The sequence below is a fragment of the Ochotona princeps genome, chromosome 10 (assembly GCF_030435755.1).
Source record: "Ochotona princeps isolate mOchPri1 chromosome 10, mOchPri1.hap1, whole genome shotgun sequence".
NCBI classification, from domain to species: Eukaryota; Metazoa; Chordata; class Mammalia; order Lagomorpha; family Ochotonidae; genus Ochotona; species Ochotona princeps.
In genome coordinates this window covers 28,353,257-28,425,345 of record NC_080841.1, presented here as the reverse complement: position 1 = coordinate 28,425,345, position 72,089 = coordinate 28,353,257, and the positions used below count along the sequence as shown (strand labels likewise).

Below are 72,089 nucleotides of genomic sequence, written 5' to 3'. Positions count from 1 at the left end.
GAATCGGCATTTTTCAAAGAATAAAATTCAAACAGCCAACAGAAACAAGAGGAAAATGCTAAGGGTCACTAGCCATCAGTGAAATGCAAATAGAAACCACAATGAGGTTTCACCTCACCCATTAGAATCTCTCTCATTCAAAAATCAAAACTGCTGGCAAAAATCTGGAGAGAAAAGGTGCCATAATCCACTCTTGGTGGAAATGTAAACTAGTACAACAATTGTGGAAGAAGTCTGAATATTCTTCAGAAATCTAAAAATAGATCCACCACATAATCTGACAATCCCACTCCTGGGGATATGCCCAAAGGAAATGAAATCACCACATTCATTATCTCGATCTCTGTATATTAGCAGTTCAATTCACAATAGCTAAGATATTAAATCAATCCATCAACTTTATCCAGATGTCCAGCAACTTATAACCAGATAAAAATATGTAATACATATACAAAATAGAATCCTACTCAGTCATAACAAAAAGGAATGAAATGTGCCTTTTGTTACAAAAATGAGTACAACTGGAGACCAATATGCTTTGTAAGAAAAGTCAGACTCAAAAAGACAAATATCATGTTTTCTCTGATTGGTTGTAAACTAATAATGCAGAGTGTCATAAAATAATATATAGTGAGATAAACTCATATCTTGTGATTTGATTTTTGTCTGCAACCCTTGCCTATACCCCTGCAGATTATGATCCATACCAACATTTTATTTATAGAACTCTTTATTTAAGGAAGTATTGAGCCTGTAATTGTAAATTGAAATATTATCACAACTAAAAAAAAAGGAAAGAGGAGTGAAAGAGGGAAGGAGAGAGAAAGGAGGGAAGAAGGAATTGTACTGCTAGAATTGTTTCTATGAAATTCATGAAATTTGTTTTTTAGATATTAATAAATTTAAAATGCAACAAAAAAAGTATGAAGAATTAGGCAAGCAGTTAGCTCAAAGGGCCTTATGTCTAATCTCAGATGGTTTTAGTTTTTCATAAACGCAATAGAGAACCTATTTATTTACAAATATTAGAAGGACCATCCTAGAGTGATTGAAAGTCCCTTGTCTTGTCCTTAGGTCATCTCTGATGCAATAACAAGCATGTTCATGATTCCAGGGGTTTACAACAGACAAGCATACGTCTGTACTTGTCAGCTGTAGATTCCTTTTCCTGTACCACGTGTCACCTTAATTTCAGAATCCCAGCAAAAGGAGCATATGTATCTATTCTTACGACAGACCTGACATTTTTATCCTAGAAAAGTAACATAAGTAGCAGAATCACGAAACGCTCTTAAAATTCCCACAAAATATGGTGTTGCTTTCATTCACTTCCATTGGCTAATACAAATCAGATGACTTTACCTCATGGCAATTGTGCAAGGAAATATCCTTCACATGGTTCACCTTAAACTGCATGGGAATATACAACCCCCCTAAGGGAAGAGAAGAACATAAAGTTGGGGATGTAATGTAACTTTTCCAGATGTCACATAACAATATAAATGAAAACATTTCCATAGCTGGTTCAACAGTTCAGAGATATCATGGACTCTTCCCATCTTTCTGCTCTACTCTTCTGATAGTGGTATTTGTCCTCTGCTTTGTCATGTTGTGTCACAAAATCGCTGTAGTAACTCTAAACATATCCTCATGCAGTCACAGACAGGAAGGGAGGGCTTCTATTTGTATGTGTGTGTCCCTCTCAATATTTTGTTTAAGATTTTTTAATTTTTATAGGAAGGCAGATTTTACAGAGATGGAGAAACAGAAAGATCTTCCATCCACTGATTCACTCCCAAATTCCCACAACAGCAGGAGCAAAGCCCATCCGAAGCCAGGAGCCAGGACCCTTGTCCAGGTCTCTCAAGCGGGTATAGGGACCCAAGGCTTTGGACCATCCTCCACTGCTTTCCTAGGCCATAAGTAGGAAGCTGGTTCAAAAATCCAAATGGGGTGTTCGTGCTTACAGGTCGAGGATTAGCCAGTTGAGTCATTGTGCCAGCCCCATGTATCTCATTCTTTTGAAATAACTCCCAGTAGTGCTTAGCCAACTCTGTGTGATTACACTGACCAGACCTGGGCCACTATTCCATTTCTAAACTAATCACTGGCAGAGGGCAACATATTTGCCTTGATTGGTTTATATTGGCTGGAGCAGGATAACAGATTTACTCTCCTGAGCACAGTTCTGTGTCTTAACAAAATCTGTTACCAAGAATAGAGGGCTGGCTTTGTGATACACTGACATTGTGTCTGACAAAGATGTTTGTAAGCAGGGGTCTTAAATTTCATAAAATGTATTAGTTAACAAGGGAAGGCCTGTTTTTAACAGAAATGTAACTGAAGATGGCAAAACACCCAAGTCACTAAGAAGGCCAGATACAAAGACTGAGTAGAAAGAATTAAAGTTGCTTCAATACAGCCTGGAAATTTTTGGACTCCTTCAAATATGAAGGAAATTGGATTGCAGCAGCACACTACCTCCAGGCTCCATTTGATAGAGGAGACAAGATCTGAGTGCTGAGATGGTAGGTTCAAGACCCCTTGGCCCTCAGATATTGGCCACCATGTGGGCCTTGCACCTGCAACTACCAAAGCGGGAAACTCAACACTGCTTCTAATAGCGGAGTCCTCGATCTGTATAAAGCTAAGTAAAAGGGTATTACAATTAGTCACTAAGTATGAATCAGGAAATAAACTGATGTGAATGTCTAATATATAATAAAGATGCTCAAGTGAGTGTCATTCCTTCTTCACAAATTTTTATGAGGTTCTACTCTTTCTTTCTGCTGGTTCTGTTTTGGGATTTCTGCTGAGTCTTGACTATATTAAATGTCTTAAGGAACATCAAGTCTCTTTCATAAGGACATTTTTGCTTTTTATTAAATGCCAAAATGTAGGCTTACTTATATCACAGTCACCCATTAGAACTATGGTATAAGATCAAAAATGAAATGGAACAACAAAATCAGAAAGTTCTGGTACTTTAACGATAGAAATATAAAGATATAAGAATGCAGTTAGAGCATTATTTCTTCTTCTCGGGCTGACACGGTAGTGTTGCAACAGCATCCCATTTAAGCACTGTTTTGTGTTCCTGCTTCTCCACTTCTGTTCCAGCTCTCTGCTTATGACGTGGGAAAGCAGCGGAGTATGACCAAAGTCTTTGGGACCCTGCACCCATATGGGAAATCCAAAGAGAGTTTCTGACTCCAAGCTTCAAATCAGCTCAATTATGGCCATTATGGCCATTGTGGCCATTTGCATAGCGAACCAGTGGATAGGTGACCTTCTGTATCTCTCCTCTCTCCATAAAATCTGCCTTTCAAATAAAAATGAGTGAATCCTTTAAAAATATATATTGCTCCTCCTTGGTTCCCCAATTCAGTTTGCAATAGATGCAATCACCCAAATTGTGTCTATTCAATATTTATAATTCACAAAGTTCTTTAACATATATCTCACCTTATTTAATTCTTAAAAACATTTGCCAGGCAAGCAGCACAGGAATTATTTAACCATTTGACCCTTTGTTCATATGAAAAAAAGTGATTACAAAATAATCGTACCCATTTACAACCGTTTTTAGGAAGATCAAATGAGTTCATATGTCTGCCATAATGAATCACAGTCTGGACAGTCAACAATACATGCAACAATGACAGATACTATCTCCATTGTTCAACTAAAGAAACTGAGCTCAAACAGATGAGCTTTACCAAGGCACCAAAGTGGTCAGAGGCAGAGCAGAAATAGCAGCAAAGGTGATTGATGCTAAGTCCTGATGGTCTTGAACTTGGTCTCCTTCAATTGTCCATAAGTGAAGGAATGGTCCCAGCACTTTTTGGGAGCCAAGTCTAAATGAGGAAGAAGCAGCCACAGCCAGAGAATGTAAATGTGAAGGATCCAAATTCCTTCTAGTTATTGGGATCACTGCTCTGCTAAGGCACCTGAGTGTCTTAGCAATGTATTAGGCATTTTCTTTCCTAACACAGAAGGAGAAATGCAGTACAGACCAGACTTACAACACTGTCTTTTAGGTACTCAAGCCAGCCTGGTGTTGCCAGGAGCTGGGGATAGAAGGGAGTAGATGAATCTGATAAGAGACCAGCTAGGGGAGTGTGCAGCCTCCTGAAGGCACAAAGTAAAGCAAAGGATTAACCTACAGCACTGACCCACAGGGAACAGGGTAGAAAGCAACAACAGATGTATTGTGAGGGCCAGTACTGTGAACAGGTGAAGCCAGGAAACTAGGTCTCAGAATAAAACCTACTATTCTGGTGCATTTGTCTTGGACTTTCAGCTTCAAGAACATTGAGAAATAAATTTATGTTGCTTAAGCAGAAAAGAAGAGGGAGGATGAGGAGAGGGAGACAAGAAAGCAAGGCTGGGAAACAGAGGTTTAAACAGAAATTAAAAAGAAAAACAAACTCTACTAAAGGTATCCATAGATATTGAAATAAAGTCTACAGAAATTTTTTAAATATTTTAAGCTAATAATCATTAGTACCACCAAATTGAATATTTATTTACTATCTTTTTTCTCACTAGACTGTGGTTTCTCAAACTCAGCACTAGTAGCATTTGGGGACTAGATAATTTCCTTTTGTGTAGAGTTGTCCTGTGCAGTGTTAGAGCTTTGGCAGCATCCCTCGCCTCTCCTGACTATGTGCCAGTAACACATTCTGCTGTGGCCATCAAAATTGGCTACAAATATTGTCACCTGACTCCAGGGATGAAGTTGTCCTTGATTTACACAACTGGCTCTATCCTTCTCCCAGTGTTTCTTTCTCACCTGTTCAGTGAGACACTCGTTTTGCTTTGTCCTGGGAAATTCACCCATCAACAGGAATTCTACATCATTCTACATCAACTCTGTGCCCTAGTGCTCAATATTGCTCAAATGTCTTGCTGTTAAATTGTTGTGTCTGCTCTTCCATGCTGAAAAGAACATAGAAACCTGGGAGCATGAGTCAGAAAAAAAAAGTCTTTTCTGAACTTATTCTGCTCAGCTATTTGCTTACATCTCTGTAACTGCCCTCCTCACCCCAATTCCAATATCTAACTGTTTTTCCTTTGACCACCCTCTGCAATACATGGTCACTCTTGATGTAAACAAGAGCAGCTGCACAGTTCCTGACACCCTAGAAGGATATTATAACCCATTTAGTAGATCCTGCAAATCTAGCAGGATGTGATAGCACAGGAAGTGTCCTTCAAAAAATAATTCTTTGGTCCTCTATGGATATTTCAATAGCCAGAAAAAAAGACCTGTGGGTCACTAAAAAGCCGTGACAGTCACCAATCCCTCCCCATGGGAGCCATCCATCCAGGCTCCAAATGAGATGGTATCACTAACTGCGCTTGCTGATAGAAGTGTTGAAGTCTGTCCAGGCTTTGCAGCCACTCCTCTCCAAAGTACATTGCTCTACTGGGTCATAGGACGACAAGACTTCTATTCCAATAACGTCATAAACACTGCACAGGAATGTCCCAGTTACAGTGACCTCCCACACCCCAGGAGGAGCACCTTTTATCAACACTCACTGTAACCTGAACTGTGTTGTTCTGATGCACATACTCCATTGGACAAAGAGCTCTGTGAGAACTGGGGGATGTGTTGTTCACTTTTGATTTCCTAGTTCTGAGCACAGTACCTAGAATAGAGGAGGTGCTCCACAAATACTTGTGATTAGAAATGAAAAACAGTGGTTTCAAGAAGATCTGAATCCTGCAATCCATTCTTACCTGCCAGGAGAATCAGGCAGAGGGAAATAAGAGTTTAAAATATTTGCTCCAGGCATTTGCCCTAGCTTAATTGTTGTCTTATCCTCGATAAATCTAACAACTGTTTACATAACCCAAACATGTGCTTCCAGGACCAGATCAATGAAACTCAAGATGATTGACTTTTTTTCATATATATTTCAGGTCTTTCACACCTCCCAAACAGTCTAGCATCTAACTTAGATCCCATGTTTTCTAGGTCACATTTTCAGGTACCTTCTTCATTTGCCAAGTCACCAAAACCCAACTGCAAACTTGAGCACACTTTAAGTTCAGACAGCCCAAAACTGAAGAAAGATTTTATTTCTTCTATCAACATCAAACAGTAAGATTTCTAATTGTCATCCAATACACTGACAGTAAGTCAATGAAATGATAGTGTATTTCAGCTGGAATTTCTACATGGTTGGATTCTAAACCTCTTTTTAAAACTAAGCTTCCTTGCAGGCCTTATAAAAAATAACAGAAAAATTCACACACGCGGATAAAACTGATAAAACGGGGCCAGCATGGCAGCTCAACAGACTAACCCTTCACCTGCAGTATTACCATCCTATATGGCTGCCGGTTCTAGTCCTGGTTGTTTCACTTCAAATCTAGCTCCCTGCTTATGGCCTAGGAAAGCAGCAGAGATGGACCAAATCCTTGGGCTCCTGAACCCACATGAGAGACCTAGAAAGAAGCTCCAGGGTCCTGGCTTTGGATGGGCTTTGCTCCTGATGTTGTAGCCACTTGGGGAGTAAATCAGCAGATGGACGAGCTTTTATCTCTATGTCTCTCCTTCTCTGTAAATCTGTCTTTCAAAAAAAGCTTTTTAAAAAACTGAAAGAACAACTCAGCAAGTACCTATTAGAACTTAAGTGATTTTATCCTATAATATAGCAATTCATCTTCTCCCTTGGAAAGCATACATGTAAATAAGATAATGATAAATAATCAACCAAGTGCATTATGGTTTACTACAATGTGGTTTAAAATGCTGAAAAAAAATGGAAATAAACTCTGTGTGCTCGGCCACAAAGGAGAGGTAAAATAAACAGATGTTCACATCAAGCAATATTTGTTACAAGCAGCAGTGAAAATGAAGTTAGCCACTATGTACTAAGACGGCTAGATTTCCGAAGCAATTATTAAAAACACAGAAAGATCTCATTTGTGTAATACACAACCCCCCCCAAAAATAGGTGCCTTCCATTTAAACATTAGGCATGCAAAGTGAAATAAAAAAGTATAGAGTGATACATACCAAGTGATTCATAGTGTTTACCTGGTTTTGAGACCAAAGAGAAAGGGAGGCAGAAGAACTAAAGGTCTCCATCAAGGAAGATTACAATGCTTTGCATAAAAATATAGCTTTGCAAGAAAGAATACCCATATGTATACCTTGTATAATTAAAATTTTAAATTAAAGAAGATAAACAACACTTTACCCTTCTCCCTCACACATTCCCTCCTATTAAATGGAGCTTCTAGGAAATAATTCTGGGAACTAGCTAGATGATCCAGAATAACACTGTCCATTTGAAGAGTCAGGATGACGTGACTTGGTTAAGACTATTCCCAATACAAAATTGTCTCTTACCACAAGAACGCTTAAGCTAGGATGGGATCTCAAGTGTATCAATGGCCTTCAGTGTTTGAGTCTAAGAAAACAGTGTAAGCCACCAACACATAATGGTAGCAGCCAAAACCTACTGATCCTCAGTTGTGTGGCTCACACTGCTGTAAAGAATTTACACACAGCCAGCTGCGGTGGCATATAGTTACTGCCATTCTGCAAATGAGAAAACCAAGTTCAAAATACGAGAAAGTGGAGGACTCTGTCCAGAGACATCCTGCACATCTTGTGCTTAGCCAAGGAATGGGTGACCCTTTCTATTGTGTTTCTCAAAGCTCCAAAACGGTTGTTCTTTTTGTTAGATGCCATGGAATACTCTCTGCGTGCCTAATAAAATGAAGTTGCCTCACAGCAACTGTGCAACAGTGAAGTTCCATTGTCATTTGCAAGAAGTTGATGAAAAAGGGAAACAACTCCCAGGTGAAACAGATCTGAACAGTGTAGCAGAGGAAATGCTAGCCCATGAATACAAGCAGCTGGGTGTCTGGATGCATCATAAAATTTTATTGGGAAATTCACAGATGATGGACCCAGCTGCAAAGTATCAGGAGTGTTTATCATAACTTCCCAAAGTTTCTGGGTGTTCTCCTTTGACACAATTTTGTGGGCTTCATCTAGTTGAAATGAAGATATCAAAACCACTTCAAGGTACAGTCCTGCTTGGAGACACACTATGAACTTCCCTGTCTGAATACCACTTGTCTTGACATGCTAGATTCCTATCAGGGAAGAACAAAATTAGTGTTAACATGAGAAAAAAGCAGGACCTGCAGTTGCATGAATGTTTATTGGTCACATCCCTACTTGACCGACTTCCACCTTACCCAATTTACACAGAGGCCATCCTAACATACAAACTTTACCAAGAATATCATGAAAGTATATCATGCTATACAGTTACATATAAACATATATATATATAATCCTATATGTACAAATATTGTATATACATATGTATTATTCACATACTTACATATTATTATATATGCATTTTTGTTTCACATCTCAAGCCTAAAAGCAGTTTGCTCTCTCCCTCCCCACATTCCTTGAAAGCAATTCTATCCTTCCTAACAATTCCTCTAGATAAAACTTTGACTTTTTCCTTAAAGGCAACACATGACACACAAAGAGCAGAAAGCTAGAATGGAGACTGCAGCTGAAAGACCATATTATTATAAAATACAGGAGACAATGGGGAGGGGAGAAGAAGGGGAAAATAGCAGGAAAACGATGAAGCCCTTTACCTACAGAACCATAAAATGGGCCCAACACGATAGCGTAGCATTTAAAGTCCTTGCCTTGCAGGCTCCAGGATCCCATATGGGTGCCGGTTCTAATCCCGGCAGTCCCGCTTCCCATCCAGCTCCCTGTCAGTAGCCTGGGAAAGCAGTTGAGGACGGCCCAAAGCCTTGGGACCATCCACTCACATGGGACACCTGAAAGAAGCTCCTGGCTCCTGCCTTTGGATTGGCTCAGTTCCAGCCATTGCAGCCACTTGGGGAGTGAGCCATCAGATGGAAGATCTTCCTCTCTGTCTCTCTTCCTCTCTGTTTATCTGCCTTTCCAATATAAGTAAATCTTTAGAAAAAAACTGTAAATTGAAAAGTGAAAAATTAAAAATTTTAAAAAGATGAAACATTCCTTATCAAAGGCACTTTTCCAAACCACACAACACAGAGTATTTTGTTAATATTTTCCCTTTTCCAAGGATAATACTCTTCTGGATACACAGGAAAGAACACAAATCATTGCCTACAATAGATAACTTCAATATCCAGGCTTAACAAAAGAATCCTAGTTGAGCAGAGTTTATCAAGAGATTTACAGAAGTTATGAAATCTTACAACAGAAAAATCCCTTAGAAGTTGACCAGTTCCAATCCCCTTCTCAGACATGAATTCCCAATGAGATCCTGAAGAGTAGCCAAGTCACCCTTACCCAAAAACTCATCCATCAGAGGCAGCAAAACTCAACAAGTAGAGCTGGTCTTCCTCTGGTTATGGCACAAAGGGACCAGATTATAGATCTTAAATACCAGTTCAGAACATTTGGACATCTTGTCACTTGCCAACTCCTTGCAGGATCAAGGAAATTCCTAGCATATTCTCTCCTTCTCCCTGGCACCATTAAATATTTTCAGGAGAAAGCATCCACAGACCTGCTGACAAGTTTTTAAATCTAATACAGAGCCAGAGGGCAGAATCAACAGGTAGCACCATTCATCTCACAGCAATTTGCCTAGCAGGGTAAACAGCACCCAAAGGAATGTTATTGCTGCCAATAACTAGCAATATTTCCCTATAGGTCTCTGGATAACTTTAAAATACTTCATAGTCTAGTCATATGCCTTATCTTGTTTTCTCACATCAAGCCTGGACTGAGGTTTCAGGTGTCGCTTTGCAGCCAGAAGGGAGATTTATGATCCTGTTATCAGCTCCAGACAACTAGAGGCTGTGGTCACACAGGGAAGGAAACAATAGCCCAACAGGGAAAGCTACAAGCAGCATTTCTGATCTGCACCTGGAATTACCTGTGCCCACACAAGCCCTCTACAATGGGTGGCCTAGATTGAGGATTAGAAATAGATCTGTCCTGTGTGTCCTGGCAAAACAGCCACCACCACACAAGTGGTATGGATAAAATCACTTACCAGTTAAGACAGTTGTTGCTCACTAAATCCACTGTCACTTCAGAGATGTTAAACCACTCTGGTAAAAATAAATATAAAAAATAAATGGAAAACCTATTGGGGCTGTTTGGGTTTAAGGAGGTCATGATAAATGGAGTAGGGGTGGTAGGACCCCTTGAGGGATCACTCATGCCTATGTTTAAACCATGGAAGGACATCTTGCTGCCTTGACAAATGACAAGTGATATGGACCCACCCTTTGTGGTGAAGACAATTATGAGATTTTGACAATGCAATTTCTATTAGTTGGGCATGTGGAAGGGGCAGTAAGCAACTTCAATATTACAGCAAACACAAGTGTTATCCAGTCAATCACATAACATTGCATGGACACCCAACCTTTGTTTCTAATAAAGTCTCCCTTTCTTGGATCATTTTGTGTTATTATACAGACTGGTTGGTTTATAAAGAATAAACATGTATTTATTCTGGGTGTTGGGAAGTCCAAGACTGAAGGGTCACATCTGGTGAGTTACCTTATTGCATCAAAACTTAGCTGAAGGCATCACACGTGCAAAAGAGGGAGGGAGCCAAATTCATCCTTTCTAAGAACCACTCTCTGTGACAATGAAGTCACTCTGGAAATAACAGGATTAATCCATGCTTGAAGACAAAACCTTCATGACATAATCATGTCTTAGGACCCCACTGCTTAACCCTGTTGTGCTGAGGACCAACTTCCTACCTCATAAACTTTGGAGGAGGTATTTGAATACAGTACTCCTCAGCTAAATACATCTCTTTTCATCATGTAGATATTTTTAAACACATCATTTTCCCTGTATTATTATTATTTCCCTCTATTACACAGCTATATTACAAGCTCCTAAAAGTCAGCACACTTATATTTTACAGAATCATATAAACTACAGAACTACAAACTAAATTAATCAAGCCCAGCTTTCCCCATCCCTAACTCTACCCTCATGTTTTTGTATTCTGAACACTCAACCTATGCTACCTTCCCCATTGATACTATGATTAGGGTATGCTGGGAAAGGCTCTTCCTTGTCTAGATGCCACTCATAGCTCTTTTAGCCTGACTTGGACGGAAAAGGTGAAAGCAGACTTCAGTTGAGTTTAAGCAAAGAACCATCTCACTTTTTCCTGTTACCTGATTAGGCTGCCAGAAGAGAAGTTGGACTTGTTAAAGCATTTTTTTTTCACATTAGGCTCAATATTAAAGTCTCCATTTATTCCTCTTAAGCTGCAACTCACAAGTCCTCATCTATTGAATCAGGACCTGGGTTTGGAGTTGAGCTGCAGAATCTGGAGGAAATGATTCCGATGTGCCCAAGAGCAGCTGTATCTGTCAGAGCCATGCCCAAAGCTAAGCCTCTCCTGAAATTCTTCCGTGGCTTACCAGAGTAATTGAGCAGGGACTGGATGCCATTTAACAAATATTTACTGAGTGTCTATCCCGTGAAAAGCATAATGTCATGGAGTCATTCCAGTTCTATTCCATCCAGCAAAAGTTTACTACGAAGCTTTCATTTGTGAGAGGTGGAATATCATGTGCTTAAGTAGGAATTCTGAGTCATACCTTCTTGTTCACAACTTGTATCACCATCTCTTCAGATGTTGTAAAATTACATGAGTTAATACATCACAAATAATCAGAAACTGGGCATTATACACAAAATCATATTGACACACACATACACATACACACTCAATATGTACTCACTATGTACTCAATATGATTACACAGTGGGTTCTTGGCTAAGTCTTGGGGCACAATGAGGAATAGGTTACTCTCCCATCATGTAGAAAAGTACAGTTTGTGGAAGAAGACACCGTGCAGAGCATCTTAATGCAGTAGGTTTTCATAACTCATCTGCAACACACTGATATGCCTCAAGCAGTCCACAGGCAAACTATCCTGTTGTGAACTACAGATACAGAAAATGTTCCCACTGTAAGAGCTATAGTCAATTAAATTAGAAGCAGAGTAAAGAAACAATATTATGTATAGACATGCAACCTTGTCAGTAATGGAGGAAATTGTAAGAACATTTATTATCTATTGTAAGAACATTTATTATCTTTCATAACAAAAACTCAGGAAGAAGGAAATTTCAAGATTGGTTCAACAGCTCATTACATCATCAAATCCAAAGCTTATTCCATATTTCTGATCTTCAAACCTCACCCTATTAGTCTTTGAGCAAGTATCCTCTGGGTACATAATGACTACCATAACTACAGTCCTCATAGGTAGACATAGTAATATTCAGCATAGTGTTGCCAATATCGAACCACAAACCCACACCCTAGTTACAAAGACATCCGGGAAAACAGGTGACTGGTGCTTTTAGTCTTTTAGTGATGAGAAATGAGTTGCATCACGAACTAAGGAATGGAGACTGTCTGTATAATTCATCAGTAAAGTGTCCATGAACTGCGATGCTTATTCAAACTAAGTCAGGTCTTCATTGCATTATAGCAGTGACTACATTTTGATTATTGTTAGTGCGTATAATGTCATTTTAAAGCATTTAACCTTCAAGTGTGCAGGTAATTACTCTAGCATTTCAAAATGGACTGCAAACAAGGAAAGACTCAGCAGTAGTCTGGTACAAAGTAGAAAATATTATTCACATAAATTAAATACTATGGAAGAGATTGAAGAAATCAACCAGTAGATCCATAAATATTCACATACTCAATCAGTAATTCTGAGCATCTGTTCTATATCTGGGACCATTTTACATTAATGAATAAGACAAGATTCTTGCTTTCATGGAATTTAACTTCTGCTGATGTAACCACCTAGTCTTTTGTCCCCAGGACACAGTGACTTTACTGTTCTAAGTTTGCAAGTTTCATTACTCCTATATTCTGTGTCATTTCTGCCAGCACTCACATCTACTATACTCCGAAACTTGGCAATTACATTATTTGTGAATATTCTCTTACTTACAGAAATATTTCCTATTTCCTTCAGCCTGCAAACTTTGTAGAATAATAAAACTTTTTCATTTGATTACTGTTCATGGCCCTTTCTTATTTTCCTAATGAAGTATGGTCTTTTGTACTTTTCATTTGTTGAACTCTTTATTTACTAAAACCCCTAAGCCTTTGACTATAATATAAGTTTGAAATGTTGTCTCCAAAATTAGTAAACTATTGGGACCAGCTCCATAGTTAAGCAAGTTAAGCCCATGCCACCAACGTCAGCATCCCATATCAGTGCCAATCCAGGTCCCAGCTGCTCCACTTCCAATCCCTCTCCATGCTAATAGCCAACTGGGAAGGCAGAGAAAGATGGCCCAAGTGCTAAGGTTCCTGCATCCATGTGGAAGACCTGGAGGGGGCCTCTGGCATTGGAGCAGATCCTCTCCAGCTATTGCAGTCATTTGGGGAGTGAACCATCACATGAAAGATACTGTGTGTCTCCTCTAACTCTGCATTTCAAATAAAAAGAAATATTTTTTAAAAAATAAACTAATGAGTTGAAAAGTGCTGAAGTGCAAAAAAAATAGAAAATAAGAATTTATTAATTTGGGCCAATCTTATCTTAAAATGCCTAAGAAAATACAGGTCATTTGGCTGATTTACAGCAGCAGTGTGCCAGGATTTTTTTTTAAAGTGTAAACTTGATTACTTGTTGCTTGTTAGCCACATAGCTATAGGCAAATAAATTCTGCACTTCAGTTTTCTCATATGAAAATGGGTATGACTATAATGCATATATTGCTCTGTATTATTGTAATAGCAATGTCAAATTTTGTTACCAAGCTTAAATAAAATGACAGTACAATAGCTAACCTAGCACAGCTACTTGGTAAATAAGAAACTGGTACTCATCCTCACTGCTCTTTCTATTCTCATTAGCTGTTTGTCAGATAAAGTAGACTCTAAGCAGCAGGTGTCCAGGGCAACCAATTAATGTCTGCAGATGGCATGTGATCTACTAATTGCTCCAAGGCTTCCAAAATCTAAATCGGTATGGTAGCCCAGCTGCCAAGGACATCAAGTCTTCCTCTTTCTCTGCCTGCCTAAGCCCTGCTCCTGAGAATTCCGATGAAAACTCTGATTCTCTGGGGACGTCAGCAGTTTCTGCTGGTAAAAATAAGTCATTTGGACCCTGACCTAACATTAATGTAGGAAGAAAAGGCACCTGACACCATCTTTGATTTAAGTCTACCAATCACAAAAATATATAAGGCATTTAAAAACTTTCAGAGATTCTGACATCGTTCTCATGATTCAGATTTTTACCTATTAACTAGAGAATTCCCTAGCCAAATTAAAAGTCCAGGAAAGATACCATAAAAATTTTTAAAAAGCAAACTCATTCATTCAAGTGGTAAAGCACAGCATGTACTCACTGTCATGAGCTGACACTTTTAATATCTGAGCATTGCTATACAGATGCCTGCAGGACATTTTTTTTCAAATAAATAATCAACTCAATTTCCCAGCAGCTCAAGAAACCATCTGCTTTTTTGTGCTCTATCATCACAGATGGCCTTCCTGAGTTTCAAACCACGACCCCAGCCTGGGCTTCCTGCTAGGAAGTTTGGGTAGCTTGACATTTGTGAGGGAAGAGCTCAGTACACGTTTTTTTCTTTGCTGTTGTAAAAACCTGTCACATTACCCATACATCAAAGCATGAATGCGTCTCCAGCACAATCTCACCTATGTGCTTAATAGATGGCTTTGAATGTCATTGAAAATAGAAACAGTGGCTAGAGTTGGAGGAGAAACTAAAAAAGATACTCTGTGCAGCCCAAAAGGGTGAGAAAAAGCAAGAGAAAGGATCTGGGAAAAGCAAACGAAAGGAGCCCAGGGCTACCCATTGTCATCTGTGACCAGTACTGATGGGTAGAAGGCTTCTCAGAATCGAGACATTTATGACAACTTCAGCAGAAACCAAGATCTATTATCTCACAGGCTTCGAGGCAAGCAAATCCAAGATCAAGGTGTCAGCTGATTCCTTTCCTAGTGAGGGCCCTGCTCCAGGCTTGTCATATCAACACATTGTCAGGAAAAAGAACTCTGCTGTCTCTTCTTACAAGGACACTAAAATTATCAGAACAGGTCCTCTTATTCCTCACTCAACCTTATTATTCCCTTATAAGTCTTTTCTCTAAATACTGTCACAATAGGGATTATGACAATTCAAGGCACAACACTGGCAAAGAACTTGCTCCATTGGAAGTCCCCTTCCCAAATCCTAGACAGAGTCATACTTATTACACATTTCCTTCTCCCGTGATAGTACCTCCAGGGCCTCTGGCTCCCTGCAAGTTTTCAATCCAACTTTGTTCCTTCTCTTCTTTATTGCCACAAGCATGCTCCACTTTTACAAGATCCCCTATCAATTTTCAAGCTTATTATCTGAAAGAAATTGTTATTCTTTCAAAGGATTCCTCTGGTAACACATTTCATGAATTAAAGTATTTGAGTGGGAAAGATTTAGAATTCCTGCCAAATGCAAACTTACTTGAACTAAAGATAAAAGGGAATGAAATCATATTGTAGAACAATGGTGAATGGATTTTGAGTTTCACCTGCTTTTCAGGAAGTCCTCCATTACTGGAACACAAGGGCAACATATTCCTCATCATTGATAGTTTTCCTAATGTTGTTATAAAGCCCCACATTTTCTTAAATAGCATTACAAGGCTATAGCAGAGATGAAAAGTCTAGGGTTTACCTTCCTCTCAAATTCCACTACATCCTATTCAGTTCAGCTAATATTTATTAGGCAGCTACTATGGGCCAAAGTTCATTCTAGGCACCAACAAAGTCAAGGCTGAGGAAAATTTATCACTTGCCACATTCCTGGTTCTTTCCCCTTTTTTCATTCCCTCCATACCCTGTGGGTCTTCAGATTGTGCCGTGACCTGCATTAATGCATCCAAAAGACTCCCCAGCCCATCCCCATTCTCCTCCTCCCCATGCACAGAAAGGACTGTACAACTGTTTCATAACTTTGTATCCTGTTTCAGGTCATTCTCCATCACTATCCCCACTGATGCTCTACAGAATACTTTAGGCTTTCCTCACTAGTTGCGACATTTCTACACTGAGCTATGCACACCACCCCTGCTGTTGACCACACAACCACACTTACAGGCTAATTGTCTAGAGCAGTAATAGGGCAAAACTCACAAGCCTATAGAGGAGTCAGTTACAAGAAATGGTGAGGTCTCTGAAGAAGCCCACCTAAATTTTTCACTAATCCCAGGTCACTCCACTTTTTTTTCTCTCAAATTTCTCCCCTTTATTCTCCTTGACTATTAGGGTCTGTGTGCCTCTGTTAGAGACAATACACCCAATAAGAAAGCCTGCAATAAAGAAAATTTACCTAATCCAGTATTTCCTAAATGCAATTCTTTTCTTGAAGCAGTACTTAGCTCTATGGTGCCTTCCAGGGGATGCTGATCCATTTCAAAGGATTTGAGCCAGGTCAATAAACTGCTCTAATTATATGTAAATATAGACATAAGTAGAAATAATTTTACATATATATATATATATATATATATATATACTCACACACATTCATAGAGCTAGTACTTGTTCTCAGTTGTCCTCAATAAATTGCCAAACATTGTCTAATGTTTGCTCTCAATTCCCTCCAACCTCACCTGGCTCACTTTTGGCACCCTCTGCCCACACAATCACTCTACCTCCTGCTACTTTAGGTTCAAGAGCTTCATGACCCCTGGACACAAAAGAACATCACCCCCTGTGCTTTCCAAGCAAAACTGTTACTGATGGACACTCTCCAATTGTGAACTCAAGAATGTTTTTCCTTAAGACATTGCTAAAAAGAATTGTTCACAGTTGAACACAATTGTGTAGTAGATCTTTTTCCTAGAGATTTATGTGCCATACTGCTTTGGTAAAATGCCAAAAAGTCCTGTATTAGAAAACCTATGTGATCTTACTTTTCCAAATGCTTTTGATCATAGCCCCCTGTTTTTTTTTTAATAATATCTAGCAAAGGTACAAAGAACTACTGTTCTGCAAAATATATTTTGAGGATAACCACTATAGCACTGGTCTCCCTTTGAACCCCTCTCCCCTCACTTCTCTCCTATACCATGTCTCAATAAAGTTAGATAATCGAACTAACCTTAACATGTCAAGTTAATCATAACAGCATTGTTTCATCAATTGCCTCTTTGATTCTAGCCCCTACTCTCTAAAATACTGTAAAGACAAAAAGAGGCAACAAATTTAAGACTTAAATAGGGAACTGTCTCAAGTCTCTCCTTTGTGTTTTATAGCACACAGGGGTTGCAGGGAAAGCTCTATTTGGCTGAACAAGGAAACTTTCCACCTTTTTCCAAGCTAAGGTTGCAAAGATCTGTAAATAGCCTCACACTTTTATGAAGGTACACATGTGGAATGGAGCTTTATAAAAATATCTTCACATCTCTGGATGCTTTGATTTGTGCAACTCACATTGCTACCCATTAATAATTTGGGCTGAACAGAAGCCTGCTTCCATTGTATATGGAAAGTTTCTAACAAAAGGAATATGTCCATTTATGCTAGCTGCATAATGCCAAACATGGTATCTTTCAAGCTCATCTTGAGAAACAAGTAACTATTGTCAGTATATATTTGCTGCCAAACAGACAACAAATTCACCCAAGTTCCCAAATTAAGAGCTTGAAGTGAGCTTCAGCTGTGATTTTCTGAGCAGCTTCCTTCTAAGTATGGTAGATACAAATGCATTGTTTGTTGTGACAATCCTGTCTGCAGAGAAGCATCAGTGGAATTTCCCCTGGCTGCCCGCTGGTCATCTCATTAGCCTCCAGTCCCATTATGTTTGTACTTCTCCATCACCTTTATTTGTTTAAGAGGCCTTACAAGGCAAACACTCCTGATGTAATGTTTACATTGCAGCTTTCACTGGAGCTTATTAAACTCATCGTTACTTCATATAAGCTGCAGATATGTGGTGAGGGCCAGTTAGTGTTGACAGTAAGTAACAGACACCCTGTCACAAGGTAACATGTTTATATACTCCATTGGATGCCTGGTGGATTTTGTCCCTGTAAAACTATCACAGATAGTGAAGCTACTATCAGATAAGTGACTATAATAAATGACCACAATTAGGTCTCTGGTTGATGAGAACACTTGGTGGTCTCTGCAGTCTGACTTGGACAAATCCCAGGCTAAGTTCACTTGAAAAAGAAAAGGGATCAAGAAAAAAAATCAAATTTCATCCAAATTTTAAAATTTATTTAAAACCTAAAAGGAGCAAAATACAGAAGACAATGAGATTTAATCTCCCTTAGCCTTCCCATTTCAAAAAAAGAAAAACTCTGAAGGAGAATCTTACAAAATTCAAAGGTGTTTAGTTAGCCTTCTTCCCACATGTCCCCGATGAAATCTAGACAGGTGGAAAACACCAGCTCACATGTAAACAGAAAGAAGCTTCTCCAAAAGGAAAGGCCTGGCTTGGGTAGCTGCTGTAACCAGAAGAAAAACTTGGGACAAGATGAGATCACTCCCAGGAGGCTGGTATGGATTTCAACATGGCTGAATGGCCAAGGATCCATTCGGCAGCTCGCTAGGCAGCGCGGTAATCACTTCTTTAAAGGGGTTTTGTTTACACCGGGCAAGCTCTCATTACATGGCAGAGAAATCATAGCACAGATGAAAAGGTCTTTAAAAGACATTTATTTTCTTGTACGGAATAGTCATTTCCAGCATGACTTACGGATTTACAGGGAGGCTTTTTTATTTATATGTAGAACTTAAGAATGTACTGAAAGACAATTTGTAGAGCTCTTCTAGAGACTTTAAAAGATGATACCAACAAAGTGGACCATGATTGGCAGTCAAACATTCACTGCAGTGCCGCGTGGAATTACTTCTCATCAGTGACAACTACTTTATTTATGTTGTGTCACTCTAGCCTGCTCTATTTTCTCCCCACTCTCCGCTCTGCCACTCTTCCATTCGATTCCTGCTCCTTCATCCCAACATTCAACCTCTTCTTGCTCAGCATTTTTGAATCATAGCTACATTTTTATAAAGTTCAGTTAGAGAGAAATTGCCTTTCTGAGAAGTACATTTACTCCAAGGTTTACATTTTCTTTTGACTTCATATTTCCTAATAATGGTTTGAGGGGAAATTACCCTGAATGGCAGAGCGATTCCTCCCCTAGGAATAAATGCTTTGGGGGCCTGTGTGGGGGTGGGGGGTGATGGATGGGTTTTTTGTATATCCCTGTTGCCAGAAGACCTCATAAACTCAGGAAAGCTGCCCAGGCATCAGTCTGTTTACCTTTTCACGACTTTAAAGGTGATTTATTTGACCTTTGGAAACCGGGATCATACTTCTTGCTGAAAACGGTGCACATTTCAGCATAAACGGTGACTGTCAAGATGGTGAGTCTCCAGTTGGAGGTCCTTTATCACTTTTTCCCTATTCTAATCAGAATGAGGAGTGTCTGCTGCATTCTTAATACAAACATATTTGAGGGACACTGTCTAAATATACAGAGATAAGTGTGTGTTTATGTAGCACATGTACATACAGTTTCTATAACGATTTTTGCAATGATAAACACCCTGGATATTGAGTAAACAAGAGGCGGTATGGAAAGAGAAAATAACCTGAGAATTGATATAGGATAAGAGTCTCTCATTCACTGCTTTACCCTAGTTATATAACTGAATATATTACAACTGAGAACTCTAGAACCAAGCCACCTGCCCAGGATTCCCAGCTCTACATCATACTATATAATCTTGGACAAGATTCTGAATCTCTCCATGCCCTGATATCCTTAACTGTAATAACAATAAGAATACCTATTCCTCATAAAGTTCGCAAGAAGATTAAGAATGGAAACTAATTTGTTTGTTAATGCTTGGGAAACTGAAAATAATGTCAGTTGTTTTCTTCTGTAGAAGTAGCAAAATAAGTATGCCTATTGAAATACAGCAAATGGGACCAGTGCAATGGCTTAACTGGTTAACTGTCTGTCTTGCAGCACCAGCACCCCAGCTGGATATCAGTTCATGTCCCACCTGCTCCAATTCCAATCCAGCTCTCAGTTTCGGGCCTGGGGAAGCAGTAGAGGACAGCCCAAAGCCTTGGGACTCTGAACCCACGTGGAAGACCCAGAGAAGCTCCTGGCTCCTTGTCTTGGATTGGCTCAACTCTGGCCATTGCAACCATTTGGGGAGTGAGGTAGTGGACAGATCTTTCTCTCTGTTCCTCCTTTCCAATAAAAATAAATCTTTTTTAAGAAAAATGCAGCAATTAAGATCAGACATGTGTTAGAAACTTGTTTGAAACACCTTATCAATGCAATATGTTAAACTAAATGCTATTCATCTACTGAACTGAAGACTGCTCTTTATGATCTATTTATATCAATAGTCCTACATCCTGTAATGAAGTGGGTTTCATAGGTTTTGTAACTAAACAATGAAGAAATTTAGTATCTTCATTTTTACAGTAAAGAAACCAAACATCAACAAAGATTGAAGGAATAAAAGGACTTACTCAGGGTCTCAAAATTCCTCAGAATATAGGATCATTTATGTTCTAATTAAGTCTAGTAATATATTCTATATTTGCTGATAAGTAAAAAGCAAAATTACTTACAGTTGTTCAGGTTTGTGACACCTAATTTTCCACAAGAGCCAGTTTCTTCAACCAACAGAAAAAAAAAAAAAGAAAAGAAAACCCTGATTCCCAGAATAGAATTAAGTCATTAGCTATGGCCAATACCTTGGACCTAACAATCAGGGAGGAAATGAGACAAAAATCTTCAGCTCTACTCACAGGGTTAAGAGGGTTGCTTTATCAACCATACTGTTGCTTTTGCTTCTTAAAGACATCAGGAAATATTTGGCACCAATAAGGCATCCATCTGTAAATGTTTTACTTCTTTTTAGAACTTAATCCATCAATAAAACAACAAACAACTACAAAGCAAGTCTATTCTATTAAAAGAGAATTGGATTTCTTCCCACTGTTGACTTTTCAAGCTTTCCTCACAACTGGTCAGTGAGAAAGTGCAGGGATGCCCAAGCACGAGAGGACATTGACATTGTGATCACCATACGTTTTACAAGCCCAGGAGTTGCTTATTGGTAGTGATTTTTTGGGACACTCCCAGGAGCCTCATGATTCAATATGATCTAGAAAGCCATTATTCATGTCCAGAGAGGACAAGCCTTTCAGAGATTCAGGAGAAAAATCCTTGGGACAGCCAGAAATATTTTTCCAGACAACAGAGTGGCGGCAGCAAGAGTAACTACCCTCTAGCTAACCAGTTAGAGGGCATCCCTTGTGGGAATAGGCCTGCCTGCTTCCAATACTCCTAAAGCCTCACAAGAAGAAACAGCTCACTGCCCATGCGCTTCCTCGGTTCACAAAATCCCAGGTTCCCTGCACCTCTCTGAAGCATTAACAGCTATGGGTGCTGCAATAAGGTGCCCACCATACACATGCCCAGCTTAAACCCCTGTAAACCAAGGACTCCAGAGCTACCAACCATCCTCTGTGATGACAGCCCATAATTTATTAGCCCTAACCTCTCTCTTCAGAACATGTCAATTACATGTGTTCTAAGAAGACAGCTGAAGACCCATTAATCTTCACCCTGGTGGGAAAGAGACTGATGGCAATTTAATTTAACTGGATGAGGAAAGATAGATACAAAAGACCACAAGGTACAAATGACAAGATTATTAACTACATCCAAAGCCATCTGTTTAGCAAGCTGCCTTAGTAGATGGGTTGGTTAAATGTGGACCAAGGTTCAAGCAAGGTTTAAAAGAGTCTCTGGCAGATGTGGGTAATGGCAAGGCTCCATATTTCCAGGGAGAAAGCACAGGACTTTTGTGGTTAGAAGAGGAACTTGGGCTTTAACCAGTTTAGCAAGCAGGCTAAAGTTTAAAAGGTCAGAGCACATTCAGAAATCTTTCTCTCCCACACCCACAAAAAGGAAACGGTTGAACTTAAACACCAACGTCCCCTATAGAGTCACCCCCATTGCAACTCTTTCAATTTCTAGTTGATTTTAAAAGTGAGAGAGAGCGCTTTGCCTTATGGGAACTGAGTCTAACATCATCCATTAGCAGGTTGTGGGAATTCATGAACCACACCCCGCAGGACGAGTAAACATCAAGCAAGAGGGAGCAAGTTCACCATTCCTCCCGATCAACATTCACCATAGATACTCTCCACTTAGATTTCGAATTGTAGATTTCCCAGGCATCCACCTTCCTGCATGAAAATCTAAGAAACCCCACACTGAAAACACTGTCCTACAACACACTAGTAAGAGAAGAAAGCCTGCTTTTTCCATACTGTTGGTCTAGCTTGGGATACGTGCAGACACCCAAAAGGAGTTACCAGGATCTTTTCAAGACTCATTTTGTGCCTGACCTAATCCTCATCCCCACCCTGTCTCTGGCCTGTCCTTTGCCACATGTCAAAATTGAACACACCAAACTTGGAACCACACAAGTTGTATCAAAAATGACACACACCATTTGCATTAAGTAGCTGACAGGTGTTAAGTGTTCACTGCCTTACGGTCTACATTTACCAAGGTAATAAGGAGAACATATTGGAATCTCTCTGTAAGGACCTATTTTACTAGACATATTTGTGTAAAAAGATATCTCTGTGTGGCAAACACCATTCTTTGCCTCAAGAGTTATTTCCTCTTTCACCTTACTCACAGAAGCAGAATCTTCCTCATAACTAGCAAGAAATCCATTAGCCTCCAGGAGTGGACCCACCCTCCGATCTATGCCTGAGTATGTGACTCATTTTTGACCTACAAGATAAAAAAGAAAGTCGCTTAGATAACTTCTGGAATGTTTTTGTTCCATGGTTAAAGGGTGGCACAATGAAAGAAAACTCTTAACTAGGCATTGTCTTTGTCCCTTTCTTTTGACCATGGTTGGATGAGGATGGAATGATTGGAGAAGTTGCAGCTCTTTTGCAACAATGAAGGGAAAGGCCTATAACATCAGAGATGACAACCCAAAGTCTTTTGATCTTTCAGCTGATAAATTAAGATCAGTATTTGCATACCACCATGGTTCCAGATTAATCATGTTTAGTTACACATTTTGTTCACAGGGACACTGAAGTTTAAGCAACCACCTGCATCACTAGCATCCCACATCAGAGTGTCTGTTCAAGTTGCAACTGTTCCACTTCCAATCTAGTTCCCAACTAATACACCTGAAAGAGAGTGGATGATAACCCAAGTATCCATGCGGAAGGCCCACATGGAGTTTGTTTCCTGGCTTTGGCCTGGTCCACCCTCAGCCATCATGGCTACTTGAGGAGTGAACCAGCAGATCGAAGATCTCTCAAATCAATTGATCTTTAAGAAAAAAATAAAAAGTAAAGAATTGAAGAAAGAAGGTAAGTAAGGAAAAGAAGCAGCAGGAACATCTATACATGGTAAAACTCGCAAAGAGCAATAAAAAGTATTCATGTGACAAAGGTAAAATATAAACGTCATATGTCCCCTTTATAATGATGGTACTTTAGGATAGAATCTCTTTCTAACCTAATTTGAAGTGACCCACATAATAGAATTGACTATGTACCGATTTTCTGTAAACTCCAAACACAAATGTATAAGTTGGATACTATACTAAGCTCTTAGGAGAGTTGAACCTCAGTGGAAAGGAAATGTCTCATGATGTTAGATCAATCTACACACTGTACCTCCTAATCATGAGTTGATTTTAACTTCATAATATATATTCTATAAATATTGAAATTAGTAAGAATAAAAATACATATATATTAGAAATTTTTACAATATTCTCAGCCAATATGATCTCCCACCAGAGGGATAAGGGGATCTATGAGACTATCTTTGACTTACATGTGAACCCACAGATCTAATTCTGGATCTGAATTAGATCCAGAAGTGATAATTCAATGAACATTTTCTAGCAGTAAAGGAATAGGGATATGCTTCTCATCCTATTGCAATGAATTTGTCTAATCCAAAAGTAAAGATCTAAGGCTTTGTCGTTGCTGCTAGTCTTCCTGGTTCTGCAATGTCATCACCGCCCCCATCATTCTGCTTCTTTCCTGAAACTTCTAAAAATAGAATCAACTAAAAGTAGCATTTGAAATAAGTGAAGGAAAAACAATTATTTAATATATGGTGAAATAATAAGAGTCCTCACGTTATATACCAAAATAAATTTCAGATCAATGACAGATCACTACATTACAAAGTAAGTAATTATAGAATATTCTGAAATCTTTTGAAACATACAAGCGTATCTAATATGGTTCAAGGTGAAATGGAATTAGAAGATAAGCTTATCCCCCCAAATTTTTAAATCAAGGCAGGCATTCTGGTACATCACATTAAGTTCTCACTTGCGATGCCCATATTTCATTTGAGAGTGTAACTTTGAGTCTCAGCTGCTTTGCTCCCCACTCAGCTTCCTGTTAATGCATTATGACAGGCATCAGATGTTACACACCAAAAAAAAAAAAGACACCCAGATGAAATTCCTGGCTCGAGGCTTGAAGGCAGACCACTGCTGGATTTCCTAGGCCTTTGGTGTGTGAACCAGCCTATGGAAAAGCTCTTTCTACTTCTCTCGCATTCTATCTTTCAAATAGACGATGATTATACACTTTTAAAAAAGACTTGAGGGTGTCAGTTGTAGCACAGTTCATTAAGCTTTCCCTTTCATGCCATTTTAGCACCGGTTTAAGTCCTGATTGCTCTGCTTCAGAGCCAACTCCCTGCTAATGCACCTGGGAAAGCAGTGAAAGATAGTTCACATCTCTGGGCCTTGCCGGCCACGTGGGAGACCCAGATGGAGTTTCAGGCTTCTTAGACATGCTCCAGGCCTGGTTGTTGCAGCCATTTGTGAAGAGAATCAACAGATAGAAGATCTCTGTCTCTCTCTGTAACTCTGCCTTTCAAATAAATAAGTCTTTGAGGAGAAAAAAAAAAGAAGTGAGAAAAAGCAGAAAAAAAAATGATATCCATGTTCGAGCTAATATGTACAGAGTATAAAAATTATGTGGATTTTATAGATTTGGTATATAATTATATATTGCTTGACTGAATTATACCACATAATGACAATTTATCCTATGTTCCCCACTACATGATCATTGTCATGTAGCCCTCATTTTGTGATATTAACATTTCTGTTAAGAAAGATATAATATCAACGACCTCATTGTGCTCGGAGTGGTGAGACTGGCAGTGATTCATAACTGGTGAACTATCAAAACCACTTAAGCAAGGATCTCAGAGCATGCCCCACATCCGGGACTTGGGATGGGTGGGAAACTGGGTGGGGCTTCTCCCTCAATATCCCCCTTTACCTCAGATACATGAACCTTTTTACTGTAATTAACTATGTAAAGATTGTCAAAAATATAATAAAAAAGGGAAAAAAGATATAATATGTATATGTATAATATGTAAATATGAAATGACTGGAAAAATGTTTACAAATGTTAAGTTATTAAATTTTAAAATGTATAATTAGAAATAGTTTCAAGGTCTAAATATTCAAGAGGGCTTCAAAGTTTTCACAGAAAATATGTATTATGAAACCTGCCTGGATATTTTGCAAAAAATAAACATCTTTTAATTTCACTTTGTGTGAAACATTTAAAGGACATTTGTAAAATGTTAGTTTGGGAGGAAAAAAATTGAAATCTTTGCTATATAAAGATTTACACTTTCTGGGCCCAGCACAGTAGCCTAGCTAAAGTCCTCGCCTTGCACATATAGGGATCTCATATGGACGCCGGTTCTAGTCGCAGTGGCCCCATTTCCCATCCAGCCCCCTGCTTGTAGCCTGGGAAAGCAGTCAAGGACAGACCAAGGCCTTGGGACCCTGTATCCACATGGGAGACCCAGAAGAGGCTCTGGGCTCCTGGCTTGAGATTTGCTGCAACTCCAGCCATTGCTGCCACTTGGGGAGTGAATCAGTGGACAGAAAATCTTCCTCTCTGTATATCTTACTTTCCAATGAAAAAATAAAATCAATATTTAAAAAATTGACATTTTCTGAATATTAAAAAAATCACCAGGACTAAAATTAAAATAAATATTACCAGGGAAAAATATTTACACACAAGTTAATACCTCTGCCTATGTAAGAATCTGATGAGAAATCATGAAAGAAAAAAACACTCCAATAAAAAAATGTGTCAAGCACATTAAGTTCTAGTTAATTACAGCAAAAATAGCAACAATCAATAAATATGCCAGGGCTAGAATGGGGTGCAAAGATTAAGCCTGCACCTGTGACACCCATATCTCATATCAGAGTATTCATTTATGTCCTGGCTCTTGCACTTTTGATCCAGCTTCCTGCTAATGCTCTTGAAAATGTGGCAAATTCCACACATGTATAGTCAACTAATCTTTGACAAGAAAACTGAAAACAATCCAGGTAAAAAACCTGGTCTATTCAATAAATGCTCTTGAGACAACTGGATAGCAGCTTGCAGAATAAAGAAGCAAGACCTGCACCTGCCGCACTATACAAAAATCAGCTCTAACTGGCTCAAGGACCTAAACCTACACCCAGAAACCATCAACTATTAAAGGAAAACATAGGAAACACACTCCAAGATATAGGAATAGGGAAATACTTCTTAGAAAAGACACCTAAAGCAACGGCAATCAAATCCAAAATGAACAAATGGGACTACATCAAACTAAAAAGTTTCTGTACAGCAAAGGAAACAATTAACAAAGTGAAGAAGCAACCAACAGAATGGGAGAAAATTTTTGCATTCTACACAAGTGACAGGGGACTAATATCTAGGATCTACAGGGAGCTTCAGAAACCCAGGGACAGTGAAAAAACAAACCCTGTAGCAAAATGGGCAAAGGAAATGAACAGACATTTCTCAAAAGAACAGATTCAAATGGCTAACAGACATATGAAAAGATGCTCAGGCTCTCTAGCCATCAGAGAGATACAAATGAAAACCACCTTGAGGTACCACCTAACTCCTGTGAAACTGGCCTACATTCAGAACTCAAAAACAACACATGCTGGCATGGATGTGGGGAGAAAGGCACCCTTCTTCACTGCTGGTGAGAGTGTAGGCTAGTACAATCATTGTGGAAATCCATATGGAGAGTGCTTGGAAAATTGCAAATAAACCTGCCATATGACCCAGCAATCCCACTCTTAGGAATATACCCAACAGAAGTGAAATCTGCATATGAGAAGGGGATCTGTAATCCTATATTTACAGCAGCACAATCTACAATAGCAATGACATGGAAACAAACCAGATGTGCATCCAAGGAAGAGTGGTTAAAGAAACTGTGGTACATCTACTCAATGGAATATTATTCAGCTTTTAAGAAGAATGATATTATTCTACTTAAAACCAGGTGGTCCCAACTAGAAACAATTATACTCAGTGAAATGAGTCAATCACAAAAGAACAAATACCATATATTCTCTCTCATATAAGGAAGCCAACATGGAAAGGGTAACTCCAACAGTCCAATCTGTACTGTTTTTTGAGTGTCTGTTTGCTCTTTTGGCTGTATCTCATATGTTTTGATATTTTTATATCGGTTTGCTTGCTTCCAAATAATCTCTTTTCTCTAATAGAATTCATCAAGTGCCCATGAAGTATATGATGGCATCATAGTTCCTAAGAGACTTCTGTGTTTCCTTTTAGTTAAGCATGTGTTGCTTACTCAGTGGCACATTATTTTATCAGGGTGCTACAATTTGTTATTGTTGTTGTTGTTGTTATTGTTGCTATGATCGATGTGGCTATTATGAAATGATGTCAATCCAAAAAATAGTAAAAAAAAAAAAAAAGTAGTTTTCTTTGATGGTTTAATCATATTATGTCTCGTTAATAGGAGTATTTTCTTTTTTAAAAATGATGTGTTCAAATTGTATGAAAGGCCCTTTCTTTGATATGGTCAGGGTTTTTGTTTGCCAATTTGTTATAATATTTTTGTTGATTAGATAGGTATTAGAAGATGAACTAACCTTCCATTTAAGGGATATAAAATATATTGTCTTGATGTATTATCATTTAAAGTTTTGCCAGGCAAGGCTTAACAACATTTTGTCAAGAATCTTTCTATCTTTATTTATGTGTTAAGCTGCTTTATAATTTTACTTTGTATGTTGCTTCTATCATTTTTGGTATTTGAGGTATAATAATAAAATATGTTAAATAAAAAAAAAGAAAATGTGGCAAACGACAGCCCAAGTACTTGAACTGCTGCCACCCATGTGAAAGGTCGGGGTGATGCTACTAACTTTGCCAGGATGAAAGTTCACTCTCTCTCTCTGACATTTCAAATAAGTCATTTCAAAAAAAAATTTTTTTAAGCCAACATGGTGGCATAATAGGCTAAACCAGCATCCCACACAGATGCCAGATGCTAGTTGGTGTCCTTGTTATTTCACTTCATCAAGCTCGCTACTGGTGGCCGGAAACACAGCAGAGGACAGTCCAAGTGCTTGGGCCCCTTTGTGCCTGTGGGAGACCCAGAAGAAGCTCTGAGCTCCTGGCTTCAGATCATCCCAGCTCCAGCCATTGTAGCCACGGAGAGTAAACCATCAGATAGAAGATCTGTTCTCTTCCTCTCTTTCTTTCCCTTCCTTTTTTTCTTCTCTGTCTTTCTCTCTCTTTGTCTTGCTCACTTTCACTCTTTCTGCCTTTCAAATAGAAGTAAAATAATTTCTTAAAAAATCTGTAAATATGTGAAAACTCAAAACTTCACTGGAAACCAAAGACATTCAAATTAGAATGAGACTTTTTGCCATCTGTGTCTGGTATATAAGGGGTGTTTGTTTTCGTCTTTTTGTTATCGAGTGTTTAGGAGCACTCAGAAAAAATACACTGTTTATAATTTCCTACTACAATCAAAAAGTAGAAACCAAAATTCAAAGAAAACCAAAAACCACAATGAGCAGACTATCGTGCTATTTTACAAAATTTTCCATAAAATAGTGCACCAAAGATGAATTCAAAAATTTTTCTATAAATATGCCTTATAAGATTCTGTGTAAGAATTTGAAAATAATTTATCTAAATGCTTGTTAAATAACAACATATCTGCTCGGCATTGCTACAAAACAAATACTGTTACATGTTCACCCCACTGTGTTAAGTCACAGAAACATTAGAAGCAATGTTACAGAGCAAAATAATCAAGCTATTTGTGCTTACCTTTAGATAGCCAGTCACAGGAGAAGGGTTTGTTTCCAGAAACCAGCAATCCTGGAGAAGTAGTGCTTGCTGGATCCAAAGTGCGCTCTTCCCTACCCAGCAAGCCAGCGGAGTGTTTTAAAGAGAAGGATAACTGCAGGTGTAGGTTAGAAAAAAAGAGTCCAATCAATGGCTAATTAAGCTTTGCTCTGATGAGGGTCTGGGAGGAAGCTCAGGAAGCTGTCTGCAATTGAAGGTCGCAGCTTTTCTTCTCAGCTGGGTGAGAGGTCGGCCCTTCTGAATCATCTCCTTTCCATAGCTTCTGAAATTGTTACACAAACGTTCTTATTCACAAGACTAGTTAAAGTAAATTTGCAATTTTGGTTTTGGTTAAAATATGAAGAGGGAAAGGAAGATACCTTCATTAGGATCACGAGAAGACATGAAATAATGCAAGCACCTTACTGTGAAGTGGAAGTGGGTTGTGAGGAACGGCAGCATAAGTTTTTCTGTGTGTTATATACATTATTTTCATCATCAGAAATGCTTATTTCTACTTAATTTCTATGTAAGCAGAATAAACACAACCTTTCCTATCCAAATATCATAAGCCCCCAAATGGAGGTGTTCCCAATTGCCTCACAGTGAATTTACCATATTGGCACATATTCAAAGAGAGGACGACAACAAAACATTCATACTCCCAGTGCATCAATAATACTCCTCCTTGAACAAATGCTGTTGATGCAGTTTAAACATAAATGCCATTTTTTCATTCTAAGTACTTTCAATGAACTTTTTTATTTTTTTATTATTATTAATTACATTGCATTATGTGACACAGTTTTATAGTCACTGGAATTCCCCCTACCCTCCCTGTGCCCTCCCCCCATGGTGGATTCCTCCACCTTATTGCATTACAGTTCAAGTTCAGCTGAGATTCTTTCATTGCAAGCATATACCAAGCATAGAGTCCAAAATCTTATTGTCCAGATAAGTTCAACGGCTTGTTGGAGAGACCATCTCTGGTCTGAAGGTAGAGCTAGCAGAGTATCATCCAAATCAATTAAAAGCCACAACATAACATCAGCAACAATTTATAACGTTATGGAATTAATTGACAAGGTATTGAGTAACCAATATGTTAAAAAAAAATGCAAGTTCTTAACCACATCCTGTGACTACTTCATTGACATTTCAATTTTAGTTTATATACAACCGGTTCTATACACCTTAAAATGGCTATTGGTTACTATTCAGCTGTCTCATGTCTATTTTCATTATAGTATTTAGCAGTTTATAGTGTTGAAGCATAATTTTGCTGAACCTGGCTGTTTTTCGGGTAGTCTAGACTGGCTTATAACTCTAATAAGACATATGTCAACAGTTTAGGTGAACAGTTTTAGGAGGGGTGTGCAGAGAAATCTTCAATACCCTAGTGAGGAGTAACTAATCTTTGTGTCCCACCTAGTAAGGTATAAGTGAACCCTCGCTGACCGTTTCCTGTCTGATTCTAAGCTTTCCTTGTTGTTCTCTGTCTGTCTATTCTAGAGTTTTTGTTTGTTTGTTTGTTTGTTTTGAGGGGTTTCCTGAGCGATCCCGATGGTCATTGCCAGAGAGGGTGGGGACCCAAAGTTGCAACCAAACAAGGACCAGAGAAAGCTCCCCTCCCTAGTCCCGAAGGAAATTTACTGTTCTTCTGTTTTTGCGGACTGCTCAGGGCTCTTGGCTGTTGTAGTGATGCCCTTGGATCCTGCGAGGAAGGATTTGGACTTCTTCCATCCCATGTGGTAGATCCAAATGGGAGTGGATAACCTCAGAGTTCTTGGCCTCCGAAGGCACTCCAATTCCCCCATGGCCTTAATTTAAGATGAAATGATGTCAATATGAAAAATAGTACCTGTAAAATGTAATATTATCTCAACCTCAAACAGCCTATCTCACATGCAACAAGATATTATGAAGTAACCAATGAACCAACAATCAATGTGAGTCAGACTGCTTATGATCTACATCAAAGAACTGTAAAACCTAATATACTTTTAACACTCTATGTTATTCCGTAATGGGGCGAGAGAGCAGAGAAATCTTCCACCTCCCTAGAATGTGTGAGGAAGACGTGAAATATAGCCTACCAGGATCATAACTGGTAACTCATAGACAACAGACTCGAATCAGCATTAGACAATAGTTAAACTACAAACACATATAGGGGAAATCAAGAGTGATCCTGACAACCTCTTAACAGGAGGTCATATGCACACAGCAGGGGGGGACCCCAGAGCAGAGAAGGGGGCCAAGAGGAGGCTTGTATCCCAACCCTGAAGACTCCCAGATCCTCACCAAGGACTATCAGTACGAGCACCAAGGACTACATCTCATGAACTTTTTGAAGACCCTCATGTAAGGTTTTAAATATTTGCCTTGCATTGCAATAAACTTATCTTTTCATTCTTAAGCTTTTTGAAATAGCTTCAAACATACATGTTTGTTGTGGTCTGAGAAAAGCCAAAAAGAAAGGAGTGTGTTCCTTAGAGATATAATTTGTTGATGGACACAAGGCGCAGAAATGGTGGGAGGGTTTGGAAGCTATATTCAGGAAATCACCTCAATCATGAAATTTCCTAAGCAGCAGCTTGATTATTCTGATTGTTGAAACGCTACTTGAATCAACCTCTGAGAAGGAGTGCTTGGTGATGCCATGTGCCTGTAGCTGCTGAATCAGTTGAATGGCAGCCATGCAACAGCCCAATTATCAACCCAACTGGAGAAGGAGGGCTGAAATGGCCTTTATGGGAAATCTGTGCCAGGAAGAGAGAAAGAGCTATCCTTAAGACATATTCACAGTAACATGGGTCAAATACCCACATCCCCCAGCTCCCACGTCATTAGGAAAAGAGGTTCTCCCCTCAAAGTCAAGCAAAATGGGTTTAGTTGTGGGGAAGTACATACTTTGGGACATCAGATGCTTTAAAAGCTGCTTTTTCCTCTACCAAGAACTATAGGTTTTTTGTTTTTGGTTTTTTTTTTTGTTTTTTTTTTTTTGTTTGTTTGTTTGCCTATCTACAAACTTTGTATCATTACATTAGAGGAGTTTGTAAAGAAGACATCAAATGACACATTGCTGGAACAATTGCACTGCAATGACAATTGACTTCATTGTGTGTGTGTGTGTGACCACATGGAAAAGATGTGTTTCTTCACCTTGAGACAAAGCTGGAGAGCTCAGCTGCAACAACTACCAGAGTTTTAACACGAACAATGGTTAAGTTAGAAGTTACTGTACCTCTCCCCAGATTCAGTTGCCTTAAATATAAAATGACAACAACGGTATTTACTGCCCATAAATTAGTTATAATGACTTTAGCTATTGTACAGAAGTCTGGCCCATGATAGATACTCAAACTTATGTTTTCCTCTTCCATGTTCGTCTTCTGTGAACTATTCAGGATGTATGAGAGGATGAGGAAACTACCACCACCTGGTGTACAGCTCTCAAAACTGCATAAGCAGCAGCAAAGGTGAAAATACAATCTCAACTGAGGAAAACACAAAATGAAAATTCAGAAATCCCTGAAAACAGGACCAGCCATCTGGCACATGAGTTAAGTTGCTGCCTATAACACAAGCATCTCTTATGAGCACTAGTTCAAGTCCTGGCTGCTCTACTTCCTCTTAAGCTCCCTGCTAGTGTGCCTGGAAAACTAATTCAAAAACTTGAGTTGTCCTCCTCTCCTTTTCCCTTCCCTCCCCTCTCTTCCCTTCCCTCTCCTCTCTTCCTCCCTCCTTGTGTTTCTCTCTTTGTGTAATTCTGCTTGTCAAATAAATAAAACATTTCGACAGCCTTGGCCACTGGACCACAAGGCTGTCCAAGAGACTACAGTTCAGGCACAATTGTCTTTTAGATTCAGTATATTGAAATGAGATAAGCACTTACTCCAACTTTAACTTTAACAAAAAGAAGACATAACCATCAGGAACTTGAGAGAAAAGGACTAACTTTACTATGACCTAGAAGCAGAACCCCAAAAATTCATAGTGGGCAGGACATTAGAGTATAGAGAGCCTCAAAAGTGGTCCAGGAGTAACAAAGACACAGGAGTGACTCTCGGATGAAGAAGAGATGAAAGATGGGACAAACGGCCAGCCAACAAGGCAGGGGCACGCAGCAGCTGTTGAGTATTTGTACATGGACCCAAATGTTTCTAACACCAGATGACAAAGGTAACTACTTCTCATTCTTGTAAAATCACTGCTCTGGGATAGCAGCATAATATTCCCCTAGGAAGAATGGTCAGCACCGTCCTGGAATGATGCCCTAAAAATAACCTGAATACAGGGGTTTTCTTTCTGTCCCCAACTCCTTCCTCTCAGCACCATGAAGGAAACCATTCCTATTCCCTCCAAGCTAGAGGATGCAGGATAGTGTTGCCCAGAAAGGAAATCTATCTTGGGGTGCTTGATGGTTGCCACAGGCAAGTAACACAAGCAGGAGGACACGGTAGGGAAGTAACCTTGGAACAGTAGCACCTACCAGCTACAAATCGCAACACCAATTGTGTTTTTGTCAAATGTCAGTGTTTTCTGTCTAAATTCAGCTCAGCTGTTCAGTGAACATGATTTCACTCACCATGCATCTCCCTTTCAGCCACTGTGACCTAGATGGCCTCACTCTTTTAGGTTCCTCAATTGATCTGATCGTTTTACCCCTTGTCAACACTAACGACAGCATCACACAATTCTGCTTCTTCCTAACTTTCTTATGTGGAGGCTGGACTTGGCAAAAGCTGGCTACCATAACATAGTGTAGTCTTCTTGAATTCCACATTTCCATACCCTCACTGCTTACAGCCTTCTACTCCTCAACTACAAATGTTGCCTTCAAATCTGGACCATGGCCTTGGCTGAGTTCTGCCCATAGAACACTTATGACATAATTACTCTTGCCCTGTGACCACATTTCTGGTCAAGCCTGATCCTCACTCTACAGATTCACCTTTATTTATCAAGAAGGTGGCTGATCCCCATGTCTGGGTAAGCATGGGAGGTTTTTTCCTCAAGACATTTGACATCTTCCTTTGAAGGGTGGACAGAACACATGAATGTCTCTGATTAACATCTGAAGATGGGCAGACTGCCCTGCAACGGGCAGGCTGTAAATCCAGCAGGTTCCCACTTCAGGGAATTCTAGCATTTCAACTCATTTATCAGCAACTTCATCTGCTTCAGTTTGGGACACTCATGTGGCCTTGGTTCTGTCCTGCCTGTGGCTGCTCCCTCAAACGTTTCTGGCCTCCAATGTGAGGCCTAATCCAGGCTGTCATCCTTCCCTGTGATATAGTTCGGGCAGCTGTTGCTTCTTCCTCGATAGTATGGTACTTGCCAGAAATCCTAAGGGACCCACCATCTAATTTCCATGCTTGGAGCCTAATCTGTGTGTGCATGATCTTCTCTTGAAACTGTAGGAGGGGACTATGTCCCTCCACCTTTTACACCGAATTGATTTAATGTCTTCTTAAGGAGTGGTGAGCTCACCCCTGCTCCCATTCAACTTCAAAGAGCCAAAGTTCTCATTAACCCCATTGCCTGACTTTAGGGAACTTGCTTAAATTACCAATTAATGGATGGCCATTTCTCTCCAAACAAGACATTTTAAACCATTCCTACTGAAAAGAAATTGCTTTCAACCATGACAGATGAGTGTCTCCCTTTAGAGGAGTATTAGAATAATTACACTTGATATGCTTCTAAGCCCTGAGAAATCTTTAAAAGAAAGGTACAAATGGCAAATTTATATAGATTATAAACTGCGGATTCCCTTTTTAAGGATGGCATTTTGGAAAATTAGTCATTCAGCCAATCCATCCTAAATTATAAAAGCAATTAAATGTCAGTGCTGTAGTACATTTTTCCTTTACGAAAAAAAAATGCCGCAGGAAAAAGAACACTAAAACTATCAATAGCCCCTGTTGGCTACATTAAAGCTAATAAAATTACCAATGATAAATTTGTGGTCAATGAAGGGTCCCTGCTGTGCTACTTCTGCAGGCTTTAGTCACAGTGAATGAGCCAGGGAGATTGAATTATTGGCTGGATTCATTTTATTGGTTGGGCTTTGGTTGGGAGAGTGGAGTTGGTTATATGGGAGATTCTTTTCATGTTTTGCTTTTAGCTCTTCAAGAAGCAGCTGGTTTAGTCTTTAGTTTCAAATGTCAATTTTAAAACATCAGGGCAATCACTAGAAGGCAAGAATTTGAACATGGGTGCTTCCCAAATCACCTGATGTCAATCCCAGCCAGTTTGCCATGAAGAACCTCTCAACTCTTAACTGCAAAAGGTCTGAGGAAAAGATAAATGACCACATTTATAGCCACAAACAGACTAATGGGTGATCTCTGGTAGAGGCAAAAAGCAGGTACCTGTTAGGAAGTGGTAGCAGAAACTGAGGAATGCGTAGGCACAGACTGTGGGACCTGGACTTGCAGCCCCACAGGCTTACTTACACCATACGGATGCCAGACTTCTGCCCTTGCTGACCTAAGCTGGGTTTTAAATTTCTATGTGGAGTTGGAAGCTGTAATATGCAAGGTATCATAGCTTTACTGCAAGTCTCAGGAACAGCATGGGGTTCGAGAAGGCAAGACCTGCAACCTGACAGCCTGGGACTGGAACCTTCTGATGAGAGACTGGCTCTGATTTCAGAGGTGGTTTTCTGAATGCCTGGGATTCTATAACTTTCACAGCAACCAATCCTTTACAGTTTAAACTAGGGCACTGGGGATAACAAAAAAGAAATCTAAATCCTGAACTGAAGGTTGGCCTAAAATTTCGTACCACCTCCTCCCAGAGATGGCATGGAAACTCTGGAGTGTGTGTGTATGTGTGTGTACATACGTGTGTTCACATGTAGCTTCCTCTAGCACAAGAGACTGCTCAGAATCCGAGACTATAATCAGGCCCACATCTTGACAGAGGTCTGCATTGATGCTATCTGCTCTCTGGTTTCCTTCCAGAACCACATTCTGCTCTTATCCTGTACCCAGGAGACTGACCTGGACACAAATCACCTTCTGCCTCTGCTGGTGGGATGCACTGGCTGGAGATCTGGCATGGGGTAGAGAAAGAAAGGTCAGGGTTTTTCTTCCTCCCAATTCCTCCCTACAAAGACAAGGAACTCCATTCTGATGGTGGTTATTCTTTCTCACCACAGCCACTGCTGCATGCCTGCCTTCCCCACTACCAAGCTTCAGCAGTCCCATTCCCTTGGGGATCCTCAATAACAGCCCCAAGGATGCAAGTTTCTGATCCCTGGAACCTGTGTGTATTACCTAATGAGGCAAACAGGACCTGGCTGAAATAGGACTAAGATAGGACTCAGATGGGACATCATCCCGGATAGTCCGAGTGGGTACTAATTGCAGCCACTATGGTGCTTATCAGAGGAAAGCTGTGGAGAATTTGATGCAGACAACAAGTCTCTGTGACCAGAGAAGCAGAGATTAGAGTGACGTGGACACAAGCCAAAGAATGCTGGCAGCAACCAGAAGCTGAGAAAGGCAATGACTGGATTCTCCCCGGAGCCTACAGAGGGAACCAGCCCTGCCAACACTGTGACTGGAGCACAGGGAAATTCATTTCAGGCTTCTGACCTCCAGAACTGCAGCAGAGTAAATTTCTGCTGGTTTAATCCCTAAATCTGTGTTCATTTGTGACAACAGCATAGGGAATTCATATGGCCCCCAGCCTGCTGTTGCTAATAGCAACATTTCTTGCTGGTTCCCACACTTCTGGAAATAATCCTTCATGAAAACGCTCCTCAAAAATCCCACTGAGTGTATCTTCTTTTGCCTGCCAGAATATGATCTGATACATTCAACTACATTTCAAAAAGAGTTTAAGATAGTATATTTTGAAGTTGATATAATAAAATTTTATTCAGGGAGAAAAGTAGAGAGAAAAGAAAAGAAAAGAAATACAAAGCCAAAACAAATGTTAGTTTCAAAATTCACGCAATCCAGGAGCAAGCAATTTTCAAACATTAATCTACAGATAACAACACAAAGCTCAAATGGCTCAAAGGGGAACTGCATGATCCAATACAGTTCACTACTTTGTAAACAAGCCTGATAATAGAAACCAACTCTATACCTTGTTAAACACCCAAACATCAGTCATTACCATATTCAAGATCTACCAGATCAGAATCTAGCAGAGAAGCCACAAGAATCTTGATTTTAACACACATTTGAGATGAGTAGACAAGGTGCAGAATCTAGGGTAAGAACATAAGATGGGGAATGTTCATAATAGGAACAATGTTAATGATGTGGCGGGGGAAGAGGAGGAGCTGTCATTCAACACTAGAATGTTTCCACAATTGTTCATCCTTCCAACATTGACCAAGAGCTGATTTCAACGCCCATGAAGCACGCAGGTCTTGAAAACAATACAAGGGAAGTGCTCCAATCATGAAAAATGAAATCCCAACTCAACTGTCCTCTCAATGAAGATAACATTCTATACCCTCCCCCAACCAGGGACAAGGGACATTAGTTTTGTATTGCCTCTTCATTTTCCATTCTGTTGACCTTTCCAAATAGCTCCTCAATATTCTTTTTAGGATGTTTATAATTAAAGTGAAGAAATAATATCAGCTCATTCAATTAGTGTATTCTATTCCCTAGCCTTAATTATGGGAGCAAGGGGTTGGCACCATGGCTTGGCAGGCAGATCTGGCTACACCTTTAAGTGCCAGCATCCCAACTAGACACTAGTTCATGTCCCAGCTTTTCTTCTTCCCACCCAGCTCCCTACCTGTTGCCTTGGAAAATAGGAGAGGATGGCCCAAACCCTTGGGAAGCTCTTGGCTCCTGGCTTTGATTGGCTCGGCTGGCCATTGCAGCCATTTGGTAAATAAATCAGAGGATGGAAGATCTTTCCCTCTATGTTTGTCTTTCTACCTGTAAATCTGACCTTTAAATAAAAATAAATAAATTTTTTTTAATGATGGAAGTAACCAGAGGTATATGAATCATGCCAATCAGTTAAGCTGGTTTTTTTTTTTTTTCTAGATAGTGTAGTTCATATAGATGTGAGACCTTCAGGGGATGGCCAGGCTCAACATAAAATGAACTTAGAGAGAATGCAGGGACAGGAATCCCACAGAAAGCAAAGCTAGAACTCAGATCCAAACGTGTATAAAATTGGTTCTATAGGTACTACCCTTTTTCAATCATATAAAGCCAAAGATTTCCTTCATGAAGTATGCCACATTTAGTTGGCACTCCTTCATTTGCATCTTAACTCATCCTAATTAGTACACCTGTTGTATTTGTCTAATATTTTCAATAGAAAATCCATCTACAGGAAAAAATACAGAAAACTTAATCCAGATCAGGTGTTTAGCACAATGATCAAGATGCCACTTGGGGTACAGGCATCCCATGTTGTAGTACCTGGGTAAAAGTCTTGGCTCCCTACTAATTCCACCTGCCTGCTAACATGCACCCTGGGAAAAAGTAGTGATGCTCCAGCATTAGGTTCTTATCACCTACACAGCAGACCTGGGTTATGTCCCCAGCTCACAGACATTTGAGGAGCAAGCTAGTTGAAGTCTCTCTCATCTTCTCCCTCTCCCTCTCTCCTTCCTTCCCTTCTCTTTCTTCCTGTTGTTTTCTCTAATTCAAAAAGCAATTTTTTGAAAGAACACTAAACCCTTAGAAAGATATAAACTCTACCAAAAACAGAAATTTGATTATTTTAGTGACAGTGCTGTTAAGAGCTTTCTGTCTTTTACAAAATCTGAAGCATTGCTAAGAGTGAGGAACCCAGCTGATTTACACTGATTTTTTTTTCTGCTGCCCTGTCCTAATTATACCTATTTTTACTTATGGCATAGATTCTGAAACAACAGAGGCAATCTGTGTCTACTGTGCTTTGGACAGCCACTAGTCATTTGTGGTTATGGAAGAATTGTGTCTTGGTGAACGAGGCAGTCAAGTTTTCATTTTCACCCCATATTGAATTTAAATATGAACACACACAAAATGCAGGTATAGCTATAAAAATAAAACATTTGACAAGCATTTGTATCATGGTAAAATACAAAAAACAAAAACATTTGTGAACTGTTTAGGATGTGTGCACTCATTCTCTCAGCCACCTGAGCCATGACTTCACATTCATGCGGTCATGCAGCCTCTGGGAGTCACCAACGTTCAGTTGTGAAAAGGGCAATAAGTTCTAATTATGAACATAGCCCTACTTCATGGTCCTGGGCAGCAGGGATCCTCAGAGGCCCAGGACCAAACCTAGAGTCTCCAGGGACTGACAGAGCCCAGCCCCCTGTGCTCAAAAACAAAGGCATCTCTAATCCACCACTCCTTCCTTCCACCTTTTGTGGCTCTCTCCCAGCCCCGCACCACCCCCAGATTCAGCTTCTCTGGCTGGGCTGGTGGGAGGGAGAGGCTGAAACTCAGCCCTGGGTCAAAGCAGCTGTCCTGGGGGATGCAGAGTGGTGACGGCAGCTTGGCTAGCTGCAGGAGGATGTTCCCTCCGAGGTTCCAAGTCCCCTAGGAAGGCGTCTCCAGGCGAACAGCAGAAAGAAAAGCCCAAAGTGAAATTCAAGCTGCTGGAAAAGATGGAGAGGCCCCTTGTCCCTGGAGCCTCCTGCTTCTCCCCTCCTTCCAGCAGGCAGGAAAGACGGGGCGGGTCAGGGCAAAGAAGAGAGGGCTTCACAGGGTCTTCTGGGGCAATTCAATCAAAGAAATTATTTTCCCACAGATGAAGCCAAGAATATCTTAATGGCTTTTCCCTGATTGAGGAATAAATCTTCTATGAATTTATGGCCCAAACCCAACCCAGTTGTGTCAACTCTGCCCACCCTCCTTAAAAATGTGAGAAACGCTTCCGAATCCCACTTATGTTCAGAGTTTCCATCTTCCCATTCCTATTTTTCCCCTTTTTCTCTCTGCTCGTCCATTATCCATCAAGATCCCTTGACTTATAACTCTTCTGTTTTCCAAAAACAAAGTTTCCACTTCCTTTGATGCCACTTCCCTATCCCAGAAAGGAAACCCAGAGGCACCAATTAGAGATGCGATTCCCTACCTCCCACCTGCGCGGGCAAGACAAGACTGATTTGGGGGCGGATCATTTGGCCCAGAGGTTAAGGCTCTGATTAAGAACTGTTTGCCGGGTGCCTGTTGGTCTGCCTGTGTGTGGCCTGAGAAAAAAACGTCCGAGGAAGATCCAAAACCTTGGCCCCTGCACCCACATGGGAGACCAGGAAGAAGCTACCTCCTGGCTTCAGATCATTTCGGCACTGCCTGTTGCAGCCATCTGGGGAGTGAACCAGCAGACAGAAGATCTTTCTCTCTCCTTCTGTCCATAAATCTGGTCTGCCTTTCCAATAAAAAAAAATAAATCTTAAAAAAAAAGTCCTGCTGTCCCATCATCCCTCCAGTGCTTGGCGTTCCAGTCCCTGCTCCCCTCCTTACCACAGCTTCCTTCCATATGCAACTTGGGAGGCAGCAGTGATAGCTCAAACAGTTCTGCCCATGCACCTACCTGTGAGATTCCCAATAGCTCCAACTCTTGCCTGGCTCTGCGCTTACCATTTACAGGCATTTAGGGAATGAATTAGTGGATGGGCGTCCTCTCTATCTCTCCCCCGCCCTCCTTCTCAGTGTTTGTCTGCCTCTCAAATATGTTTAATTAATACAATTGTTTTATTAAGACAAGAATAATTAGATGGCTTCAGAGAGAAACTGTACGGAGTCCAACACCACACCTCAATTCCAAGGGTCGGGTGAGCCCCAAGCAAGCGGGGGTTTTTAACCAAGCCTAGATTCCCACAGCGCGTCAGGGTGCAGAGACCCGGCCCCTACAGTAAGTCAGAACAACGCAGATTACAAGAGAAATTTACTGTCTGGATTGCCCCCAGCTCAATTAACACACCCCTGCTGTTCACTGCCCAAAAGCTGGTATTCAAGTCAGCAGCCAGCTCTTCTGGCCGATGACGCGGCTGCCAGCTCCAGAGCAGAAAGAGCGCTTGCTCCTTTGGGAAAAGGATTCACAGAAAGAATTCAAAGTAAAGCGATCCTGACATTCTGAGGGAAGCAGTCTACCTGCTCTCTGTCTCTTGCCTCGAAATAAACCTTTGTTTCGCCAGTGATGGAGATGACTCAGGGAATGAGCGCAGATGGTGGAGACAGGGACGCGGGAGTTGCTCACAATGCCATGTGCTGGGTACGTGTCAACAGGCAAGTAAATAACGGGGGGAAAAAACCTTGGAAGTTGGTAAAAAGCGAACGAACTGAGATCTTGGAACAACGTTGCGCGCAAAAATTTACTATGAATACAAATGGAAAAGTTATGCCTGATATTGTCAGTTTAACCTGCGCCGTTAGCGTCAACGACGCGGGCTTGGGTGACCCCTAGAGTAAAAGCACCTGAGTAGCTCTGCTGGAACAGCTTAACTCGCAGTTTCTTTGCACAGGTGTGGCTTGGGAGCGGGCGGAGGGACGTGGAAAGCCGGGTCAGAGGGGAGCGGCGTGCCCTGCTCTGCCACGGTGGAGCGCTAGCAGCCCGACCTCTGAGCCCCCACGCAGTTAGGCCTGCTGCTCCCGGCCGTTCTCAGGGCCCTCCCCGCCCACTCTGACACCCAGGGCCCAGAGGATTCTCTTGGCTGCCCCATCTTTAGGATGGGCCTTTTTATCTGCTGCATACTGACCAGAGGAACGGAATCCCATCCAGGTCTCTAACAGCAAAGATTACGGCCTAGGTTTTCAAACTACCACAGCAGGGAAGGCGCGGTCCGGACACTAGGGAATGACCTGCCCGCATTTAAGTCACACAGCCAGTCACTGGATTCAGAATTCCATCCCATAGCACCTCGCCCAATTCCCAGCTGCTCACCGAGGAGGGGAGAACCAACTCGGGCCCCAAAGAACAGGTTTCCTAAACGTGCCTGGCCGGGCCGGCACTTGGCAGCGTGCACCACCTCTCGCCGGGACTTTCGTTTTCAGCGGCGCGCGCCCAGGGAGGTTTATGACCGCAGCCGGGCAGAACCGAAAGACGCGTGGGCACCATAGATGGTCGCGGGGTGTGAAGCCCCTAGCTCGCTGCCTCAGGCTTGCAGGGCCCCATCCTCCTGGTGCGCAGGGCTCTGGAGCCAGAAAGTGTATACAGACCATAAATTTCCCGCCCCGCCCGGCGCAGCACGGCCCTAGGCGGCCGGGGGGGGGGGGGGGGGGAGCGGCTGCGCGCCTGGAACCGCCTCCTAGCCCCGGTCGCTTACCCGCGCCCTGATGACTACTGCTGGTGTCAAAGCTCAGCCGATGCTCTCAGCCGCGCTCTGCAGCGTTGCTCCGCGGTGCCACAGCTACAAGTGCACCACCGGGTCTCTAAAACTCAGGGTCAGCCTCCAGGAGGCCCCCGGGCCGAAGGATTGGGACAGCGGAGCAGGCAGGCTTTTGGAAGCGAGGCCTGAAGGAGGGCCAGGTGAGCATGGTTAAGAGAAAGCTCAATGAGGAGCCAGGAAAGGGAAGCTCCTGTGGCTGCTTAAAGTTTTCGCACCTTTCCTACCCGACTTCTGGAGACAGCACAGGCACAGTAAGTGCAGCTTCCCATCAGCTTGGACAAATTTTTGCAGCGAAGCCATTCGCTCTCCAAGATTATCAGCCTTGCTCTCTGTACCACACTAGGAATACACTTTCCCTGTGAGGAAAGGAATTATTCCGAAAACTCAGCGATTGCATCTACACTTGCTAAATGTTTTGAAATAATGCTGAGCTAATTCGTCAACGACGACAAACTTCGTTTCCTTTGGATGATCCTTTTCCTTTGACTCGAGGCTCAATCTCCGAGGCACACCACATTGATGATTAGTTGGAGACACTAGGGAACTTCTGAGTTGGAGGCTCAGCCTGGCTACTTAACATAGTTTACTTCGATCAAATGACCCAAATTTTGGACTTCGCAGCATGCCCATCTGTGAGAGGAGAACCACTTCTTCCTCTGTTTGCCAGAAAGACTTCATGAGGTGCAACACTGTCACCTCATTTCAAGGAGTGAGAGAGGCTCGTGCCTCCTCCATTCTGTGCACACATCCTGGAGTGATTTCAAGTCCTGAGTGCAGATGTTTTCATGTAATTTTCTTGAAATGATGGTAATGGTGCTAGTTTAATAACAATTCCCACTTATTGAGCTCCTACTGTTTGCCCAGAGAACTGTGCCTGTAGCTGTACTCTGCACCAGGGGTAATTACCTTCATGTTTCAGGACAAACAGATAGGGGATGGTGGGGAGTAGTAGTGGAGCCAAAAGAGCAGGGGCAATGGGACAGCATGGAAGTGCGACACACCTACTCACTACTGCTTCTGTGTGTTTCTGGGATGGGAAAAGTAAGGGACCAAAAGGGAAAGAGATGGGAGCAGAGCTGCTGGACTTTGGATTTGAAAGATGGATTTAAGAGCCTTCAGCTCTTTGTACCCGGCGACACTGATGGTTGGGAATGTCAAGTAAACTCAGCACATAGTGGGGGCTCAAATGGTTCAAGAGTGTATAGATAGATGACACGGGGTCCTGGCCCACACTCTTGGCTCCCAAACAATGTCTCTGAGGAGGATGAAATATCTGTGGGGTGCTTTCTAAAAATTAAACTGACCTATTCCTTTTAGAATAATTTTCAAAAGTCAAATTCGTTGTATTTTGATTCACCAACTAGCGTCCATCACCCTGGAGCATTCTGGCTGCCCTGCCTGGGACCTCCTTCTCTAAATTCAGCCTCCACCCAGATCTTCCTCAAAGGTGGGTGAAGATGAAAGCTGAACACCCAGAAATCCCAAAAATAAAGCAAGGCCAGAACCCAGTAAGCAGAGAAAGAAACAATGAAAAATAGGGAAGAGATGAGACAAACAAATTGGGAGCAGGACAAAAAAATGGGAAGAGTCAGAGAGGTGAGAACTATAAATTACTGTTGGCACATAGTTTTGAAATTTGGCTAGTCTTTAGTTTAACTTCTTTTTAAAGATTTATTTATTTTTATGTTAAAGGCAGAATTACAGGGAGAAGGAGAGACAGAGAGAAATATCTTCTATTCACTGGTTCACTCCCCCAAATGACCGTGATGACCCAGAACTGAGTTCATCTGAAGCCAGGAGCCAGGAACCTCTTCTGGGTCCCCTCTGTGGTTCAGGGTCCCAAGACTTTGGGTCATCCTCCACTGCTTTCCCAGGCCAAAAGCAGGGAGCTGAATCAAAAATGGAGCAGCCAGGACACAAGCCAGAGGTATGTAGGATGTTAGCACTGCAAGGGAGAGGATTAACCTATTGAGCTATTGAACCAGCTCAATTTTGATTTTTGTATAGCTTTTCACCTCTTCTTTTTATTTTTTCAGGCACAAAATTCTCCTTGAGGGTTTTAGAGTGGGCATCACACACTGTAGGGACCTTTGAGAGGCAAAGGAAATGAAAATGCTTAGATCACCAACTATAGCCAATACCCCCTCAAAATGGTAACCTCGTAGTCCTATGGCTCGACTCACACCTGACCAGCGTGGGACTGGATGTTTGGCCACCCAGCTGTGGCCCTGAATCCTTGAAGGTCCCAGGACACTGATTCAGACCTACACGGTGCAGAACCAGTGCAGGCCACGCGACTCAAAGAACGTGATGGTTGGAGCCAGCTCTGTGCTTTTGGCATGAAAAGCTAGGCTGTGCAGAATTTCAGGAACCACTCTCTTGTGGGGCATGCTCAGCCTGTGATTCTCCTCCTAGTGGGATCCAGAAGATGGCCAGATGGGCAGGGGGACGCCACTGGGGATTGCCAAGTGAAAATCCTATTGGCTCATTATTTCTTTCGTTTCTCTCCCTCACTGCTCAAGCTTCCACCAGCAACAGCGCAGGGGTACTCTTCACCCTGATCCCAAGGTACATATAATAAATGCCCTGACAAATCAAAGCAAGGATCCCATTTAAAGACCAGGGAGTCTCAGCCTCCAGCGAGTGAGGCATTAAAGGTGGCTTCTGAGTTCCCCAAAAGCAAAGGACACCTTTTCACCGAGCTCCAGCAGGCGGGAGATGAGGAAGCTAGGGGGCTGAGTCGCCTCAACACTTTTTTTTTAACCTGATCTGTTTTGCCCTTCAGGCATCCAACTGGAGCTCCATGCAGCCCTTTAAAATCTAGGACCAAAGAAGACACAAAAACTTATAGGGCTTCTGCCCTGGTTCGTTCTTTGACCCCAGGGAGGTTACATTTAGCGAGCGGGTGCCCCACTTGCCAGGCAGCAGGTGGAAGATGGCCACTTACTCTCAAGGAAGCTAGAACATCGTTTTTCATAGTCCTACTCTGTTCTGTGACTGTCAGGGATCCAGTGAATCCTCATCAGATGATCTGTGACTCCAATTGCCCCAGCCAGGGGCACCACTTGGTAGCTATGCTGTGTTGGCTCAGCTTCCTCTGGTGTTTGCTTTGCTGACCATGTGATTATATTGTTTTTGAGGACTCGCTTATATCATGAATAACCACAAGGACCACAGGATAATTGTTCTTCTGTTCTGTTACTCAGTCCACACCTTCAGGGCCATCTTCACTTGACTAAGCATTAGATTAGTTTCTCCAATCACATAGCAGAGCCCAGCCCTGAAGCAGGAGACTGAGGGTGCCTTCCCCCTTTAGAAATGTGTTGACTTCCCTTTTCCGTTTTGCCTACATTTTTTTTTACTGCAGTCGGGTGAGAACATTAACACAGTATTCTCTAGGAGTCTCATTTGTCCTGATAACATCTGACCAGGTGGGCATAACTTCCATTCTGCTGACTCCAGACACTTGCTTAAAGCTTTCCACAAGTCTTAAGTGTCAGAAAGCCATCTCAACTACACCTCCAATCACTGTGTTGAGCACCTTCTCTATCCACAGGGCTCTGAGCTCAGATCCAAAATGCATCAGAAGGAAGAGGTGCCAATGCATGCCTGAATGGAATCAGTGAACACACAGGGTCCTAACACCAGGCTTGTCCTTGAGGACGTCCTCTGAGCACTTAGCTACAGGACGATCCCCACCTTAGAGTTTAAGCATCGTCTTCATTCTGTTTGTACCCCCATTATATAAAAATGCTAACAATTACCTCAATAAATATTACAATGAATAAATTCAAGAAGACATTATGACTTCTAAACCTATAACTAATTGTATATAAGCCACTGTATTCATTCACTTCTTAAGTCTTAAACTTATTTTGTCTATTTGAGAGGAAGAGAAAGACACATAGAGACAGATCTCTCACTGATTCACAGCCCAAGTGCTCCCCAACAGTTGCAGCTATGGCATTCAGAAACCAGGAACCAACACAATCCAGGTCTCCTACATGGGTAGCAAGAACACAACTGTTTCAGCAGCCACATGCTTCCTCCAGGCATGTACATTAGCAGGATGCTGGAATCAGAAACAGCACCCAGGGCAGAACCCAAGTGATTATTAACCATATGTCAAATGTCTGTCCTATTCATGCATTAGTTCAATACAATAAATCCTCGAGTTAGGCTCCACTATATCCTGTCATGCAGTTGAGGAAACTGAAGCCACCCAGCTTGCTGAATGCCCCAAGGTCATGGTACTAGTTATTGGTAAGTGAGGGAAGAAAGGAGGAATGCACACCTCTGTGGCTAGTTGGTATCTACACAGTCCTTGCTAGGCACGCCCAGCTCCATCCATTGGCCTCCTTCCATACTTCCCACATTAGGAGTCTGGAGCTCTGAACCTGCATCAGGTCTTTGCGTTCTTCTGTTGTCTAGCAATGGGGACTTACATCTCGGGCTGAGTCCAGGACTAAGGGAATAGAGAAGGTGTCTGCGGAGGCCACTACTGACCTCCAGCCCTGCATCTTTCTTAGATTTCCAGTCAAGCACCGAGGGAAAAAAAGCCTCACAAATGGTGCCCACAGGCAGGGCATGTCCAGACCCTATATATAGTCCTCCTGGAGAGTGGCGACTCCCACTGGGACATCCTTCAGGTACTGCCCAGGGGGAAAAGTAGAGCTAATGGGAACTCTTCCCTCACCACCACTGACTCTCTTATACTCTCTTTTTTAATCCTTCGGTTTTGACATTCTGAGTCTGAAGCGGTTGACTTGTTGCATCCAGGAAGATGAATTCCCTTTCCTGCTGTACCTCAGGAGGCAATGATCCCAAGGTGGGGGTGGGGGTGGGGAAGAGTCCAGGTCCTGCCACTCACTTGGGGCTTCAGTTGTCTCATCCCTAAAATAAAGGATCAAAAGTGATCTCACCTGAAGAAACTTCTATCCTTGGTTTCTAAGATGACATAGCAGAGAACAGCCAGTTCACTTGTCTCCTGGGGTGCAGGGCTCCCCCTGAGCCTACTACCACTCCCTTAGAACTCAGTTTTGGGGATTGTCTTAATGGAACACACACACACACACACACACACACACACCTAGCACAAGCAGTCTGCACTCTCCCAGCATGCTGTTGGCATTAGTATCAGTAGGTGGAAGATGATGGTCCAGAGAAAGCTATCTGTTTCTATGGTTATGCAACAAGGTGGAGGAATCCACCATGGTGGGAGGGTTTGGGGAGGGGTGGGGAGAATCCAAGTACCTATGAAACTGTGTCACATAATACAATGTAATTAATGAATTAATATAAATATATTTAAATAATAAATATAAATATAATTAATTAATTAATAATTAAATTAAATAAAAAATTTTAAAAAAAGAAAGCTATCTGTTTGCCTTTGGGACACTGGACAAATCCATTGCCACTCTAAGGGAGGAAGGAAGTCCAGCCAGACACCTGAAGTCAAAGTCCTCCTTAATACCTCCAGCTTGCATTTTCCCCTGCCAGAAGTCACAGAAGCGAAAAAGAGGTGCCTGTGTGCTTAGGGTTCTCTCAGGCATCTCTGGAGCAGTGGAATGTGCTGAACACAAGATCCTTTTCTTTTTCAAAAAGGACAAACCACCGGGAGACACTCAAACCAAAAGGTGACAAAGGAGTAGTTGCTGTGATCTCAGCCTTCAACATCTCTTCCCCATTTCTCACTTCAGCTCATTCCATCCAAGGGAGTCCATTTCAAGTTGGTCTTGCTTAAGGGACAGGTGGAGTCAGACCCAGGAATGAGTTAAAGCTCCACAGGTCAAGTTCAAGCCACAAAGCCCTACTGATGACCCAGATTCCTGCTCTGCCTTCCCTCCACCAACACCTGGCAGAAGAGTGTGGCCTTCAAGTTACCTTGGCCGCTCCAACATGCAGGGACCCGCCTTCCCTCTCCAGAGCTGGATAGGGAAAGCATATGGTAAAAGGAGCTCGGCCACTGGGCTTCCTTTAGTCTCCCCAAAAAACTGTACAGAGCTGTGGGACAGGGTAGGGGCGGAAAGTGGAGCAGAGGGGAGTGCCGCGAGGAGTTTTAGGTAAATGGGAATCTGAGCCCCAGCGCCTCGGCACAGAAATCCCTACTTGGGCGTGGGCGTGGGCGACAACAAAAAGTGCGCTCCTCAGCTGATGTGACTGCCAAATTCCTCTTTGGAGAAAGTAAGACCCAACCTCTCTGTGTCCCAGCGCGGGTCAGCTTTGTCCGTTCTGTCCCCAGGAGATGGTGCTTGCCCACTTGAAGATACCTGCCCACTCTGCCTGGAGCCGGCAAATACCGGAGAACATGGCACGGATTCAGCATTTTAGTCTGTGGAACTTGGCGCTTGGAAACGTTTTTCTTCTAAGACAACCTTCCCACCCACTCGCGGACGCAGTCGGCCTGTAAAGGGTTGGGAGGGGTGGGCTAGTGGTGCCTTGTCATAGAGAAGAGGATCGGGAAATTTGTCCACAATCGTTGAAGTAGCCAGTAGATCATCCATTTCTATGTGAGTCCACTGTGTCTTGGCTGTGTATTGTCTGTAAGTGCCAGAGGCGGAGGGGGGCACGGGATTAGGTGTCTCTCTACCCCAAAGAAACACCGTTGTTGATTTCGGTGCACCTTGGTAGGCTTGCGCAGAGCACTGCGCGCTCCGTGGACTCCCGGCGGGCCGGTGTGCAGAACTCTGCTCAGAGGTACTAGAAGGGGAACTGGAGCCCTGAGTGGCACGCCCAAAGTGCAGGGGCTGCAGCTCCAGGGCGCGTAGCTCAGCCCTGGAGCTTAGGTTCCTCCCCTACTCCCATCTGCTCCACCCCCTCCCCCGCCCCATCCTGTCGGCCTGGAGACCCGACACCTAGGGACCTAACACAAGCTCAGCCTTTTCTTCCAGCCTGGGGACCCTGGGTTCCAGCTGCCCTGGCCGGCCGTGCCTGCTGGCTAGGAGCGCCGACAGAAGGGCTTTCTCATCCCGGCTCCACTCGCAGAAAGGAATCCTTACCTCCCAGCTACTCTCCTTCCCAAAGACCAGGAAACTTCACCAGGATTCTTGGCAATTCGTTCAGATTAAAATATGGAAGAACTCCACTGTCCAGGGTAAAACTGTTCCAGAGAATTTCATGGGACGAATGTTCCGAAGCTGGGAGTTGGAGGAGCACCCATGCTCATCTTGGGTGACTGCTGTATGGCTTACCCTGCCCCCAGCTCCCAGACCTGGAGGAACCTGGCCGAGCTCAGGCCTAATTCTATCTGAAATCACATCACTGTGTGGCCCTGGAGACTATGTCTGTTTCCTTCACCTTTGAAGGGCAGGGGGTGGAAGGAAAATGTGGTAGAGGTTTAGCAGGAATGGAAGGATACTCCGAGTGGGCTGGGGGTGCTGGGATCCTTGGTGGTAGCTATCAGTCACACAGAACCAATCCCTCCCAAGCTTTTCCCCCCAGCCTACCTCAGTTACCCAACTAAATATGAGTTTATGCTGCTAGGTTATTTTCCTTAGTATCAGCACCGGGCTTAAATGCCGCAAAACTCAAATGTTCTAGTTCCAGATTTTTCAAATTTGGTAAGTCAGAAGACGCAGCCCTCAGTAATGAAGATGAAACAGAGAAATGCAGAACACCTTGGGGAGGGTTAGAAGGCCTTGTGGAAAAACCGGAGGTACCATCCCAGTCCCCACCCAGAAAAGGGGCGAGTGGAAACTCTCAAGACAAAGCTAAGGCCATTGAAGCTGGGTCCCCCCCACCCCACCCCCGCCTGTAGTACCTTACCCTTGAAGCTGTGCCTTTGCTTGAAGAGGCCCTGCTCCACTTGGGATTTGCGACATTGGCTGGCACGGGGGGCTGGGGGCCTGGAGTCTTTGTACCCACTCTGATGCCCTTGTTGAGAAAGGAGGTTACATCTGTGGCCTCTGCTCCACCCCAGTGTGAGGAAGCTTAGAATGAGAATCCTAGAACTCCAGGGACATGAGTCAAAGTGAAGGAGCCGATGAGACCTAGGCTCTCTGACCTAAATATCTCCCTGTTCTGAACTCTGGGTCTGGGGGAGGCCTAGAGGCTTTGCTGTGCTCTTTCCAAAGCATCTGAGTGGTCAAAATTTATCAGCAACATAAATTTGTTTTAATATCTCCCAAAAGGGCATTTACAACCCCAGCCATGTTGTAGTATCCAGGAAAGGAGATCAAGAGATGTCCAATCTAAAGAAAAGTTTGAGTTGGGAACTTGAAAAAAAAATGGTACTAAAACAGACCATCCTAGCACCAGTGTCAAGGTAAAACAGGTTCAACGTTTTCCCATAGGGATGGGGAAACAGCCTCCGGATTCGCCTCTGGCTTTGCAAGAAATGGACTCTATTGTGCTGTGTGCTTGCAGTGGCTGATTTTCCAAGGAAGATTTGTAGGGTAGGGAAGCCAGTCATAGGCTTATGACTTGTTGAAAGTAGGCCATGGGGTCCTGCATCCCCCTAAACCATGGACAAGTCACCTCCTTGACAGAATTGCTCAGGCATCTTTTAAAATCAGGACGGGGCTATGGGCTGAGCTTCCAGCCCTATCCTGTCTTTTCTGCTATAACACTACAGTCCTGTAACATTACAGTCCTGTCTGTGCCCCTTCTATCCATTTCTGAGTAAGGGATGCAGCTGCTGGGACAGCCTGTGCAGGGTGATGAGCAGCTTCCTGGTGAGTAAGGCTGTGCCTGGATGAGCAGCCAGGCTGCTCAGCACGGCAGCTTTCTCCACTCCGGCTCTGCACGCTGAAGGCAGGAAAGCAGGGGCATATGGTCATTGAGTCCAGATTCCACGTGGAAACATCATCTGCTGCATTGGCCTCACGGATTTCATACCCCACTTTGCCCCCAGGCCACCCTAAGGCTCATGGCTGGAACCTGGAACTACTAGAGGACAACTCCCTGCATGGAGGTGGCTTTGAGACTGCCCCTCCCCTTTCAGTTGCTACACTCTGAAGCTCAAGGGAGGAAGGCTATGGGAGATCCTTGGCCCTAACGACCAACCGCATCGCCCCAGCAAGCCAGCCATCCTTTTAAAAACCATAGTAAACTTTTTATTTACAAGTTTAAGGCGTCCGCGGAAGTGCATCGCGTCTTTACGCAACGACCTCTGGTACGGGGAGGAACAGTTCAGCCAAACACTTCACAGTTCAGTCCCCAACGGCTCCCTTCCAAGGAGAGTTCCACTCTTGGAGCCTTTTGCCTCACTTGGACTCAGGGCGGGTGCGAGCTTCAGCAGGCCACTGAGCATCCAGAAACGAAGTGCGACCCTGGGGTAGAACACATTGCCACCCATTGTCCCGCAGGCGCCAACATAAAGTAGGCACAAAACCCAGCCCGTGCGGCTGCAAAGGTCGCACGCAGGGCCCCTGGTCTAGTCTATAAGCCGTCCAGCGGGGTTTGCGGCCGGCTCGGGGCTTTGGGGAGCACCACTGACTGTGGCAGGCTGGGGCGCAGCGAGCAATTCTGGGGCGCCGTTGCAGCCAAGATTGCTGGAGCTCCCCGAGCTGTTGTTGCTGCTGAGACCGCCGGCGCTGCCGAAACTAAAACTGCCGCCACCTCCAGCGCCGCCGCTGCTGCTGGGCGGGACGAGGGCGCCTGCGGCCGATGTCTTGATAACGGTTGTTTGGTGCAGAGTACGCTCTGCCCCCTCGGTCCGCTCTGTGTCGCTGGGGGCCATGTCCAGCGACTCGGAGTCGCTGCTCTCGCTCTCCGCCTCGCCTTCCGAGCGGCTAGGGCTCCTCTCGTCTTGCTCTCCATCCGCAGCCAAGGCTCCGCCCGCAGGCTTCTCACCCACCTCCTTGTCCTTGTCTTTCTGGGCCTGGGCCTCCTTGGAGTGTCGCCACTTCATTCTCCGGTTCTGGAACCACACCTTGACCTGGGTCGCACAAGCAGGCAAGAAGGGACACTGGGATGAGACGTGGGCTCCCTCTGACACGACTCAATGGCAGCTGGGCCACCCCGCACAGCAGGCGGGCACCCAGCTGCTCTCCCAAGTGCCAAACGCTGCAATAGGCTCAGGGTCCCAGAGGAAAGAATCGCTCTGAAAACGCGGTCCTCCAATCCCACCTGAAGTGACCTGGGTGAATATTGTAAAGGCAGATTCCTGCACACATCCCTAACCTACTAACGTTCTCAACCTTAAATCGATGCTTCTTGTTCAAACGCTTGAGTACTACCATGAGAACCTACCTAAAAATCAGAAAAATCACGCTACAGCTAAAGGCAGTTTGGCGTTGTGATGAGCCAATGTCGAGAATCCCTGCTGTGTGTCTGCCTTCTCCTGCTGTCCCTAACCAAGGAAAGTCCCTGTAAAAGCAGTGGTTGTTGAAGGAGCAACTCTAGGACTCAGAGAAGCCCAAAGGGGGCTGGAAGAGTTCATCCCAGAGGGCTGGATGCACCCATGAAAAACTCAGTAACAGGGCATTTCCTTGGCTGATAAAGACCTTACCCCAGTCAGTCCTCCCTTGGGCTCAGAAAATGCTGGAATTCAACGTGTTCAAAGTGAAGAGGAGGGTAGCCATGGGGGCAGAGAATCTATATAAATATATATGATCCCCCAGGGGGACTCAACGACGCATTCACACAAGTTCCAGCTTCCCTTTTAAAAATAACATACACAGCTGGTGGAAAACGGCTGGGCTTCTCGTGTGTGTGTGTGTGTGTGTGTGTGTGTGTGTGTGGTGTGCGAGTGTGCGCGCGTGCTGGGAAGAGAAGTTGTGCAGTGGAGGACAGCACAGTGACACAGTGGCAGAGCCAGAATACCTGGAGGTTGAGAGGCATACCGGCCCCTCCTTTGGTCACTGTCTTGCTGGGGACTGTGAGCTCTGAGCGCACCAGGGCCACTGCTGTGGGGGTGCAAAACAAGCTGATTCTACCACAAACTCAAAAAAAAAAAAAAAAAAACCAGCAACAGAAGGAAAGCCCATTTCTTAAATTTGAGGGCAAACAAAAACAACAAAACAGTGGAAGTACTGGAGGTGTCCTATTGTCTCTCCCCCAAATTCAAGTAGGCAAAACTACTACAGTGCTCCTGGGAGTTCTGGGCAAAACCTGATTTTCTTCCCCCCTCACTTTCTCCCATCAGACTTCCTTCCAAGCCTAAGCCAGCAAAACATGGGGCTGACTGTGGCTGCTCCAGGCAGACGCCTGCCTTTCAGCAGCTAAGTCATTCTGTTGGAAATGATATTTTCACTTCCTCACAACCGGGGATTTCATAATCCAGCAACAGCAGGGGGAGGAGGGAGCGCAGGAGGGAGAGAGGGCGGACAAAAAGGGGGGGGGAGAATAATCCATTTTTGTTTTTCACCCTTCTGAAATAAACTTTATCCTACAGCCACCGGCACTACATTTGAGCACATAATTACTATCTCCCGCGGCCTATTTGCTTTCGCTGAAGTTCATTTTCTTGTTGGCCAAAATAAACACGCGCGACTTGTTGACATTTTTGGAGATGGGCTACTTGTTCATAACTTCGCCTCATCCTAACCCTCCTCTCCTCGGGCCTCGTGTCTCAAACTTCAGGACGCCTCGTGGCATCCAAGACGCAGCTTTGGGGCCACAGGTGGCCGGCTAGTTGGCCTAGGTGAAGAGGTCTTGCAGGACTAGATCCCAAGCCGCCGCCCGCCCGAGGGCGCTGTGCGCTGATGCGGGTACGGACTTACCTGGGCATCGGTGAGGCCCAGCATGGCCGCCAGCTGCTTTCGGTCTGGCTTCGTCACGTATTTCTGGATCTCAAACCTTTTCTCCAGGCCTTTCCTTTGCAGGTTGGAGAAGACGGCGCGCGACCACGAGCGCTTCCTCTTGTATGTCTGCGGCATGGTGTCCTTGGTGAGCACAGCATAGGGACCTGTGCCCCAGACACAGGAGCAGGAGCAGAGACAACAGCGCCACGTTAATGTCCAGCTTGAGGCCTGGCCTTGAGTGCCACGGCTCACCAAGCTGCTTCAAACTGCGCTAATGGCTCCATCTCCACTGACGCACACACTGAATGGCCTAACTCCTTAATACAGTTTTTAAGACGATGAACAGAAAGTTTAAAACGAACATGCTGTGGATGAATTCCAAGGTAAAAACAAACACTAGTGCGTGGCCATCAGTCATGTTAATGATAGGCAAAAAAAAAAAAAAAAAAAAAAGCCCTTGGGGCCTGGGTGGTGCAGGGACAAGCGTGTCTGCGTGCACTCTTTGATACGCCCAGGGACAGAGAACTTCTCCAAGCTAAGGGGGTTTGAGACTATCCCCAAAAAATGCGTTAGTGTTTGTTTATAAGCCACACTTCTTGATGTTGTATTTTTCAAACCACCCTCTCCAGCGAAAAGATCAGGGAAATCTCTCAACCGTGCCCCCCCCACACACAAACACACAACACCCCTCCTTCATCCTTGACATTTTCTAGGCTCCCCCTGCACTGCTCTTCACCCCCAAGCAGCCACCTAAGCAAGCAAGAGTTCGACTCGCTGGGGAGAAATCTTTCGGTTTCTCTCCTGACTTTGTAGCCGCTGGCCCGCCCAGACTGCAGGATTGCGCCAGCCGTCTGTCATGAGATTTTTTGACAGTCAGTACGCCTGACCATTGGGCCGGAGACCAGAGTTTCCGTACCTGGAAACGTATCTTGGAACTGATGCTGAACGGAGTTTCTCGGGTTGGAGCTCAAGGGGCTCAGGATGGCGGATGCCTCGTTAATGGGATCAAGGGATGCGAAGAATTGGCCTGTGGAGGGCTGCAGGCCCGAAAGGTGCACCCCAGCGGGCCGCCCTCCAGTCAGCAGGGATGTGAGATCTGGAGAGGAGACCAAACAACGAAAGAACTAACGTTACACCTGGGACAAACGCACACTCCCTAAAGGGGATTGTCTTCAAGTCAGGAGAGACCCCTGCACCCGCGCCTCTGGGCTCCCAAGTGCACGTCCCTCACGCCCACATCCACGCAAAGGGTCCCACAGAATGAGCCCAAACGCAGTGACTTATTGGCGGAAGGAAGGCAAGGAAGCTTTCAGGCACTGCAGAGGCCCGACCACCCCCTACCAAGTGCCCCCAGGCTGCTGCTTCGCATTTCTTTAGGGAATCCGGTGGACGCTGTGGTTTTGTTTACCTATCCCCCTTGGGTGGGATTGTACTAGAAATCAAATAAAAGGAAGGGAAAGTGTTCCCCAAAAGGGCTTTCCCTATCAGCCAACATAACTCGCTAGCTCGCTCCATCTGTGTGTGTGTGCGTCTCTCTCTTGCCCTCTCGCTCTCAATGTACAATCCAAGAGAGACCATGGTCATTTTGGCCAACATTTACACCAACCATTGTTTCTATGAATATTGATTCTAGGATACGGTTTTTTTTAAAGCCTCTTCGGAGTTATTTGTTCTACGTAGAGCAGGTGAATTTTAGACCCAGTGGATACCACGTTCCTTACAATTCGTTTCAACCATTTGTCCTGAATTGTGAAAACGCCAAGGGCACCCACGCCACTCCGGGGTCAAGGGAGAGGGGCCGGACTGTGGCCACACAGGCCCGCAGCCTCCCGCCCAACGCCTACCTCTCAACGTGTTGCCTTCCTTGACTTTGGGGTCAAATTCTGCAGACAAAATACGGTCAATTCCAAATTTGAGGTCTTTGCTGGAAGGGGCCGGGGCCGAGCCGCTGTGGTGGTGCGAGTTCGGGGCCCCTCTAGTGCCGGAGACCAGGGGCTGCAAGGAGCCAGCGCGGGGTTGCGGTGGTGGTGGCGGTGGGGGCGGCTGTTGCGGCTGCTGCTGCGGCTGCTGTGGCTGCGGGTGGTGGTGGTGGTAGGCGGCGGAGAGCGGGGACAGCCGCTGCGGGAAGCCAGCTGCGACCTCCGAGGGCGCCACCACGGGCGTGGGTCGAAGCGGGGACCTGGTGGCAGCTTGGAAAGAGGCGTGCGGGTGAACGGAACCCAAGTGCGCGGTGAGGGCGGCGGCCGAGGCGCCCACCAGGCCCTCGGGAGCCGCCCCTGGCTCCCCGACCCCGGCGTGCAGGATATCTGCAATGCAGAAGGATGGCTTCTTCCCGGCGCCTGGGTCCAAGGCAAAAGAGCAGCCGCCCGGACCGGCCGAGGAGCAGTAAGCAGCCGACCAGAGGCTGAAGTTGGAGGCGTAGAAAGGGGCCAGCCCGGCCGCGAACATCCTGCCAGGGGCCGGCGGCGCTGTGGCCGCAGTCCAGCCGGAGCCGGGCCGCTGGGTGGACGTGCGGGGACCCGGCGCGCCGAGGACAGCGGGAGGCGGCGGAGGCCCGGCCAGAGACGATCCGCTTTCGCTTTTCCGCCTGTCCCGAAGCAGAGCGGCCGGGGAACCCTGGCGCGACCCAGGGAGGAGGCGCGGACTGATCCCCACCTCGGTCCCTGGCCTCACTTGAAAGGCGGCGAGGCGCCCGCGCTCTCCCCGCGGCTGGAGGCGAGCGAGAGGTGCTGGAGCGGCCAGGCGGGCGGGGGCCGCGGCTCGGCGCACGCCGGGGAGACAGGGGCTGGGCACCGAAAGAAAAACTCAAACAGCTAAGCCCTGAGAGCTAAATTTAAAACAACAACAATAATAATCCGTTAGCTTAAAAAAAAAAAAAGTAAAGGGGGGGGGAGGAAAAAAAAACTCCTCTCTAAAAACTCCCAAAGTTTTGGCAGGAGCTTACTAGTCAGTCCCGGGGTAGGACCTCGATCCGGGCGCTCATTGGCCGTGCTCGGGACCAATGGGGCCGGGGAGTGGACGGGAATTGGGACAGAGGAGGCGTGGCCCTTGCTCTCTGTCACGCCCAGCCACGCCAAAGCCGGGGGCCAAGCTGGGCTCTGCACCGGTTACACGCTGCCTAGGGGTGGGCAAGTCGACTCCTGGAGCACTCACCACCGGTCGGGGTCGTGAGGTGGGGAGCTATTGCTCCCGTGCGTCAGGGTGGAGCAAGGAGCTTCCCTGGCTGGCTCTCGGTGACCTTGCCCCAGCCCGATTCCCTAGCGCTCTGCGCTCTGCGTTTGCCGCAGGATTCCCGCATCCTACCCAGGTCCCTGCCTGGGTGCTGTGACCCCCAATTCCCGCCAGCCCCACTGGAGTCCCACCGAGATCCTCCCGGGAGACTAGGAGGAGGGGCGGCCACAAGTTGGTTATACTCTGAACAGTCACGCAGTGACAATTTGAACGAGTGGCTTTTCAAACAAAATCGGATGGATGACCCCGAATGTCCGTCTAACCAGAATCCCTGGAGCACAGAGCCCAGGAGGGTGGCGCGCATGTCCTCAAGGCACGCACCTTGTGGGAAATGTCGTGGGCTCCCTTCTGTTACATCCCCCTTACCCCCTATCACGTGGGGACCCGCTGCTTTGCAAATTGCCCAGGAAAGCAGATTTCCTTAGGGTTAAAAACCACTTTCAATTTGACCTCCTCTCTCTCCCGGTCCCGGGAGGCTCTCTGGCCTGGTCACAGGAGGAGCGGCTGGGCTGGCCGCTGTCACCCAGTCGCGCTCTGGGGTCTGTAGTAGGCTGGGTGGGTGCGGTGCTCTGAGGGGGGGGGGATTTTCTGCAACATCAACATCTCTATTTTAAGAATTCACCCTCTTTTAAATTATAGTCAGGACGGGTTTCCCCACCCCTCTCCCAAACCGACCACAGGCCACCCAGATGAGCTGTTCTTGCACATTTCAGGAAGAAAATAAAATAATAACCATAATGAAACCACGTAACATTTTGTTTTCGATTGTCCTAATAAGCATCTCCTAATAGAACTTCAGTGGCGTTCTGACTTACCCTCACCACTAAGACATCTGACCAACTGTGCTGGAAGGGGAGCTTGGGCTAGCCGCGCCCAAGTCGGGGACAGACTGTGGGTGAGCTCACTGAGGGAAAGGCTGCTGCCGCCCTGTTCAGGGTTTGACTTTCCAAACGGGCTTGTGGATTAGCCGATCACTTCCGAGAAGCCAGCGCTGGGATCCCCACAACCCACTCCCTGCCCCTCTCTCTCTCCTCCCGGCTGGCCAGGACGAGGGTGGGGAGTGTCCGCAGAGACGGAGGAGTGTGTTCACCTGAAACCAGGGACACCCGGGTCTACAGAGGCTGGAAGATCGATGCTGTGTGTGATTGGAGGCAAAGGAGTGACAGGAACAGGGCGGTGAGGCACGGGGCCCAAAGGCTGCATGGGCCAGGCAGGCGGGCCCCAGTAACCTGGCTGCATGCGCAGGGTGGCCCTGTGTCCTGTCCTCGCTCGGCGCTCGGGGGAGCGCTGGAATCCGCCCACGGTTCCAACTTGACAGCGGACTTTCAGCCCGCGGCTCAGCTCTTCGAGGAGTTTATGCTCCGAGGAATGAAAACTATGCTCCCCCCCTCAACACACACACACACACACACACACACACACACACACACACACACACACACTCACACACACAAGCTTTGATGAATTCTCCGGGAAGGTCCTGGGAACCTGTCGGGTGCAGATGCCCGGAACGCCGGGTCTTTCGGGTTCCCTGTGGCACCCCAATCCCCCGCGTTAGGTAGCTCCCATGACTTCAGAGCCGGAGGGCGTGTTTCCCCACAGACTGCTAGCTCGCCAGGCCACACGCCTCTCCCTGCGCCACTGCCCGCAGCCAGATTGCAAGCTGCAGCTTCGCCCACACGCCCTCTGTACTCGCAGGCCCCGAGTTCCTCAGTAAAGACATCAGCCAGCACTATCCAGGGCCTACCCCAGCGCAAGGCAGCCTGAGGAGCGATCCCCTCCGCCCCCTCAGAACCAAGAAGGCAGCAGGAAACCCTGGGCTCGTCGGAGTTCAGGTCATCTCCTGTTTTTTGATGGGCTCCAACTCCGACTAAATGAGCGGATGTGCCTGCGAGATTGGTCTCAAAATAGAAGCGGCCTTAGTATTTTAGGATACTGCAGAAATCCTTATTTCTTCCGGAGAAAAACTGTATAATGACTCCTAGCACTTCCCCTTTCAATATTTGTGCAACTTTATCTCCACCGACAAGTTGCTTGGGTGACGCAAATCCGCCCTTGTGTATTACAACTACCAAAATAAATGCGCGGAAATCAATTCCCTTCTAGCAATGAAAATATAAATATACAGCTGCGACTTTCCCCTTTAATCTTTGCTTTCCGAGCGGCTTCTGACTGTGGTGAAATAAATCCGCTGGAGCTCTAGAGCCGGGCAACAGAGGCCATGTGGGCAGGGGTGACGGCTCCCTGGATGTGGTAGCCAGGAGGCCTAAGACTCTAGGGGAAGAGAGAGTGGCCTAAATCCACTTTACTTAAACGTGGCCTGCTTAGTAGATAAGACTACGGTGGATCCAGTTTTTGGAAGGTGTGACATTGGCTGAGGTTTTCCAGAATTTCTGACTGTTGTTTTAAAGTGTCTCAGTGCTTCATATAGCTTGCCCTTGGTGAACTCAAGGGCTGACTAGTGTGGGCAAGGCCAGAGAAGGACTGTTTAATAATGGGTTTGGGGTTGAGTAAAGGGACCTGATGGAGGTAAGAGATGGCTCTCACTATCCTTTGGGTCTCTCTGTGTAGGGAACTTGAGCAGTTACATCAGTGTCAAAATTCTTGACTACCTTGCCGGGACACGAATCCGCACTGACTGAACACACAAGGTCAATGACCGTGGGTTTCACCTGTTGTAGGAACATAACTCCATACAGCTTGCCCTGGCCAGCTCTGCTACCTGCTCTTGTATTTTTCCTGTAAACTCAAGACAAAATAAAGCACAAGGATGATTGCTATGTGGACGTGGAATCCCTTCCCCACCCCCTTAGTCTTAACTATTCTTTCAAACTAGAGGCCTACTGATTTTAGAGGTGGAAACGAATATTCACAGTGAAGCAGAGATTCCCCCCCAACTGTTTGAGGATTTGAGAGATTTACAAAGGTGTAGGAATCTCCGACTTGGTCCTCATACTCAGCCAGTACGCATATAGATCCCTAGGCCAGTCACCTTCAAAGGTGACCCTTGGGCTTCTGTGCCTTGTGGGTGCTGCATTCCGGTGTTTAGGATTCCAGGGACCATCTCTAGATATAACCCCGGACACAGACACTCCCATGTACATTGGATCATTCCACATGGGCTACAGCCATTTTCCTGGTGACCACAGAGTTATTCTAGAACCAAACACAATTCCTGTGTTGTTGAGGAGGGTTGGACCTTGCTTCGAGGTGAGAAAGCTAAATCACAGTGCAATGGGACTGCCAGGGTTTTGTAACCATTTGATTTATTCTTTTTGCTTGTCACCATTTCCCAGGGGTGGCAGACTAGGAAGAATTGTATGTGGTCAGCTGTCTGTGTGCTCATGGTCCTGCCCTTGAGCATTTATTACCCACAGGCCTAGATCCAAAGTCTCGAACATCCCCTTAGGTCTGATCCTATTTGGCCTTAACTCTCACTAAGTTTGGAATTTGCATACATTTCCTTTCCCTCCACTACTAGAATATACCATTCTCTCTCTCTCTCTCTCTCTCTCTCTCTCTCTCACACACACACACACACACACACACACGAGCTTAGGCAGATATTTAGATATGCTCCTGTTACGAAGAGTTGTATCTCTTGCTGTACAAGACATCTTCTCTAAATTGCACCAGGAATGATCCTAGACTTCATAAAAACCTATGGTCAGACCCATGTCAACATGCCATATTTTAGCATAGATGCACTACTGCATTTGCTGTGAAATCAGGCCCTGTAAGTATAGTACATGAGCAAGTATCTGAGGTATAGAAGAGATTTTAAAACTCATTCCACGGGTGTCTTTAGTGTTTGTAAACAGTGTTCTCCCACCACCAATAGATAAGCTAGCTACCTTTAGGTGCTGCAGTTGTTGCCTCAAACCCTAGTTTTAAGATAGAAGATGGAACTACAGATGAAAATAATATATTCAAAACAGCCCTGGTATGGAGAGGAAGCAATTCAAGTCACTCAAAAAGCACTGTTTATCTAAAGAAACAAGAAAACCTCCTTGCACTTGAGAGAGATTTTCTGAGTTAGAGGACATACTCAGAGGACAGAAGAGGGACTCCGGCCCAGAAGAGGAACTCAAGGCAGGAATGGGGAGATCTTCTCCAGGGTAATTGCAATGATAAGGACTTTGTAGATAAAGCTGAACTCTTGTCTCCATCTTGGTGATCTGAATCTGCCTACCCATGCCACACCAGAACTGGGATTGCTCTGGATGTCATGGCAGAATCACCAGCTCTCTCTGCCTGAATGAACCCATGGGGCTCTGAAAGTTGGTTCTCTGCTGACACCTGCTGGATCACATCTGCATTTTTTTTGGCAGTGCCCATCCTATGCTAGCATCATTGTTGGGATAGAGGTTGACTTCCTTTTGTAAAAATATTGGCTTTGACCAGCAGCGGTTTCCTACCATATTGATGACAATATGAAAAGCTCTTGTATTATGTGTTAAAAACCAGGAGACAAGGTGAGAGAAGCATTCATCCTTCAGTAACAAGATTACATTTTACAGATCTCAAGGCCAGTTACACTCACAATCTCAGCCTTTAAAACTACCAATCATAAGGTGGGATTATTATCTTAGCTTGAGTTTAGGAAATTAATTCTCAGGGAGGTTAAGTGATTTACCCAGGGTTACATAGTTAGGAAACAGTGCTGCAAGGAACAAAAGCTTGGTTTTCTGACTCATCAGCCAGTGCTATACACGTGGCCCATTTCTTCAGGGCAAGACTCATTCAGAGGAAAATACATTTGCCTATACTCAGAAAGTGCATTGGTTTTAGGAAACAGACTGGAGACGGAAACTGTCTAACTTAGGAATTGACTCATAAACAGTCAAACATGAGCAAATTGGTGATTACATCATTAACTTCTAACTTGGCTGTGTGAGAGAGGTCCTGGATCCAAAATATTTCTCTTCTCTTTCTCTGAAGACATCTGAAGTCTACTCACAGACATCTCCTCCTTTAGAGATGAGGTGTCTTGTTATGATTTGGTGCACAAGCATCTTTCCATTGTGACAGTAATGGAGGGCAAGAACCGTCTGAACAGGCAGAAAGAAAACAGAAGCAGGTCCTGAGTGTGAAGTACAACCACGAAAACAGGCCTTTGTAGACCACACAGAGGTCCCTGTGGGAGCCTTGGGGCTTGGCTTCCCCATGGAGCATGTTCAAAGAGACTGGAAGGTGTCTTTTCATTTCAGAATTGTTCTAGGATCTGCCCCCTCTGTAGCAAGTACTCTGAATGCAGAGAGGAAGCTGACAGTGTGTACTCTGCCCTTGATCCACCACCACTACCCACCACCACACATCAAACCAAACAGTTTTGCAGGGTTTCAATGCCCAGTTTCGTTACACACCAGCATAGTTCATAGTCTGTGCTGCTCATGTTTCAGTCTTAAGAATTACAAATACTCATAATAAGAGTATTCAAGGGTTTTGAAAGAGGGTAAAGAGGGTCAGAGTTGCAAAAGAGTAGAGAGACAAAAGACTTCAGTGGAACTGGGTTTCTCCTGCTGACTAGTGCCCATCGAGCTTAGCTTACTCTCAGAAACGGAGTTAACGAGAAACAGGGAAGCCTCAACTCCAGCAGACATGGTTACTGTGGATGGGGATCAGGAGACAGACTATCCAACGTCAGGACATAAGATGAACAGGCTGTTCAGTGACTTCATCCTGGAGCAATCCCTGTTAGAGAACATGTAATATTGGAAATACATACATTCAATAGCCTCCTCTTGCCCAGAGCTTTGCTTCCTGAGGTGTGATGTGCCTGTAGCCAACAGCAGTCTGAAAATATAAAACGGAAATGTCCTGAAAGAAGCAATTAATCAGTCGTAGATTGCATACAATTCTGAGTAGCATAATGAAATCACATGTCATCCTACTGAAAGACATGGGGCGTGAGTCATCCTTTTACCTGGCTTATCCACACTCTATTTAGTTACCAGCTTAACCATGACAACGCTTCTGTTCCAGTAAACCTTATTTTACTCATAATAACCCCAAACCACAAGAGCAGTGGTTCTGTCAATTCAGATATGCCTAAGGAAACCTGGAAAGTATCTCCTTTACATGAAAAGATAAGAAATACAAGAAGATGTTTTCAGAGAGAGAAAGAGAGACAGTGGAAGAACCCTTAATTTTATTAAACTGAATTGTATAAATTAAATTTCATCATAGGTATGTGTATATAGGAAAAGACACATTCGATGCAGAGTTTAGTACTATCCAAGATTTCAAAGCATCTACACTAGGGATTTAGACATTTCTCTTATTAAGGGAAAATAATAATAATAATAATAATAATAATAATTGAATGTGCTGGACTTTTGGTCAAACCTTTTTTTTTTTTTTTTTTTTAGATTTTATTGTTATTGGAAAGCCAGATATACAGAGAGGAGGAGAGACAGAGAGGAAGATCTTCCATCCGATGTTTCACTCCCCAAGTGAGCCGCAACGGGCCGGTACGCGCCGATCCGATGCCGGGAACCAGGAACCTCTTCCGGGTCTCCCACGCGGGTGCAGGGTCCCAAAGCTTTGGGCCGTCCTCAACTGCTTTCCCAGGCCACAAGCAGGGAGCTGGATGGGATCCTGGAGCTGCCAGGATTAGAACCGGCGCCCATATGGGATCCCCGGGCTTTCAAGGTGAGGACTTTAGCTGCTAGGCCACGCCGCCGGGCCCCAAACCTTATTTTTTTTAGATTTTATTTGTTTTTATTGGAAAGTCATATACACAAAGAGGGAGAAAGACAGAGAGGAAGATCTTCCATGCGCTGATTCACCCCCCCAATTGGTCGCAACAGCCAGAGCTGAGCTGGTCCAATCAGAAACCAGGAGCCTGGAGCCTCTTCTGGGTCTCCCATATGGGTGCAGGGTCCTAAGGCTTTGGGTTGTCCTCGACTCCCTTCCCAGGCCACAAAAAGAGCTGGATGGGAACTGGGGCCACCATATTAGAATCAGTGTCCATATCGGATCCTGGTGCGTGTAAGGAGAAGACTTTAGCCACCAGGCCCAGAGAGAATTATGGTAACCACATTCCATTGCACATTTGTAAATGAGGCACCTGTTGATAATTTAATAGTGCTGGTAATACTATGTTTTGCTTTTTTGTTTTGTAGCTTCTTGATTCAATGGGAGAAACTAACAAAAAATGTGCATGCTTCTTTAGTGATCAGTTGTATTTGAGTTCTTTTTTTTTTTTAAGATGACATTTATTTGAAAGGAAGAATTATATAGAGAGAGGAAGAGAGACAAAGATCTTCCATCAGAGAGATTTTTCTATCCACTGGTTCACGCCCTAGATGGCCAAATTGGCCATGGTTGGGCCAGGCTGAAGCCAAGAGCCAAGGACTTTATCCCAGTCTTGCATGTGGATACAAGGACCCAAGGACCCAAGGACCCAAGGATGTGGGCCACCCTTTGCTGCCTTCTTGAGTTTGTGTTTTTGAACTGAAAACTAAGTGTTGTGTTTGTTTGCAATTAGGTACAGATAAGCAAACTGTTAGGTTCAAAATAGAAGTATTTATAAAAGCATTATGTGGTCATTAAAGATGGTCTGTTCAAGAATGCAAGATTGGGAACATTAAAGTATCATAAAACCCTTACTTTGTAGAAGATAAACTATAATCTCCAGGGAGCTTAGCTTTTTTTTCTTTAGTGGCTAGCTTTACAAGAGCTTTATTAGGAAGATGAGAAATCACACCACTTGGAGTACATGAAACCCTACTGTCGTTTAGGAGACTGGTTTTTCTCTCTCTCATTTAATGGGTTAAATCTGCTGCTTGCTCAGATTCTGTTTTTCAGAATCTTCAAAAGGAGTCCAGTTTGCATCCCAGCTGCTCTGCTTCCAATTCAACTTCCTGCTAATGAGCCTGGGAAATCAGAGATTCGTGGCCCAAGTCTCTGGGCTATTATGACCCATGTGAGAAACCCAGATGGAGTTCCTAGCTCCTAGCTTTACCCTGGCCCAGTCCAGGCTGTTGCAGCCATTTGGGGAGTGAACCAGAACATGGAAGACATCCCTTTATATTTCCCTCTCTCTTTATCTCTCTCTCTCTGCCTTCTACATATATTAAAAAAAGGGGGGGGGAAATGCTTAAAAAAAAAGGAATACTAACTTTTCAAATGATAACTTGTATTGCTAAATGATAATATCTCATTTACACAAAGAAACTATGTGAGCAGGAAACAGACACAAAAATGAAGCTGGCACGCACCAATGTGCTTCACACACAGAAGAGCGTGAAATGTTCACACTTAAAGCCCCAACTCCAGAAAAACACTCACTTTACTTGTTTCATTTGCCTCTCAATTTTCTACATGACCCCAACTGAACTAATATTTCCCTCTCCAAACTGATACATTTCTCCTTAAGCACAAGCACCCTGGACTCTTTTGCTGTCATGCCTCCCATTTAACGAGTCTTCCAACTCCCACATGTGTAACCATCTTCCATTGCTATCTCCTAGTTATTATCATCTCTTCTACAGCAGCCTGCAAACACTGGCTTCTTGGCTCCTGGCCTTATGTCTCTCCAATTTGCTGTATATTCTTTTTTTAAAAACCAAGTTATTATGCATTTTACTTGAAAGTCAGAATTACAGAGAGAGAGAGAGAGAGAAATATCATCCATTTGCTAGTTCACTCCCCAAATGGCCACTATAGCCAGAGCTGTGGGTCCTAAGCTGGTAGTCTGGAACTTCTTCCAGGTTTCCCATGTGCATGTAGGGGCCTAAGGATTTGGGCCACCCTCCAGAGCTGAATCAAAATGGAGCAGCCAAGATTCAAGCCAGCACCCATACAGTAAGCTGATGCTACAGACGGAGGATTAGCTTGCTACACTACCACACCACCCTTGTTGTATACTCTACAAATAAAGTGGTTATCCACAGTTCCATGGTAGAATCATGTCATTCCTCTATCCAAATCCCACAATGACTTCCCACCACCCTTAGCATCCAGTCTTTAAACCTTCATATCACCCACAATGCTCTCCATGATTAAGACACTATCCATTTGTCCAGCCCTGCTATTTCCATGGTCTTCTTTCTCCATAGAAGAACTGGATTAATCTTTTTTTAAAGATTTATTTATTTTTATTGCAAAGTCAGATATATAGAGAGGAGAAGAGACAGAGAGGAAGATCTTCCGTACACTGGTTCACTTCCCAAGTGAACACATCAGCCAGAACTAAACCAATCCAAAGCCAGGAACCAGGAACTTCGCCCAGGTCTCCCAAACGGGTGCAGAGTCCCAAGGCTTTGGGCCATCCTTGACTGCTTTCCCAGACCACAAGCAGGAAACTGGATCTGACAGGATTAGAACCGGTGCCCATATGGGATCCTGGAGCATTCAAGGCAAGGACTTTAGCCGCTAGGCCACCGCGCCGGGCCCTGAGTTAATCTTATATGGAATCTGAGACCTTACCATGCCTTTTCCTTCCATAGGGCCTGTGCAGGCCCTGAAACAGCTTTCATTCCTACTCTGTTTTTCATATCCGCTGTCATTTCTTTCTCAGCTGTGAGTTTAAATAACATTTCCTCCAGAAAGCCTCACTCAATTTTCCGGCTGAGTTAGATCTTCATTGCTTCCTCCTGTACTCCTAAGTACCTCTTTGAAGTACTCCTCTTCACATCTGTATCATCTGTTTACTATCTGCCCTTTGTTTATCCACAGCAAACTGTACAAGGGCAGGAGCTACAATTCTGTATTTAGCCAAGTGCAAGATAAAAATTAGGCACTCAAGAAACATTTGTAGACTAATTGATCATCAAAACAACAGGTTGGCTATATGCTTTCACGTCTGGGTTGATTCATTTCTCTCATTTATTGATGCTTGTATGTCCTCATGTCTATTTTAATTAATTAATTTTATGCTACAGTTCTGGATTTTCCCTCCAACCATCCCTCCCCAAACTCTCTCTCCCCACTGACTTCCCCTATATTATTTCAATAATATAGCCCTTCAAAAGCAGCTATAAGCTCATCATTCTGCTATTTAAGTGTACTCTGACATTATAGGCATAGATAATGCCTCTTGCCTATCCCTCCTTGCTGGGAAATTGTGTGGCATTGCATAGGACAATTGTGCCACACAAGCAGACATGTGGCAGGCTGGTCTGGGACTGAAAGGGGACCCAGCAGACTTCCTTTCTGGGCTGTGAGAGACAGAACTTTCCATGCCCCTGAAATCATCAACTCTGGGGGAGATGTATGCTTGGATGCTCATCTTGCCACAAAAAATAGAAAGCCTATCTGTGAGAGAAGCCAGAAAGAAGCAAGAACGAGAGGAAATCCTGATCGACTGCAACACTCTGCATGGTGTTGAAGCCCATGGTCTCCCTTTACAAGCTTCACTACTATTCCACTATTTGTTTCCAGAGCTTCGTTGTTCCTGATAAATTTCTCTTTAAGCACAAGCACCCTGGACTCCTTTCCTCTCATGGGGTTTAATCTAATCTTTTCTTCACCATTCATTGTTTTTTATTTGTATAACTATCCACAGTATGAATACAACATGATGAATTTCCCCCTACATACTAGGTTTCCATAATAATCAGTTCTGCAACAATCACCTTTCAATACCAGTCCTTATCTGCTAGTGACTATATCTGTAAAACAGCTACTCTAAAGTAGGGCTGCCTGGCTAAAGGGGATCACACACACATACACTGCATATGAGGGTATGTCAGAAGTTTATGGAAAGAGGCGTATCATGAAAAAATTATGCATGGGCTTTTAAATATTTGGTTATATAAATTTATATTTACTTAAATAAAGGTATGCATATTTATATATATGGGTATATTTTGTATATTTTAAGTAGCCATTGCTTTTCAAAAAGGATGTAATAAATCACATTTTTCACTGGCAAATAAGGTATTATTCTTCCTCACATCCCTGCAGCAGCAAATATTGCCATCCTCTTAAGCTTTGCCAACCTGATGAATCTAGATTGATATTTCCTTTTTGTTTTAGTTTTCATATCCTCGACTGCTGGTGAGAATGCCTAATTCTGATTCGTGCGTGTGTGTACACTCAGGCACAGAATTGGGAGGGTTAGTGTGTGTGTTTCTGTTTTAAAGATTTATTTACTCACTTGAAAGACAAAGTCTCAGACACATACAGAGCTTGCTTCCATCTACATGTTCGCTTCCAAAATGGCCACAGTGACCTGACCTGGGTCAGGCCAAAGCCAGGAACCAAGAGTACATCCAGGGCTCCCACACAGGTACAGGAGCCAAAGCACTTGAGCTATCTTCCGGGGCTTTCTCAGGCTCATTATCAGGGAGCTGGATTGGAAGAGGAGCAGTCAAGATTGAACTGGTGCCACATGGGAAACTAAAGTCCCAGATGCCACCTTAAACTACTGTACCACAACACCGGCTCCAGAGAATACCTGATTCTGTCGCTCTCTTATAGTTTGTGATTGTATTCTATTTGCCACTTTAGTTTCTTATTTCCAACACAATTTTATCAGAAGGAAACTCAAAGCCCATGAGCATCCATACTATCCCAAAATATATTACATGTGCAACCTCCCTTACCTGCTACCTTTGGTAGCAAGCTGCCCATAAACAGAATTTTCTGAGTGACATGAAACTATGTCTAATTTATATCAGCAAATGAATAGAAATTCCTCAGTTTATATTCAGTGGCCTTGATGTTAGCAGGAGTGAGTCATCCTGAATACTTAACATATTCAACCAGCGAGGTATGATTTGGAAAACAGGCCTAGAGAGGTACTCATCCAAATCACTTCAGCTCCTGCTCCTGCCCTCAGGCAGAACAGCCCAGACACCTTTTTCTGTCGCATCGGGGGAGTACAGTCTGTTGTGGTTGCCAGCAAGGACCCAGTGCCAACGCTAGCACTGGCTGTGACCTTTGGCTCTGAGAATGGCTCTTAGCATCCAATGCTTTGTCCTTCTTTGGAATACTGACCTCAACTCCCCCTTCCCTGTCCACGGGCAGTGAAGCTTACCTGGACAAGCATGGAGCCCAAGGGGCTCAAGGAGCAGGAGACCAAGCAGCCCATGAACGGGGTTTGAGGAGGCTTCCACACAGATCACCAGAAGCAGGCATCCTTGGCCACTATCTGCTGAGAGGTAAAAGGGTTTTGGTTACTGTCTTCAGTTACTCTCCCTTTTTTTGTTTCCTGTCACCCATAACAAGCACAATTTTATTTACCGGGATCACATAGAATCGTCCAAATTCTTCTTATGATTTCTCAAACTACTGTTTTAGAGTCTCCCCTGTTTAGAGTACCCCTATTTCATGCCTAGATTGATAGACAGTGAGTATCATGGCCAAGCATTCTGCCGGCTTTCACTCACATCTTTCTGATGAGAGTTCAATGTTTTCCCCATCGGTAGCTGTGAATCTTTTTGTTAAAGTTATATTATGGCATTTTGGCATATTTGCTTTTTCCAAGTGGTGATTTGCCTTGGCTGGCTCTGCCTTCATGGGCCTGGAAAGCAAAGTTTTCATGTCTTTTAATAGAAGATATAAAAGCCATTGTTACACTCCTGAGCCCTCAGCTGAAACCAGAGCTTCTGCAGCTAGCAGTAGCTACTCTGACTATGTGAGTACCTTGCTCTTCCAGCAGTTGAGATTTTGTTTTTCCCAGGTTCCTTTTCAGCTCTTCCAAGTTAGCACTCTCAAAATTGACTAATGTTGAAATTTTGAAGATGGGAGGGGATGGCAGGGAAGGCAATGAAAATTATTCCCAGTGTGAGGGGGGAAGAAAATCTATGGTCAGTTGTTTGATGAGCATACACTGGTGGTCACAACTCACCATTGCAGTATTCTTTTAAATATATGTTTAATATGATTGATTAATGAATTTGGTTATTTTGTTATTCTCGATCCTTATCATAATCTGCATTAGGAAACTTGCTTTTCTGTAGCAGAAATACCTCAGTAGTTTTTTTGTAAACTTAGATAGTATTAAAAACTGGAGAAAATGTGGGTGCTATTAGAACTAGTGAGCAATGTAATTTTAAGATTAGAAGAAGATGGAAGATTTCAAACCAAATTCCAAATCTAAATATTAGGTTAACCCAGTGGAAGAAGGGAAGGCATCCGAAGGCATCCTTATAGCTACACAGAGAACTCTTCAATGGCATATTGTCTTTTAAGGATTGTTATCAAAGTTGGACTTTACAAAGATGATGCCCAAGAGAGTGGTAGGGAATTTTAAGTGTAGCTATAGAATGGCTAGAGATCATGGTGAAGTTGGACTTACAAAAACATTTTATATATAACAAATAGAACTTTTAAAGCTATGAGTATACTTCAAAAAGCTCATGGAAGTTGAATTATAATACGAATTTATAAACAAGTGTTTAGCCTAGCCTTCGCACACCTGAAGGCTACACAGGTTCTACAATAGACTGCCTGAGTTCAGTTTCCAGCTCCAGCTCTTGACCCAGCTGTGATAATGCAGAATCTGGGAGGCCATGGAAACGGCTCATATAGTTGGTTGGGATCCTGTCACCATGTGGGAGTCCTAGATTGCGTTCCCCACTACTGGTTTTGAGCCCAGCCCAACCTCTACCATTGTGGACACTGTGGAGAGTAAGTAGGCAGGTGGAGATGAATCAGGAGATAGGAGCTCTCTCCCTCTTCCTTTCTCTCCCATTCTTTTTTCTCTGTCTCTGTCTCTTTGCCTTTCAACTAAATCTTTTTAAAATTTTACATATGTTTATTTGAGTGAAAAAATGCTGTAATCTACATGTAGTTTTTCCATAATCATTATTTTCCATAAACATGCATCCAAAACCGCTTCGATGCATGCTTTTCACAAATTTCACAGCAAAGTATTTTTATCTTTTATTTCTACCTTCTATGAACTTTCAAAAGTACCCACACATGTTTACAAAAAGGACAGAAAAGCACCAGGCCTTAGTGAAAATAGTGTGATATCAGCTAATGACAAAGAGAAGCCAGACTTACTTCATTATTATTTTATTCAACGCTTATGTTCAAGAAAAGTGGTTTCTGAATTTTAAATAATTTAAAAATAATCCATGTGATTTTAAAAAATACACAAAAGTCAGAGAGAGACATAGAGAGAGTCTCCCATCTGCTGGTTTACTCCTCTAGTGGTTGCAACAACTGGGGCTGGTACAAGCTGAAGCCAGGAGCCAGGAACTCCATCCAGGTCATTAAGGTGAGTGTCAGGAACTCAGGCACAGGAGCCATCATCTTCTGCTTCCTGGACACATTAGCACAGAGCTGAATTGGAAACAGAACAGCCAGGACTCCATAGGTCATCTAATATGGGGCCCGGGAGTCACAACCAACAGCTTAGCCTACTATGCCCCATAATCAATGTAAATTTAAAGCTCCCAATTGGAACGCTTTTTTCTGATTTATCTTCTTTAAAGACACTTTTTAAAAGTGGTTGCTATAAATCAGTTTAATTTTTGAGTTCAGATTCATGACTTTTTATCCTACAGTTCTTAAGGTATTCTAAAGTACCCCAGATTCATTGTTATGTGTATCTTGGGGAATTTGTGGGAAACAAGGAAAGATGCCAA

The 72,089-nt window shown here is 43.7% G+C and overlaps 1 protein-coding gene across 1 annotated transcript; it reads right to left on the bottom strand.

The window, feature by feature from the left end:
• Nucleotides 1-51,998: 51,998 nt before the first annotated feature.
• Nucleotides 51,999-57,181, bottom strand: HLX (H2.0 like homeobox). Its single transcript, XM_004578907.2, has 4 exons — nt 56,154-57,181; nt 55,226-55,405; nt 54,289-54,473; nt 51,999-52,502 (listed from the first exon to the last, which is right to left on the bottom strand). Exons 1-4 carry the CDS (start codon nt 56,755-56,757, stop codon nt 51,999-52,001), a joined length of 1,473 nt encoding a protein of 490 aa, XP_004578964.2. The 5' UTR covers nt 56,758-57,181.
• Between the last annotated feature and the right edge of the window lie 14,908 nt (nt 57,182-72,089).

Bases quoted from the DNA above. Each gene is read 5' to 3' on its own strand.
- HLX (XM_004578907.2), bottom strand. From the start codon at position 56,757: ATGTTCGCGGCCGGGCTGGCCCCTTTCTACGCCTCCAACTTCAGCCTC. The intron at 55,406-56,153 runs GTAGGCGTTGGG...TCTCCTCTCCAG, and splicing joins GGAAGGCAACACGTTGAGAG to ATCTCACATCCCTGCTGACT. The intron at 52,503-54,288 runs GTAAGTCCGTAC...TGTGCGACCCAG, and splicing joins TGGGCCTCACCGATGCCCAG to GTCAAGGTGTGGTTCCAGAA.